The 72089-nt window shown below is 38.6% G+C and overlaps 1 pseudogene; it reads left to right on the forward strand.

Annotated features, from left to right (window-relative positions):
• The first annotated feature begins 22490 nt into the window (after positions 1 to 22490).
• On the forward strand, positions 22491 to 22590 carry LOC122127296 (annotated as a pseudogene).
• Positions 22591 to 72089: the final 49499 nt, after the last annotated feature.

A 72089-nucleotide genomic window follows, 5' to 3' on the forward strand; every position in this document is an offset into this window, starting at 1 on the left:
GGGAAGGTGTGAGCCCTGGAGAAGCAAAAGGTGAGAAAGCGACTCCCCCTGATGTGCCCATCACAGAGGATAGAGACATCCTCCAAAGTAAGAGGGATGTGTCTCTGCAAGCACTCTTTGAGGCTGACATCCACAGGGGGAAACTCCTGCCGCAGGAGCGGTGGGCCTGTTGCAGGCACTCGATCCACCCGATAGCTCAGTGCCAGATAGAGCTGGATCCACAGGTACCCGCCCCGTGAGCTGCCACCACAGCATGTGTGAGGATGGGAAGTGGGACAAGTGGGAGTCTAAAAACAAAATCTGCTTAATCCACAACCTGCCTGATGAGGTGCACTTCCATAGTCCAGCGAACAAGCTCCACCATCCATGCAGCCAGGTGTTGGCACATATCCACACCGTCCAGGAGTTGCTCCTGGTATGTAACAGACAGATGTTCATCCTGGATCAACTGTGTCTGGAGAAAGCAAAGGGCATGTGCCAGCTGTCCTAGGAGAAGATAGAGAAGAGGAAAGAGCTGCAGGAGCTGCTGGCTCTCCTCTCAAGGGGCTCCAGATGTCGGTCCAGTCTGAGCCCCCCATCTGTGTTGCTGCTTTAGAGGCCTCAGGCTCCTGGGTGGGCAAAATGAGGGAGGAGCAGAAAGGTTTTGAAGAATTGCAACTTCAAGACCATGTGGAACCTGCCAGAGGAGAGGTCGGGGCTCCTTACCCCCTAGAGGACTCTCCCACAGAGCACATCCTGCCACAGATGTCCCACATCCAGAGCCACCCACAGCTGGCGAACTCAGGCTTGCAGCACTCTGTCCCTTTTTTCTGTAGGCTGATGGGGATGATGACTCCCTATGTGACATATTGAGTCTCAAAATCCTCGGCAGCCATCAGAACTCGGTTGCCAGGTATCCTTCTCTAGGTCTCTATCTGCCTGGTAATGGGAAGCGTAAACTGTGGGCTGGGTAGAGCAGAGGCTGCTGGGAGGAGACAAAATTCAAGGGATATCTAATGGCCCATTGGTGACCAGGGAAGAGGCCCATGTGATGCTTATCACAAAGAATAAATTGTTTTCAAAGGGAAATAAAGCCTCCACAAAGATTTCTTCTTCCAGTCATAGGGCTTGAACTCAGGGCCTGGTCACTTTCACTGAGCTCTTTTTGATCAAGACCGGTGCTCTACCAGTTGAGCTCCACCTCTCCTTCCAGCTTTTTCTGTGTGGAATTGAACCCAAGGCTTCAGACATGCTAGGCAAACACTCTACCACTGAGCCACATTCTCAGCTAAGATGATCCCCTGCCCCCAAACACATGTAGTCATTACTCAGATAAATTGGAAGTAGGGGCTAGGATGAATATGAAGCACAAATCTGGTTCACACAGAAATACTCCACTGCCCCCTCTTTGACACCCTTATTTAAAGTTTCTCTTTTACCTTTGAGGGATGAGAGAGGGAGAGGGGAGTCCCGAGAGAGGAGTACCAAGAACAGTGGCCCCCTGAGCTCCACAGCCTCCCCCACAAATGTAGTCCTCCAGATTCGCATCTTACCTGAATCAATGTGGAATCTACATTGTCTCCCCACCCCTGCAAGGCTCAGGATGAAATAAATGTCAGCCCTGGACTTAGCCCACACCCAGGGTGGAAACTCCTAGTCCCAGAACGACTTCCACCCCTAACTTCCCTGAGTTTGGCTAGACCCACCACTCACCACAATGTTGGCGGCCATGATCTCATGGACGGATTCCAGGAAGTAGGTCTATTGCAGAAGCAGCAGGGTGAGTATAAAAGAAGGAGGTGGGTGATTGCTCTGGGATCTTCCTCCTCAGAGCCCTCCCATCCAACTAGGGCCATGGTGACCCGAAGCATTCCAAGGTCAGGGGGTGAGACAGATGGAGGAGCACAGGACTAAAGGAGTTAATGCTTTATCTTGGTGCACTTGAAAATTCCAATTATATTCAGCCCATGTCAATCCCAGAGCCAACATGCAATGCCTCTCGTTGTTGTTTTCCATGAGTGCTGTCCCTGAGCTCTTTTTCTCAAGGCTGGCATTCTACTACTTGAGTTACAGGGCCACTTCTTGTTTTCTGATGTTTCATCAAGGATAAAAGTCTCATACACTTTTCTGCCCAGGCTGGCTTGTCACCATGATACTCCAGATCTCAACTTCTTGAGTAGCTAGGATGACAGGTGTGAACCACCAGTGCCCAGAATGTGATGCCTTTTAAAAGAATCTTGGCGAGTGTGTAAAAGGAGCCCCAAAAGGCTGGGTTAGATCAGGACCCAATCAAGGAGCTAGGATGGGGAATGTTGACTTTCTAGTCATTCTGTTCCCCAAAATTAAAGATGCCAAGTGGTGTTGTATGCATCAAACTCCTAGGCCAACAACCACCAGGCTTAATGCGGAAAAGGTAGAGAATATCTAAAAATTGCAGTGTAGAAATCTCTCATTTTGCATGCACATAGTGTGTGTGTGTGTGTGTGTGTGTGTGTGTGTGTGTACCGGCTCTTGAACTCAGAGCCTAGGTGGTAACCTTTAGCCTGTTTGCACAAAGTTGGTGCTCTACCACTTGAACTATAGTAGCTCCACTTCCCAGCTTTTTGGTGATTCATTGGAGATAAGAGTCTTCCCAGGTTAGCTTTGAATCTTGATTCATCCTCCAGTTTCTGCCTTGAGGAGCTAGGATTATAGGCATGAGCCACTGGCATCCAGCTGCATGGATGTCTTTTCATAGTCTCTTCTGTTCTAACAGCTATCTACTTGCTCTGGCCTAGATCTCTGGCCTCTACATCAGCTCCCAGCAGCCCCTGACTGTGTGGAGAACATAAAGCTCAAACCTGTCAATGCATCCTATTTCTTTGTCCTCAGGGGAAGGAATGATTCCTCTGATACCTGGAGGGGTAGGGGTAGGGGTAGAGACAGGTGGGATAGCTGTAGATGGGTGCTCAGCTAGAAGATAGATATTCTGTTTTATCTAAGAAGGAAAGCATATCCAGATGTTAATGACTCATGCTCTTATATTCCTAGCTCCCTCAGGAGGCTGAGATCTGAGGATTGACATTCAGAGGCTACCCAGCAAAAAATATCTGTTAGACTGTCCTCTCCCAAAATACCACCTGAAAGCTGGAAGAAAAGCTCTGGCTCAAGTGGTACAGTGCTATCCTTGAATGAAAAAAACTGAAGGACAGAACCCGGGCCCTGAGTTCAAGTCCTACTATCAAAATGCACTCATGGGCATGTGCACACACACACACACACACACACACACACACACACACACACACACACACAAACACACAGAGAGGGAAGTGGTAATGATAAGCGGAGCTATAACTGTGAGCAGTCCTGAGGCATAATCATAGTAAACTCTTAAACCACATCAGTTGTTTCTCCCTAAGTCCTTCTTGGGCTGAGGGATCTGTGCCTCCATCTAAGCACTGGGGAGGAAAGCTGGGTTCTGAGCCCTGGGACTACTGGGATATAGTGTTTACTACAAACAGCAGCCAGCCGGCTCTGGATTCCTGAGTGTACAAGTCTTTCATGAGCCCAACTCAACACCGCCCAAGGTGTGCCTGACAAATGTGCATTCTTGTGATATCCATATGAGTGGGCATTTACTGTTTTATCCCTCCTGGACCAGAACTGTGGTCTGAGACATCGATTTAGTGCTCAGATCCACACTGCTCTCATGATAGATGTCATTCTGATGACCGGGTTGATGACCTCCGTGTCACAAGGGTCGATCCTTCTCTAGTACTGTGGCCCACTCGTATGCAAAGGCCTCCGAGGAGGCTGCTCTAAAGAAGTGTAGGCCACCTAGACATTGGGAGACCCTCAGGAACCCACTGGAAAATACTCTGTTAGAGCCACAGCATGAGGTCAAAGCAGGCCAGGTATTGGTCATGTAGCTCAAAAACTGGGCCTGGTTGCTATCCCCAGCTCTTCATCTTACCACTTGAGCCACAGCACCCCTTCCGGTTTTCTGGTGGTTCTTGGAGAACAGAGTCTCCCAGACTTTCCTGCCTAGGCTGGCTTTGAATGGCAATCCTCCAATCTCAGCCTCCTGAGGAGCTAGGAGGACATGCATGAGCCACCAGTGCCTAGCTGATCTGGCCTTTCACCACAGTGGAGTAGGAGCTCCTGAAAGCGGTCTAGCCTGTGGTCTCTTTAAGTTTTCCCTCAAGGCTGGCAATCTACCACTTGAGCCACAGCTCCATTTCTGGCTTTTGGTAGTTCATCGGCAAAAAAGTCTCACTAACTTTCCTCCCCTAAGCTGGCTTTGATCCACGATCTCTGATCTCAGTGTCCTGAGTAGCTAGGATTTACAGGGGTTAAGCCACAGGTGACACTGGGCTAGAAGCTTTTCTTAAGCAAGCATTCTTCCTTGCATTTGCCCTGACTCCTCCATGCAAAGGAGGCCTGAAGGTCAGGAGCTGTGGAAAATAAGCTTCTGGTCAAAGAAAATGGCTGGGGTCCTTGGTGAAAAGACATGCTAATCTTCCCCTGGACCCCATTCTGCCCTAACTGTGACTCAAGTGTAAATCTTGTCCCAGACTTGAGTGTTCTGCCAGACTTGTCTGAAGTCACAGAACCTACATTCCACCCACACTACCAGCTCTACAACACACCTCAGGACCTTTGCCCACGCTGTACTTATTGCCTGAGCCTCTCTGTTTTGTTCCACATCTTAGAGCTCCTGTGGAATTTTGGCACTGGTTATATCACCTCCTGGAGCAAGCCTTTCCTTCCCTTCTCCCCCTTTTAAAAATATATTGAGTTCCTACAGATTGAACTTGTGCAGGCTGACTGGAAATTGCTCTATTGTGGTGGTGGTGGTGGTGGTGGTATCTGTGTGGGTGTGTTTGTGTGTGTGTGCGTGTGCATGCGTGCATGTGCACCCACGCATGTGCATGCGCACAAACACGCATGCCAGTCGTGGGGTTTGAATTCATGGCCTGGACGCTATCCCTGAGCTTTTGTGCTCAAGACTAGCACTGTACTACTTGAACCTCAGCTCTACTTCTGGCTTTTGGGGTTTAATTGGAGAAAAGAACCTCATATATCCATTCCTGCACGCAATTGGCATCCTCAGATCTCAGCCTCCTGAGTAGTTAAGATTACATGGGTGAGCCCCCAGCACCTGACCTCTACCTCATACCCATAACGGCCCTCCTCTGAGTCCCAGAAGAATATGTCTCACTCTGCTGACTTTTTTTTTGGTCAATCTTGGGGCTTGAACTCAGGGTCTGGGCATGTTCCTGAGCTGCTTTTTTTCAACACTAGCTCTTTTATCACTTAAGCACAGTGTCTCTTTTGGCTTTTTCTCTTTCTGTGGTAGTGAAAAATCGAACTCAGGGTTTTGTGTGTGCTAAGTAAGCACTGTACCAGTAAGACACATTCGCAGATCAAGGCTCATTTCTAAAAGAAGCTATGACGGTGGGATTTATTGGATTACCCATTTTGGCACAGAAATCGCTGACTCTTTCCTATCTTTGTCAGGATTTGGGACCAGCCTGAGACTCTGCAATAAGGAATAATGAATGAGTGATGGCCACCAGGCCCCAGAGGTCTAGGCTAACATCCTACAGGAAGATAGAGGAAATGGAGACACAACCTTCAACAACTCCTACAGCCTAGGAACTGTGGTTTCCCTGGAGGCAGTGGCTGGCTGCTAGGTGTTCTGATGGGACATCTCAGCCAGAACATAATGCACCCATTGCACACACTGTAAAGCTGAATTCAGAAATCCTTAACCAAAAGACCACCAGAGGCCACCACCAATGTAAAAGCAAAGTAGTCTTTATTGCAAGCTCAAGCTTGGTCCCCTCAGACTTACATAGCAGCAACCGAGGTTTGCAGCACCTTTTATACACTTTTTAGGGAAGGCAGGGACTTTGCATACACCATAGCGTCTTCTAACAAATCACTACACACTGTGGGAAAATCATAAAAACAATTCTATATTATGATTGGTGAACTACAAAGTGGGAAAGGACCAGAAACAAGTTGTTGGTTAGATCAAGGGGGCTGACATACTTTAAACTGGTTGGCTTGTACCACAGGGAAGTCTCAAGAGGATATGTGCTAAACTGCAGGGTGTCTGGTTTAGATAATGGTCACCAGACCCCAGAAGGGGCTGTTCTGTAGTTTCTGATACCTTGACATCCTGCCTTAAGCAAACACCATGTGTTTCCCCAAATTGTCTGTGCAATGCTATTTCAGATATCTCCACATCCTGGCATCTAGTGTTCCCAGGACTGTCTGTGACTGGAAAAGGTCAAGGGTGGCAGAACTGAGTTGGGGTCTTCAGTAAAATAGAGTTGCATAGGTTCCTCAACACCAGTTGCACACACCAGCCCAGGCAAAGCCTTCGTGGCTTCAGTTCTTAAATGGTAGGGAAGGATGCTTTGTTCAAGCTGCAGACTTAGTACTCTCTGAGGGCTTCTTCCAGCTTGCCCAGGTTGGGGGGCTGGGCATGGGCAACCTGCTGAAAGCCCATCATCCAGGCCCTGTCGCTGAGCTCCTTTTGCTCAATGGTAGTGCTCTGCAACTTGAACCATTCAGGGGTTTTGTTTGTTTATTTCTTTTGTTTTCCTGTGATCTCTTAAGAAATACAAGGGTCGCGGAATTTCCTGCCCAGGCTGCATTCAAATTGGCATCTCAGCCTTCTGAGGAGCTAGGATCACAGGGAGGAACCACTGACAACCTGGCTTACTTTTCTTCTTGTTGTTCTTTTTTTTCGTGACAATCTAAAATCTTAACGGTGTCATTCCAATGGTTTGCATTCCAAGAAAACTTCCCAGGCCTGCAATTCGAATGCTAGGACTGGCACCCACAAATAGAGGGAGATACTGCAAGCTCATTCCTATTCATTTGAATGCTAATGGAATGTTATAAAAGTAATAAGTAAATTTGAAATTAATTCATGATTCTATTTTAGAATGCCACACAAAAATTATTGAATTTATATCTTCCATTCTAGCACCATGGTATGATTAAGGATATTGACTGATATTTTATTAATGCTTTTGTAAGTATTCAATGATGATTCTTCATTAAATTGAGGCATAGTTTAATAACTAATAATTGGTAATTATATATATAACTTAATAATATAATATTCCCTCTGTATATATACACATATATATATATATATATACATGTATATATATACATGTATATATATGTACATATATATATATTGGGCACTACTGTGGCTTGATTATAGGTCCTCAGAACTTCCTGGCAGCTCAGTTTGCTGGAGGCTGGTGTGCTAAGACTGTGACCTCATTTATGAATTGGGCATTGTAGGCTGTGAGTTGAAATCCCCGCATGGCCAAAAATTTATTCATGGAGTAAGAAGTCAATTTTGACAAAATTTTTCCTTCTCTGTGAAAGTCCTGGGTCTCAGTATATGTGATATGATGTAATAAAATAAATGTTGTATGTACAATAATACTAAATAAATAAGGATAATAAATATCATATGGAGTAAACCCATATGACATAGATCTAATATATGACTATTATATTTTATAGTGCTGGGGCTTAAATTCAGGCCCTGGGAACTTGTCTGAATTGCTTGTCTTCGAGGACGGTGATCTTCCCCTTCACCCACAGTGCCTCAGAATTCCCCAGACTCTGAGTTTAAATCCCAGGCCTGCCAGAAAAATGGGGCAAATTCCAAGCCATGATGATGATGATGATGATGATGATGTTTTGGGCCAAGCACCGGGCTTGAACTCAGTTCTTGGTATCTCTGCCACAGCCGATCCTTGCATCCTAGGTCCCGAGTTCAAATTTCGGGGCTGGCAAAAATAAAAATAAAAACGAGAAGGGTAAAACTGAGAAGTTCAAGGAGGTGGTTTTACTTTTTTTTTTCTTTGCATTGTGACCATCCTGGGACTAAATGACAATGTCCAGAAAGTGTAAATGACCTTACATTGCTGATATTTGGATGACTATTAGGGAAGCCAAGCCGAAACCGGCAACTTAAGCCTGGAAATCGAATCCTGGACTGCCGGGATGGCAGGAGATTCTAAGAAACAATTTCCAATATACATCTGTGTGAATGGAATTTTGTAAAAGTAACAATTACCTTAGTAGTTAGTGTACGATTTATATTATAAAATTATACACAATTATACAACTTTGAATAATTTTCAATTAATATTTTATTATGTATTCAATCATGATGCTTAAAAAAGGAAGGAATAATTTAATTGCCAATAATTGGTAGTAATATTGTATATGCACTTTCATAATATAGAGACATCTCACGTTATATACATCTATCCATCTATCTATCTATCTATCTATCTATCTATCTATTTATCTATCTATCTATCTATCTATCTGCAAGTCTAAACATTTATCTTTTTATACACTTGTCACTAATGGGGCTGAGTGATAGAGGGCTCGCCTAGTACGTACAAAGCCCTTGTTTCGATTCCTCACTACTGTGTGCATAGGAAAATCCAGAAGTTGTGCTGTCGCTCAAACAGTTGAGCACTAACTTTGAGCATAAAAAATTAGGGACTGTGTCTAGACCCTTCCTCAAGACCCATGACTGGCACCAAAACAAAAAATAAAAAGGAAAATATAGAATGTTCTGACTGCAACTATATAAGAATAGGGCTGCAAATACCTCATCACAGAGCAAGGAGGGAGTCTAGTGCTGACAGCTGCCGTCTAACCTGACTTAGCCAGAGGTGAACCACTGCAACCCATCTCCACAGAACCGGATGCTGCTGGCTTACTTACCCCTGTCATCCAAGATACTCAGGGACTGAGATCTGACACTGGTGGGTTTAAAACCAGGCCCTGTCAGGATGTCTGTGAAACTCTGAGCTGTGGCTCAAAGTGGTAGAGCTCTAGTCTTGAGCAAAAAATCTTAGGACAGTACCCCCAAACTGTCAGTGCAAGTCCATGGCTGATGCCCTCCCCACAAAACCCCATCCCTCTAAAATCTAAATTTGGACTGTTTGTGAGGTGTTTCTGAAAGAATGGTGATACTGATGAAAGCACCTTAATTTAATGACAGCATGTGGGATACAGCTATGTGATCAGTCCTTCATGAGATGTTGCGTGTTGAGTCATTCACGCGGTGCATTTTTTCATCTGGTTCTTGTAAGAGCTCCACAAGTAAGATGATGATTTGCCCCTGTCAGGGCCAAAATTATGTATGTACCTATCTCTAGTGAGTTGTCTCCTGCAGACAATTTTTTTGGTTTAAGTTTCTCAGTCATGAACCTTGAACTCAGGACCTAGCCACTGACACTGAAGCTGAGATCTGACGATCTGGGTTCAAAACTATCCCAGACACAAATGGTCCCATGAGACTTTTATCTCCTATTCACCATTTAGAAACTTGAAGTGGAAGCCTCGCGCCTGTCGTACAAGCTACTCAGGTGGCAGAGAGCTGAGGATCACGGGTCCAAAACCAGCCTGGGCAGAAAATTCCTTGAGACGCTTCTCTCCAGTGACCCACCAAAAACCAGAAGGGGTGCTGTAGCTCAAGCAATTGGCTTTAGCTGAAGAGCTCAAGGACAGCACCCAGGCCTAGATTTCAATTCTTCCAACTTCCAAGAAAAGAAAGAAAGAAACCTGCAGTGGCGTACTGAGAATGTGTCTTATGGGTAGAGTGTTTTGCATGTATGAATCCCTGGGTTTGATTCCTTAGTACCGCATCACTAGAAAAACGCCTGAAGTGGCTGTGTGGCTCAAGTGGTAGAATGCTATCCTTGTACAGGAGAAACTCAAGTACTGTGCTCAGGTTCTGAGTTCAAGCTCGAGGACAAGTGAATGAACACACATATATGTACATACACACACACACACACACACACACACACACACACACTGATGCCAGAAGTGAAGCTGTGACACCAAATGGTAAAGCACTGAGCTTCTGTTCTGAGCTCATGGTAAGCACCCAGGTCCTGTGTTCAACCCTGAAACACAGCCACCCAGGGCCCAACTAGGAGAGGTCAAAGGTTTCAAAATCTGATGAGCTTCACCAGCCCTAGATGACAGGAAGCATTGTGATATTACACATGTGCTTCGATTCAGCAAGCTTCCAGAAACCTAGGGAGGTACCATTGCCAATAATGAGTTATTTCATTAGGTTCAGCTACCTAGTTGTCTGCAAGAAGGACCCTTGAATTAATTGTAGCAGGTTATTTTAAAACTAGAACATAGTCTAACAAAGACAGGATAAGTGCAGGGAACTTGGCCTATCATGGGAGGTGGCACAAATAAAGACTTCCTGTCAAAACAGCACTGGAGAGAGAGATAGCTTGGGGGTACAAAGAGGCCTTTTTCTCCTGGCCTTCAGAGCCAGCCCACACTCCTCCTCACTAATTGGCCTCGATGGAGTTTTTTGTTACACAGCAGTACAGGAGTGAGGGCTTTTGTCTGCCTGTTCCAACAATGAGGCAGACTTCCTCCAGCAGTCCCTGGTGAGGAGAAAACCTCAGGATAAAATGGGAACAGCAAAGGGAGCCCCGGAACACGAACTGTCTTGAAAGCACTTTCTGTGTTATGAAATCATTCTATTCAAATCAAATTTCCTAGCTGGATGCCTTTCATCATAGGGACTCTGGACCTTCACTGATAGAAATATATGCATACATACATGGGGACACATAGAGTTACTGGCTTTTTTTTTTGGCTGTTGCGGGGGTTGTACTATGAGCCTAGGCACTGTCCCTGAGCTACTTTTGCTCAAAGATAGTGTTCTGCCCTTGAGCCATAGCCCCACTCATGGAGATTTTGTATTCCTGTGGTCCCTCAGAAATGAGAATGTGGTGGACTTTCCTGTCCTGGCTGAATTCAAACCGGTATTCCCTACCTCTCAGCCTCCTGAATTGCTAGGAATACAGGCAGGATCTGCTGACACCTGAGTTTCTTTCTTCTCATACTTTTCTTTCATCGTGACAATCTGAAATCTTCACAGTGTCATTCTAATGGTTTGCATTTCAAAGTAAACTACCCAGGTCTGTAGTTCAAATGCCAGGACTGCCACCTACAAATGGCGGGAGATCTTGTGAAAATCATTCCTATCTATAGGAATGCTTACTGTAATGTTATAAAAGTAACTATTAAATTTGCAGTTATTTCATGATTCTCTTATAGAATGCCACACAAAAACTATTGGATTATGTCTTCCATTCTAGCACAATGGTATGATTCTCCTAATTAAGGAATAGTGACTACTTTTACATTAATGCTTTAATAAGTATTCAACCATGATACTTCATTAAGTGGAAGCATAATTCAATAACTAATAATTCATAATATATATAATTTAATATCCTTACATTGTCTCTCTCTCTCATATATATAGCAAACTACACATCTGTCTGTCTGTCTATCTATCTATCTATTTATCTGTCTGTCTATCTATCTATCTATCTATCTATCTATCTATCTATCTATCTATCTATCTATCTATCTATCTATCTATCTATCTATCTATCTATCTATCTATCTATCTATCTATTTATCTATCTTTCTATCTATCTGTCTATCTATCTATGTATCCACCAATGCTATTGCTTCATTGAAGGTCCTCAGAACTGACTGGCAGCTCAGTTTGCCAAAGGCTTTTGTTTTACAACTGACCCATTCATGAATTGGGCATTGTGGGCTGTGAGTTCAAGTCCCAGCACGGCCAAAAGTTTATATGTGGAGTCAGAAGCCAATTTTGACACATTCATTTCCCTTCTTGGTGAAAGTCCTGGGTCTCAATATGATGTCTAATCCATATGCAAATAAATCCATGTGATAAGATGTAATAAATGAAATAAATGTTATATATATAATAATATTAAATAAAATAAATAAAAATAAATAAGGGTAACAAATGTCATATGGAGTAAACCCATGTACGTAAATAGATCTCATGTATGAATATTATTTTTAACAATGCTGGGGCTTGAATTCCGTCCCTGGAAACTGGTCTGAAATTCTTGTCTTCCACCACGGTGAGTTTCCCCTTCCCCACAGTGCCAGAGATTTAATCATACCCTGAATTGAAATCCCAGGCTTGCCAGAAAAATGGTGCAAATTCCATGCTTGGGTCTTAATTTTTTTTGACCAGGATCATGCACTGTCATGAAAGCACTCTCTGTTCTATGACATCATTCTATTCAAAGCAAATATCTTAGTTGTTTTCCTTTCTTCATAACGACTGTATGTTCACCGATAGAAATACATGCATACATACATAGACACATGGAGTTACTGGCTCTTTTTTATTTTTGTTGCAGGTCCTGAGACTTGAACTATGAGCCTGGACATTGTGCCTGAGATCCTTTTACACAAGGTAGCACTTTATTGTGCCTTAATCCATGATACATCATTAAATTGAGCCATAATTTAATACCTAATACCTAGTAATTTATCAATAATTTAATACCTAATAATTATTAGTAATATATTACATGTAATTTAATAATATACAGACATCTCACATTCTATCAATATATTTATATGTTTAAATATACAGTGGAATACATATATATATATATATATATATATACATATACATCTCTCTCTAAATATATACATATATATATTTATTTGCAGCAATTTACAAATCTACCTATTTGTATATTGGCCACTGCTGGGGCTAGAACTCAGGTCCTGGGAACTGCCTGTCAGTGAATTTGTTTGAGACTGCTGTGCTTACAATGACACCTTGATTAATTGGGCATTCTATGCCCTGAGTTCAAATCCCAGCAGTGCCGAAGTCAATAGGTGAGTAAGAAGCCAATATTGTCCTGTTTTCCTTTGTGTGGAAATATTGTGTTCTAGGTACAATATGTAATATCTATGCAAAAACATATATATGATACACATTATACATGTATATAAATATTATTTTTGCCTTTTCTGGGGCTGGAATTCACACCCTGGGAAATGCTCCTGAATTTTTTTCTTCCAGGAGGTTAGCTTCCACTTCACCCACAGCAAAACAGAGTTAACCATTCCCTGAGTTCAAATCCCAGGTCTGGCAGATAAAATGGCCCCAATTCCTAGCCAGGACCTTAACTTTATTGGTGGTGCAGGCATGGGGCTTGAATTCAGGTTATCACAACTCTGCCTCAGCCTTGATTACCCTAGGCTGGTGTGCAGCTTTTACACCCACAGATGATCCAGGGATCTTAGGACCAGAGTTCAACTCCCAGCTTTGGCAAAAATAACAAACCAACCAAGATGGAAGAGGAAAAACCAGGAAGTTTTACACAACAGATTTACCTTTGTTTCCTTAGCACTGTGACCATCCTGGGTCTTAATGACTCGGCTTGAAAATTGTACGAGACCTTGCATGGCCGAAGGCTGGTGGGCTGTCAGTGAAGCCTGAGCCCAACCCAGAAACCTAGGCCCTGAGTTCGATCCTGGGACTGCCATCTACAGAGCTGAAGATCCTAGAGAACTCGTTCCTATCTATAGGAACAATAATAGAATGTTTGTCATGTACTAATTAAATTACTAATTAGCTAGTCATTCTAGTATAAGATTGTATGAAATATATATAGGTCATTGATTAATTTAATTAATACTTTATTGTTTCCTACCGTGATTAATTAATGGAGGCATAATTTTAGACTAAATAATTGGTAGTAATAAAATATATAAAAATAAGATATGGACATCACTCTTTATATAGAATTATATATTAGAATCTACATAAATGTTTATGTCTCTGTATAAATTTATTTATAGATACATATACATATGTAAATACACACACTAACACACACACACACACACACACACACACACACACACACTTGAATCTACACATCTATCTGTTTATATATTGACCACTCCTAGGGCTTGAACTCAGGTCTTCAAATTTGCCCTACATCTTCATTTGAATCAGACTGGTGTGCTAACATTTACCCATTCATGAAGTGGGCCTTCTAGGCCCGAGGTTCAAATCACAGAACTGCCCAAAACTTAATCCTGGTGGAAGAAGTCAATTGTCCCACTTGTTTTCCTTATCAGTGAAAGTGCTGGGTCTAAGGAATGATGTATAATACATAAGCAAATCTGTGTCCTATGCAATAGGATGTAAAAAATGTTATACATGTAATCATACTCTCTAAAATATATAATAAATAAATAAAACACAAAATAAAATGAATAACTACATTAACTGCCATATGCAGTAAACATGTGTATGTAAATATAAATCATGTATTTAAAATGTATACGAATATTATTTTTTGGAGTGGTAGGGCTTGAATTCAGCCCCTGGGATCAGGCCTGAATTTCTTGTCTTCCAGCTCGGTGAGCTTCCCCTTCCCCCACATTGCTGCAGATTGACCAAAACCCTGAGTTCAAATCCCAGGCCTGGCAGAAAAATGGCCTGAATTCCAAGCCAAGGAGCTTCATAATTTTTAAAATATTTTTAATATATGTCTGTATCTGTCTGTCTGTATGTGTGTGTATATTTTTATTTTGTCAAGGACAGGGCTTGAACTCAGGGCATGGCAATTCTGCCTCAGCTTTGATCACTCTACACTGGGTTGCAGCCACTGGACACACAGCCGAACCTAGGTCCCCAAAGGCTGAAAAGGAAGAAAAAAAAAAACCACCCGGCAAGGTGATCATCCTGGGTCTGAATGACACAGCTGAAAAGTGTTTGTAACCTGGCATTGCTGAAGTCTGATGGTCTTCCAGGGAAGCCATAGGCCAACACGGCAAAATAGGCTCTGTGTTCGAAGCCCAGTCCTGACCCCTACCAATGGAGGGAGATCCTAAGAGTCTCGTTCCTACTCACAGGAATACCGATGGAAATTAATGTCAAGGTTGAATTTGTTGTTCCTGAATGATACTACTATAAATTTAGAGACTGATTTTAGGAGGCTGATGGATTTTAATGAATATTTTTTGACACATTAAGAGAATACTATTAATTATATGGATGCAATAGTTTAAGGACAGTGGTTAATTTAATTAATAATTCATTAAGTATGAAAACAATAATATTAATTACATGGAGGCATAATAAATACCCCAAAATTGGTAGGAATGTAGCCTATATAACTAAATAATGTATCGACATCTTTGGCACTCTATAAATATCTGTATCTATTTGTGTACTACCTTCTGCATGTCAGTCTGTTCTTATTTTGTCAACCCTTGGGGCTTAACCTCAGGCGCTGGGAACTGCTTGTCAGCTCCATATGCCACAGGCTGGTGTGCTGACACTCACCCATTCATGAATTGGGCTTTGTGGCTGTGAGTTCAGATGCCAGCACTCACAAAAATTGAATTGTTCAGTAAGAAGCCCATGGTGACACGTTTTCCTTTTCTGTAAAAGTCCTGGGTGTCAGGTATGAAGTTTCATACATAAGCATACCTATATCCTATGTAATAAATGCTGTAAATATTCCATGCATAATAGCAGTCAATAAAATAAATTGCAAATGAATAAAACAAAAAAATAAAATGAATAACTACACTAAGCACAATTTGGAGTCAACATACGGGGCAGGATGTCAGGGACTGGGGACTGCCTGGCAGCTGTTTTGGCTAGAGGCTGCTGTGCTGGCAGTAACCCATTCATGAAATGAGCCTTTTAGGCGGTGAGTTTAGATTCCAGCACTGCCAAAAATGTAATCTTGGAGTGAGAAGCCGAGTGTGACACATGATTTCCTTTTCTGTGAAAGTGCTCTGTGGTAGGTAGGATGTGTGCAAATCTATATGCTATGTAATAGGCTGTAATAAAGATAAAAATGTCATAGGTGGAAGAATTGTCACTACAATAAATGATAAACATTGCATTAGTAGTGAAATATTCTAGGATAAAATTAGACTCAATAAGTATAGGAAGTACATTAAGTTTAATTAATATTTTATTAAGCATTAACAGAATAAAAATTACATGGAGACATAATTAAATACCTAATAATTGGTAGTAACAAATGATGCATAATTCAATAATATATAGACATCTGTCTCATTCTATGAAATATTAATTATATGTATGGATATATGTACATATATGATAAACAATACTGATATTGAGTAATTATTAATTGATGCTTTATTAATTGTTAACTGGGACACATCATTAAATGGAGATATAATTTAATACCTAAGAATTGGTACTAATATTATCTATAATTTAATAATATGCAGACATCTCTCTTTTTGTGTCTACAATATTTATATACAGAAATCTCTATCTATTTATACCTTGTTCACTCCTGGGGCTTGGTGGTTCAGTGCTCACCTAGTAATCATGAAGCCCTGTGTTCAATTCCTCAGTGCCACATAAATAGAAAAACAGGAAGTTCTGCTATCTTTCAACCAATTGAGTGCTAGCCTTGAGCACAAATGCTTAGGGAGAGTTTATAAGCTCTTACTCAAGCCCCAGGACTGCCACCAAAAAAGGGTAGGATGTTCTAACTGCAATTATAGAAGGACATAACTTCAAATACCTCATTACAGAGCAAGCTAGGTGTGTGATGCTTACAGCTGCCACCTAACCTGACTTAGGCACATGTAAACCACTGCAACCCAGCTCCATGGGTTACACATGTCATCCTGGCTTATGTCTGTCATCTTAGCTGCTCGGGGTGTTTAAACCCCAGTCCTGGCAGGATGTCTATGAGACTCTTCAAAATATGATGGCTCCAAGTCATAGAGCTCTAGCCTTGAGCAAATATCATTAGAACAGTATCCCCATGCTTTCAGTTCAAGCCCCATGTCTACCTCCCCCAAGTAAAAAACCACCCCATTAAACCATTAGATATGAACTTGTATGGTTTGTGAAATTTTCCTTAAAGAACGGTGATATTGATGAAATCACCCTAATTTTAATGACAGCTTGTGGAACAGAGCTATGTGCTGAGTCTTCACAGGGTGCAGTGTGCTGAGTCCTGCATTGGGTGCTAAGTCTTTCACAAGATGCTGTGTGCTGAGTCCTGCAAAGAGTGACATGTACTGTGTCCTTCACAGGGTGCATTCTTACATCGTGCCCTTGTAAGGGATCCACAACTGAGATGATTATGCAGACAAGAATATTGAGGCTCAGATATGCTCCCATGGCAAGTACAAAATTATGTATTACTGAAGACTAGTGAGTTGTCTTCTGCGGACAAATGTTTTCTTTTTTTCTGTCATGAACCTTGAACTCGGGTTCTAGGTGCTGACCCTTACCTCTAGGGCTCATGGCTAGCACTTCACCACTTGGAACCATGGACCCCCTTGCAGCAGAAGCCAAGCCCAAGGGGTCAGTAGCTGGTCTGTCATCCCGCCTTCTCAGGAACCTGAAATCTGAAGATCTGGGTTCCAAAATATCCCAGACACAAAAGGTCCCATGAGACTATTATCTACAATTCACCACTAAGAACTTGAAGTGGAAGCAGGGTGCTTTCCTCATGCTGGTAATCCTAGCTACTCAGGCGAATGAGATCTGAGGATCAAGGTTCAAATCAAGCCTGGGCAGGAAAGTCTTTGAGACACTTAGCTCCAATGAACCACCAGAAAACCTGAAGTGGTAGAACACAAGACTTGAGCTGAAGACCTCAAGAAAAGCACCCAGGCCCAGACTTCAACTCCTACAACTGACAACAACAACAACAAAAGACAGAACACACTAACAACCTGAGGTAGAGGCCTGGGAAAGTGCATTAGGGATAGAGTGTTTTGCATCTATGAAACCATAGGCTTGGTTTCTCAGGACCATATCATTAGGAAAAACCCTGAAGAGGCTCTGTGGCTCCAGTGGGAGAAGGCTATCCTACAAGAGAAACTAGGTACAGTGCTCAGGTCCTGAGTTCAAGCTCCAGGACTCATGTATGTGTGTGCGTGCACACCCCCCCACACCCCCCACCCCCCCACACACAAACACACACACTCACAGACCAGAAGAGATGTTGTTACACAAAATGGTAAAGCACTGGGCTTCTGCACTGTGCTCCTGCTCAGCACAAAGGCCTTGTGATCAAAACCTAGCCACCCAGGGCCCAACAAGGAGAGGTCAAAGGTTTCAAAACCTGATGAGCTTCACCAGCCCTAGATGACAGGAAGCTTTGTGATATCCAACATGTATTTGGATTTCCCAAACCTAGGAGAGGCATCATAGGCCCATCATTGCTCCAATGAAACATTTCATTAGATTCAGTGCCCTAGTTGTCTGCCAGAAGTACTCCTGAATTATATTGAGCACTTTATCTGAACACAAAAACATAGTCTCACAAAAGCAGGATAAGTGCACATAACTTTATCTGCCATGGAAAGTGGCACAAATGAAAACTTGTTGTTAAAACAGAGCACTGGGGAGAGAGATAGCTTGGGGTACAAAGAGACCCTTTTCTCCTGACCTTCAGAGCACGCCCACATTCATCCTCACTAACTGGCTCAGGTGGAATTGTTTGTTACCAAGCTGTACAGGAGTGAGGTCTTTTGTCTGCCTGTCCACACAATGTGAGAAACTTCTTCCAGCAGGCCTGGGATGCAGAGAAACCCTCAGGTTACACTGGGAACAGTGATGAGTTCCCTGGAACATGCACTGTCTTGAAAGAAGTCTCTGTGTTATGAAATTATTGTATTGAATACAAATTTCCTAACTTGGTGCCATTCATCATAGCTATTCTATAGCTTCACCTATAGGAATACATCCATACATAGACAATGACATGGAAGTACAGACTCTTTTTGAGGGGGCAGGTCCTGAGGTTGAACTATGAGCCTAGGCATTGTCCCTGAGCTCCTTTTGCTCAAGGGTAGTACATGAAGCTTGAGTCATAGCCTCAATTCTAGTTTTTTTGTGATCTCTTAGAAGTAACAGTGTCATAGACTTTCCTACACTGGCTGGATTCAAGCTAAGATTCTCTCCATCTCAGCATCCTAAGGAGGTGGGATTACAATCAGCAGCTACTGACATCTTCTTTCCTTTCTTATTCATTTTTTAATCTGGACAATCTGACTTCTTAGCAGGGTCATTCCAATGGTTTGAATTTATAAGTAAACTACCAAATGTTTATTATAGTTGCTTTCTCTCCTCATCTCCTTCTCTGGTCACAGGTTTGAGGCCAAACGTGAGAAATGAGTGTCATAGTATTTTGGAGCAAATATCCACAGGATATGCCAATTCTGTCACTTAGCATTGAGCTAGAATTTACTGTCTCAGGATGAGAGGACCGAAACCTGGAGTGATCCTCATACTGTCTGCATTGCTCCTTTTGCCTATAAAATGATCTAATCATTATGAGTGTTTTGTGTCTCCAACATTAAGTATCTAGAACACACTAGAAGCATCTTCCTGTTTCTGTTTTTCTGTAGTACCTCTCGAGATTTAGACTAAGGATTTGTGTGAAGCGGCTCCTCTGCGAATCCCTGAGAAAAGCCACTTGAAGCCTCTTCAGGAGATCGCCATTCAAAGCCAGCTGAGCAGGAAACTCGGTGAGACTCTTATCTACAATAAACCACCAGTGAACCAGAAGTGGAGCAGTGGCCCAGAGGGTAGAGCTCCAGCTTTGAGAGAGAAAGCTGAGCAGGACGTACAAGCCAGACCATGCAGGAAAGCCTGGGAGTTGATTATGTCCAATTAACGACCAGATATCTCTTCAATTACATTCTGTTGGCATGTTGCATGGGCCTAGGTGAGAAGTCTTGCCCCTGTTATCTGATGATACAGGTAACTGGGACCTGAGATCCTAGGACCCATGGGTCCTACAGAAGAGATGTATTTTTTAGACATCATATCAGCAAAATTTGGGCATAATCACTGGAATGCTTCAGAAATATGGAGAAAAACAGTTTGGGACCAGCGAGTTAAAACAATATACAGAGCAGCAGAATAAAATCCCATATAGATTAGAGGAAAACAACACTCATTTTTTGCTATGTGATTTCAGAAGGCCATGTACACTTAGAAGGTATCACAAGTTTGTACCTAAAATATTGCATTGATACATTTTATATTCTGATATATATTCTAAACCTAATTATTTATATTCTAATTGTATTGATTAGAATAAATATCCATTTATTTGTCAAATTATCAATTAATTCTAGTAACTTTCATAGTGTGAAATATAAAATCATCACATATAAATGTAAAATATATAACTATATATAATATAATGAAAAGGCTCATGTTTTGCATTGTTCTGTTGTGGTTAGGGTATCAAAGGCAACTCTGTTTTAAAGTATTATTCCATTATCTCTACCTCAGTGTTTAGTAGAGTTAAACCTAAAGCTTTACCATTTGTAGATTTACAGTCTGGACGCAAGAGGAAACACTGTGGTTAAAACATTAGCAATTTAGGGAGGTTGAGCTTTTCTTCATGTGTCTATTGGCCATTCTTCTTTGTTCTTCAGAGAAGTTTCTCTTTAAGTCTTTAGCCCACTTATTTATTGGGCAGTTGTTTCTTTGAGTATTTGTTGTTGGGGATTTAATTTTTTGAGTTCCAAGTATATTTTAGATATGATACCCTTGTCCGTTGTATGGCTAGTGATGATCTTCTCACAATCCGTGGGCTTTCTATTGATCTTGCTAGCTATGTCCTTTGCCATGCGGAAGCTCTGCAACTTCATGCAATCCCATTTGTCAAACCTTTCTTTGATTTGTTGTGTTTCCGGGTCTCTATTCAGAAAATTTCGACCTGAGCGAAGGAGACCTAGGGTTTCTCCTATTCTATCCTGTAATGTTTTCAGAGTGTCTGCTTTGACTCCGAAGTCTTTGATCCATTTGGAGTTGATTCTGGTGTAGGGTGATAATGCAAATCAAGACAACATTGAGATACTACCTCACCCCAGTTAGAATGGCAAAAATGAAGAACTGTAATAACAACAGATGCTGGAGGGGATGTGGACAGAAGGGAATCTTACTGCATTGTTGGTGGGAGTGTAAACTTGTTCAACCACTTTGGAAAGCAGTACGGAGGTTCTCAAAAAACTTCACACACAGCTCCCCTATGACCCAGCAATCTCACTTTTGGGCATTTACCCAAATGTTTACAAACAAGACCACACTATAGCTATCAGCACACCTATGTTCATTGCAGAATTATTTACCATAGCTAAGATCTGGAACCAATCCAGATGCCCCTCAGTAGATGAATGGATCAAGAATATGTGGTATATATACACAATGGAATTCTATGCCTCCATCAGAAATAATGGCATTGCCCCATTTGTTAGGAAATGGAAAGACTTGGAAAAAATTATATTAAGTGAAGTAAGCCAGGCCCAAAGAAACCTAGGTCCCATGGTTTCTCTTATTTGCAATATCTAGTATATGTATGAGTCAAGCAGAAAAGGTCAGATAATGTGATGTTAGGAAAATGAATCCAAGATATGTATTTAAATGGTTTTTTTCTTTCATGCATTTGTTTCTAATGCACTTATAAGATTATCTTTTTGTTGCTTTGTATGTCCCTCCCCCACATTATAACCCCTGCTTTCACTATATTTGATGTCGGTATAATTTGTGAAGTAGAAGGGGAAAAACAAGTCATTTAAGGATACTGGTGGACCCGTGCAACAATGAGAAGTACAAGTTGTCATGTCCAAAATGAACTTTACAACTTTGGTGGGGGGGAGGATTGGTTGGGGGTTGGGGGGAGGCTGGGAAGGGATGTGAAGGGTAAACAAAGAAGGAGGTTGCAATGCTTGATAAGAAATGTACTCATTATCTTGCCCATGTAATGTAACCCCTCTGTACATTTTGTTCACAATAAAAATAATAATAATAAAAAACATTACCAATTTAAGGCCTAATAATCAAGAGAAATATATGGACTTCTCTTGCAACTATGAAAATATTTGGTGTTAAAATGGCAGTAGTGTAAGTTCCTGCCTGTTTGGAAGGTAGACAGGCCAAGACATTAGGTAATCATGAATATGAACATTTTTTCACTTTCTTGGCTTTAGCTACTTTTGAAATGGTAGGTATCATAAACAATCATATTTTGATAAAATGCCTTCTAGTATGAACAGTTCTGGTTGAACTGTTCATCTCTCTATGATCACTTGTAACTAAGATTAGTTTTGTTCCACTAATACAATCTATGCTGTCAGAGTAAGATATTCTGGTTGGTCTGTTCCTACATGGAAGAAGGGTAAAGGGTCAGGTAGACATTTGTGCCAGTAAGACCTCATTTGGGAAAATCTCAGCTGCATATGTTTAGAAGTAGCTCTTAAACAAGGCTTACTTTGAATCCATTGGCTCCACAGAGCTAATACAGTTGGATAAATAAGTACTTGAAAAAGCCGTCTCATTTGGACTTAGCTATTAATACTTGAAAGTATGATCAAATTCTAAATGAAAAGGACTTAAAATAGTCATTGACAAAAAAATTGCAAATGTGAGCAATCAACTGAACAACATTTTTTTTCAACTATTCACAGAATTTTAGGGAAATAAGATTAATAGCATTTTTAGGAACAATAAAGTTTCCTTGTTACAAATAGGCACTTAAGCATATAAGCCTTTATAAATATTTCATCATTAACTACTAAAATTTGCAGGATACTACATTCTTCAGCAGCTTGTATACCAAAATTACAACAATACAGAGATTAACATGGCACTTGTACAAGGATGATATGAAAATTTGTGAAGTATTCAAAATTTTTCATTCTTCAGATGCAAGAAATGAAAAACAGCTATTAAAAAGTTGATTACAAAATTACAAGTGAAACAATACACCTAATTCATATAATTAAAAGTAACTTTGATATCAGTGTATTAAATTTTCACCTTAGAAAGGCCTTTACATAGCATAACCTTTACACAACTTTTGAAATTAGACAACATTGTAGTTTTATCCCAAAGAAATATAATAATAAAAGGACCTAGGGAAAAAAAAAGGAATCAAACTGTTTCTGTATGGAATGCTATCTGAAAGGACACATTAATGATCCTATATGTTATAAAACAATGTAGAATTCAATGTATTATATCTAGGAGAGAATAAAAGAGATTATGGACATTATACAAACATAGAATATAGAATATTTTAAAATATACTTTTTCAGACAAACAATGGAAATATCTTTAGTTTCTATACTACTCATTTCAACAGATAAGTTAAAATTATTTCCGATCAACAAAATCACAAACTCTGCATAAATCATTATACTTGTATACAAAAACTCTTGAATACATTTTGACATCAAAAGCAGACAATTCACTTTGAAGAACTCCATAGAATCCGTGAATTGTTACTATAAGATATTGTTGTTATTTGGATTGTGAAAATATATTGTATTGACAAAAAGGAATTAATGACATTTTTGAAATTTAAGAAAATTAACCGAATCATTAGGATTTAGGAGAACAATTTGTACAGCCTTCCACAACTTCAAAGAGGTAGTGATACATACTTATCCTTTTGGTAATATCAAATGCAGTTTCTTCCAAGTGGTTCTTCAGACCTGGTTTGACATATTGGTTCAACAGTTCCAGTGTATTTTTGCTATCTCAATTACCAGCAGCAAGATGCAAGGGGGTCAAGAAGCCTTTAGTTTCGGCATTGGTATCTGCATCATGAAGAAGAAAGAAGCCACTATGGTATTATTACACGTACATGCACTGTGCAGGGGTGTCCAGCCATCTACAGTTATTGCATGTGCCCCTTGAGCCACCAACTCACGGACAATGTCTAAGTGTCCACTGTAGGCTTCCCGATGAAGAGGGGTATACTCATCGTCATCCCTAGTATTCACATGAGTAGCCTTTTTGGAAAGTATTCTCTGCAATGTAGTAAGCTGGTTATTTTCAGCAGCCCAAAGAAGAAATTTGCTTGGATCCTTCTCCATTTTTTTTCTTGCAATTTTTACCATTCCTCATATTTTCATCTTGTTCCTCATCTTCATCAGAATTGCCTAACCAGATACATTGAGTACCAGTGGAAATGAGGTGTCCATGTATTTCCCTAATAGTTAATGTTGGTTGACCTGGTCAGAAATATCTGGTGAATTCTCTGCGTATGTTTTTTCACCATGATTTATTTTCTTTTTCCATTTTTACTATTCGAAATTATTCTAACTGGAGATTAGGGAATAAATGGAGAGCAGAGGAAAGATGTTCCTCCATATTCAAAGTACAGACTGAAAATGAGGACCAGTGGTGTCTTCATGTGCAACTTATTCTAGGAATGAGAAAATGTGAAATAATGCCCCCTATATAAATGATTTGGGAAATGGCAGTGCAGAAAGTGAAATGATGCAACCCAAAATATAAAACAATATAAATTAGGATAATTATGGAGCAATCATATTATCTATGAGAGCCATGAAAGACATAGATGAGCTATCCACAAAATCCATGCCTCTGATCAATTTATAGAACAAGCAGAATTTTTTTTAAAAAAAGATGGAAATAGAATTTATGTATTTACTTGAAATTAGTAAATACCTTTTTAATAGCCTACATTAGAATCTAAATCCTTGATAGCACTAGTAACAGATCTGACTGAAATCAGTTGAATCACACTTTTCCTGTACAATGAAGGAATAGGTACAGGCTAGGAAAGCAGCTAGAAAAGGCAGGCTGATTGTATCTGTGAGAAAACTTTGTGGAAACTGGTATTGAGGATTACTTACTGGTGACCCACTTGCACTGGAAGCATGATTCTGACCTCTTGCTTGCTGATTCTGAACTATTGCTTTGATCATTATATTCTCCAAAAAGAAAAAGAATTGATAACAAAGGACTACTAATACATTTTGACTTTTCATTAAGCATATTCAATCATCAAAATCACACGAAGACAATAGACAGGCCTATTTTTTTTAGATGAAAACAAGTGTCTTTAAAAAAACAAGGAATTTAAGTAGTCTTCCAAAGGACTTCCATTTTACTTACTGCATTATACATTTTTCCTAATGTTGAGTAACAATAAATAATGGATCTACTAGAAAGCTCTTAAAGCTCATCTGTTCAATAGTGAGTTCTCTTACACTATATTATGGAATTTTTTTGTATGGTCTTAGGAAGAAATTTACATTACTAACTTGAATTTGTGACAGGACAATATCATGAATGTACATCTTTCTTCTATACTCTCAGTTTTACATAATTATCTAAATATGTGCATTAAATAAGTATAGAGGAAAAAGTAGAAGCCACACTGGTGGATCATGGCTTTAATCCTAGCTAATCAGAAAGAAGAAATCTGAGAATTGTAGTTTGCAACCAGACTAAGAAAAAAAAGTCCATTAGATTTTGATTTGAAAGTAACCAGCTAAAGCTAGAAATGGAGCTATGGTACAAGCAGTGAAATGCTAGCCTTGAGAAAACTAAAACAAAAAAATAACAAATTCTGGGACAGAGCCAGGCCCTGACTTCAAGCTCTAGTATTAGCATCAAACTAATTAATTAATTAATTAATTTAAAATAAATTAAGTGGTCACATGTGGAGAAAATGCTCAGGGATATCACCCAGGCTCTTATTTCAAAAACTACAATCTACCAAAAAAATCTATTTAAATAATACCTGTGTAAATAGAGTATTTTCATCACCCAAATGCACATCCATGCTCAGTTACTTTTGCAAGGTAACTCTGTTATGTCTGGAGTACCACATAACATTATCACTTAAGTAGAAAGCATTGCAACATGGGTTCACTCTATCTCTCTAATGGATTTTTCTCCACACAAATACTCAAATCTTACAATTATTCCAATTCTTTGAAGTCATAGCTTTTTTCTTTAACATCCATAATATTAAAGTTTGAATTTAGTGTCTTGTGTCTCCTAAATGGGTGTTCTTACCAGTTTGTCATGCCCCCAGCCCTAAATTATCCAGATTAATTTTCAGATAGAATCTGGCTTCCTACTTGTGTATGATCCAGTCCACTTGATGTTATTCTTCCTGGAATTTAGAATAACAGGTGTCTGGCATTGTGTACAGAGCTTTATGTCCAGTCTGGGCTTTAACCACTATCCTCACAACAGTAGACTCCCATATAGTCAGGTTTTTCATAAGCTTATCATAGCTAATTTTTTTAAATAAATCTTTGCATTTCCTGCAGGTTCTTGAGTACTGAATTAATTTGTGTTTTCTTTGGGTTCGTTTGTTTCATTTGAATATATGTATTCAGTGGTTCCTCATTTTTCCTTTGGTTTCTTTCACTCAAGTTCTTACCTAAAGTGCTGAGAAACCAATTCTTCTTTCTCAAGATAGTCAAGCTGAACTTTATTTATTCCAAAGCAATTTCAGTAATATTTAAACATCTTCATATCTAGGAATGGTATACAAATGCTAATCACTGAGAAGGGTCTTTTTATTTTCACAGCAGTCTTTGGCATTCACAGACTCATCATGAATTATACAAATATAATAAAACTCAGATGCTTGCCAGGAGGAGAAAAACCTATTACTAATTGTTTGACAGAGGCTTCCCTTCTCATGAATGAAATACGCTGCTTGATGCAAGATTTCACAGAATCATATTGCTAGGGAGAACCTAAAAAATCAGCTAACACTACAAAGTTGAGGGAGATTACTTGACTTCCTGAATAATTTACTTTTATGTCAAATAAAAGCAGGCTTCCAAAAAGAGAGTAGACTTTAGAGAAACATGATGAGTTGTATGTAAGTAGGTGCTTAGCTGACTTTGTTAATTGGTGGACTAATACAGGGAAATAAGGTACAGCAAAGTAAAAAAATAAAGAACTCTGCATTGAAATAATCATTTCTGTGTGTGTGTGCATGCACACATGTGCGTGTACACACACGCATGTGCATTACTCATGCATGCATTATTCATTGCTGAGGCTTGATAGTGTCTAGACACTATCCCAAAGCTTCTGTGGTCAAGGAGAGTGGTCTACCACTTAAGCCACTATTCCACTTATGGTTTTTTGGAGATAATCACATGTATTGTCATGATTAGACTGGCTTTGAACAGTGGTTTTCAGATCTCAGCCTCCCGAGTAGCTAGCTAAGCTGATTCAGTCTCTGAGTAGCTTGTTAAAATGCTGCCTGTACTCTATGCTTCACTGCTGTTTTATACTTTTCCTGAGGTAATCACAAGTCTAAGTCATGTATGTCTAATTGTTTAAAAATATTTACTGCTTGGCACCAGGGCTCCCAACTGTACTCTTAACTACTTAGGAGGCTTGAGAACAGAACCCAGGCCACATTTTAGTGGACTTCCATAATCTATAGCTGGGTGCATTGGATCATTTCCACCATCTTGCACTATCTAGAGACTAAAATTGGAAGGACTGCAGGATCAAGGCCAGCCATGGTAGATAGTGCAACTCTGATGCCTTTGATGATGGGAAGGCTAAAAGGACAGATCAGGTGCATGTTCTTGTGGAAAGGGAACCCCTACCCTAAAATTAACAACTGATATGATGCCAGCCTAGCAAGAACAATACACGAAGTTGAAATCCCCACCAAAATAAGTATATACCTTAACATGCAAAAACATAGTAGAATCTGTTCTTTGCTCTGATATAATCTTTATCTGATTATCATATGATGTGACAGAATAGTTTCTTCGTTAAACTTATGATATATTTAAAAGGACCTAGAAAATTCTTCCTCACTTCTTAAGTGCAAATGAATGGCAAATTGCCTCATTTCTTACATATTTGACTACCACTAAAAATTCGTCTAATGATTATTATAGTAATACATTCTGATTTATTACTTTACTGTGTAACAGTTTTTAAACTTTTTGCTTCTCTGTTGAAGTTTAAGTATTTAAATTGTATCATCAAAATATATTCCTTGTGTACTTGGGGCAGTTCTTTACTAAGTTTTTAACCAATGGCTTCTAAGAATTTTTTTTTATTGTTAAAATATTGTACAGAGGAGTTACAATTACATGGGCAAGACAATGAGTACATTACTTATCAAGCATTGTTGCCTCCTCCTTTGTTTCCACTTCCCATCCGTTCCCATCCCCTCCTCTTCCCCCCCACCCAATCCTCCGCCCCTCCACAGCCAAAGTTGTAAAGTTTGTTTTTCGACATAACCTCTTGTACATCTCATTGTTGCAATGGGCCCACCTGTATCCCTATTTAAATTATTTGTTTTTTCCCTTCCCCTCCAAAAATTATACCAACAGCAAATACAGTGAAAGCAGGGGTTATACCGTGGGGGAGGGACATATAAAACAACAAAGAAATAATGTTATAGATATGTTGGAAATAATCGCATGAAAGAAAAAAATTTTGAATACTTATCTTGAGGTAAATTTCACCTAACATCAACTTATCTGACCTTTTCCACTTGACTCAGACAAATACTAGTTATTGCAGATAAGGGAAACCATGGAACCTATGTTTCTTTTGGCCTGGATTACTTAACTCAATATAATTTTTTCAAGTGTTTCCATTTCCTAAAAAATGGGGCAATGTCATTTTTTCTGATGGAGGCAGAGCATTCTATCTAAGAATTCTTAATTGGTATATTCTTTGGTTTATTTTTAATTTCAATTTAATTTTATTGTCAAGGTAATTTACTTAGGGGTTACATTTTCATAAGTAAGATAATGAGTACATTCCTTATGGAAGGAACATTGTTATCCCCTCCATCGATTTTTTTGTACACTCATACAACTACTGATGCTTTTGCAATTGCTATTGATCAATGGGCACTTTTTCTTTCTTTGTTCATGCATTTTTATTATAAAATTGATATACAGAAGGTTTACATTTACTTGTCACCTAAAGAGTACACTTCATTTTATTTTCTAAATTTCAAATTTTGAACTTAATTATTTATTTTCTTTTGTTTCATTAGGGTAATTCTTTTTTCAGAGCTGTAGGATTAGTTAATTTAATTGCATGATTTTCACACATGTAAATTAATCAGACACATATATTTTGCTTTTAAAATATTTAACATGTGAATATATGAAATTATTTTCTTAATTTAATATGGTTGGTGAATTTAAATAAATTTATTTTCTTATAGTTCTAAACATATTTTTCCAGGTAACAAATACTAACTGTATTTTCAAGAAACACATACTTTATTAAAAAAGGCTTCATTACCTGGTCACTTTTTGAAAATTTACGTTCTTGTACTTGAATTTAAAAAAGTTTGAGCTGGGCATGGTGATTTGTGGCTTCATTTTCTAGCTATAGGATGAATTGCAAATAGGTTTGTAATTCAGGAGAGCCTGGGAAACTATGAGACCTTATTCTAAAAATATCCATAGTGAAATGATTAGAGATATAGCCATCAATAGCAAGATATGGAGCATGCACCTGGATATCATATTCTAAATCTTGAGTTAAAACACCAGTAACCTCAATCTTTTGTCAAAATAAAATGATACATGTTTCAAAATGTTTATTATTTAAAACATGTTTGCAAAGGTTCTCATGTGTTCTATTTCTTAATTTTCAATTTACTTAATCTATAAGAATCCAAGTGTATTGTCTTTTATTTCTCCTAAACTTTTATATAGTATGAGCAATATTATTATTTCATATATTAACTTTCTTTTACTATTTGTGATAAATTCCTCGGTTTAATATAATAATATCAATATTCTAAATGTGTGTACGTGGTGTGTGTGTGTGTGTGTGTGTGTGTGTGTGTGTGGTTGTGTGTATGTGTGTGTGTGCTTTGTGTGTACTTTGTAATGTTGGGGGGTCAGATCAATGGTTTCACAAATGCTAGGCCAAGGTTTTTGCACTGCACTATACTGTCTAGTTGTAATGTAGTGTTTTAAATTATGACTTTTAAATTTTCATTACTAGTGATTTTTCAAAATTATATATGATAAAATGTGATCCATATACTATCCACGTTAGCAAATTTTATTGTTATTTAGAATATTTCTACTGCCTTTCCACTTTCAAACCCTTGTGTTTGTTATTGATAAATGTTTTACTTTGCTTCTTTTCTCTCTTCATTTTTCCATTAGACTTTACTTATTCTTTCTCTTATTTCTTTGGAAAATAATTATCATATTCCTATTACAATTTCCTTACACTGTAAGAGGTCTATACAATGCTTTATTTTCTATTTTATTTTTCCAATCTTCTCTGACTCTCAGCTCACACTATTAGGTGGATTAAAAAGAAAAGTGTTTCAGGACAGTTGATTATTTTCCTGCTTCTCTTCTTTGTAGTCTTTCTGTCTTTTGAAACAAAATACTAATGGCATACAGCTCCTATATGGTCCATCATTCTGTCCCCTCTCACTCTCCTCTGTAGTACAGCTCTCAAGTCGTTATCATTCAGGTATATTATGCTGTAGTGTTATCTAAATTTTAACTCATTCCTAAATTAATTTTAGTGGCTTCAAGCATTCTCTAAAGACATTTTTCTATATATAATCTCTGGGGCCTTGTGTTTTCACAAGGTGCAAAATATGAGTGACTATCAAACATCTAGATAACTGTGTTATTGGATATTGGTCCACCTGCTCAATAAACTCACATGTAAGTTCAAGGAATACAGATCATTCAGAACAATCTTGTAAAATGGTGTTGCTTGAAACCTCATACTAGATTTGTATCTTATTACCATGTTTAGTAGTGAGGACAAAATAGCTCTACTATAAGAACAGACAACCAGAAGAATGTAACAGATTTATTAACAATAAATTCTTAGTTTTATGGTCAAAAGATTTTTAAAAGGATGCCATGAACTTTATCAAATAAAAATAGAATTTAAAATAGGTGTATTGGCACTATTGCTTCTCTAGATTTAAACAATGATCTTGGACTACTACTTTAAACCTTATACAAAATTTTAAAGTAAAAAATGATTATCAAACTAAATGTGAGATATAAAAACTAATAATATGTAAATGTAAAAATTCATGACATTGGATCAGTAAAGTTTTCTAAACATTTGAAATGGAAAACATTAGTGGCTAAAGAAAAGCAAGAATAAATGGGTTAATATCAACTAATGACCTTTCATAATTCTATGAAAAAAGTGAAGACATATCCAACAGATAGAGGGCACATATTTGTTAATGCTACAATGTTAATTCGACATTGATCCTGAGTCTTAACTACTTTTATATCTTCTAATTACATATAAATTTTTTCCTGAACAGGTTATTTCTTTAAAGAACATATGTAAATTAATGGTCAATAAGAAGAGCAAATGAATTAAACTCCTCTTTAGTATCTAAGAAAAAATAAAAATAAAACTCATTTCTATGACCATAATATAAAAAGATGACAGAAAATATAGTAATGCATTTGCGGAGAAATTGATATACTCTAGATAGCAGAATGATTTGTATAATACTGCAATCAATTTTGCAAGCAAGTTTTCAAGTCTTCTAAAGGTCAAAGAGAATTGTATATGATCCAGCCATTACACTTCTACGTATTAGTAAAGAAAAGTAAAAAACTTATTTGGACAGGGAATGCAGTTCATTGACAGTGCACTTGAATAGTATGTGTGAGAATCTGGAAATAATCCCAAAACAAATTTTGAAAAGACACACTATAAAGGATATATGGAGGACAAATTCCTGTAACTTAATTTTGTATCTATTTTAATGTCTATTCTAAAATTTACAGCATTTCTTTTTTTATTTTATTTTATTTTATTTTTATTATTGTGAATATACTGTACAGAGGGGTTACAATTACATGGGCAAGATAATGAGTACATTTCCTATCAAGCATTGTAGCCTCTTACTTTTTTTACCCTTCACATCCCTTCCCAGCCTCCCCCCACACCCCACCCAATCCTTCCCCCCCACCAAAGTTGTAAAGTTCGTTTTCGACTTGACAACTTGTACTTCTTATTGCTGCAACGGGTTCACCTGTATCCTTATTTAAACGACTCGTTTTTCCCCTTCCCCTCCACAAATTATACCGACATCAAATACAGTGAAAGCAGGGGTTATACTGTGGGGGAGGGACATACAAAGCAACAAAGCAACAATCCTATAAATACGTTACAAACAAATGCATGAAGAAAACATTTAATACATATCTTATGGTTCAATAAAATTTACAGTATTTCTATTTGAAGAAATGCAAGTTTGTGAAAATTAGTCTTGGAAAACCTCTGATTGTACCATTCACTTCCAAAGCACTAAAATGTATACAATAAAAGGAGATAAATATATTACATGTGAATTTCATGTCCGCAAATATATATATATATATATATATATATAGTTAAAAATAATTCACACAAATTGCAGAATACCTAAAAAGATGTTTTTGTTGTTGGCTAAAAATTCTTTGTAAACTACAGTTTTTAAAACAAAGATGTGATTCTGTTTATTTTGGTAATTTTTTGAGTTTATACAGAGATAACTCAATCAAAAAGTGGATTTGATAACTGGAATATCTAGGAATTATGCATCACTTATAAGTAATTGATAACATTTTCTGGAAGAAACTTTTAGCAAATGACAGAAGACCTAAATCTATGCATGTACATTTTACGAAAGCCATGTAACTTGCTCAATCCAATTGCTTTCCTCTTCTTTGCTAGAAAAAAAATATTCTCAAGATAAGAGCCAATAGCAGTGAAAAGAAACAAAATACACAATCATCTTGATTTATTTGTGAAAATAACAAATGAAATAAAACAATTCCACTTAAGGGACTCCAATATTAGTCTATGAAGATGTTCCTGAATGCCAAGATCCATTGAATTTTTGGAATTTTAATTTCTACTAACATATGAAAACTCGAACAAGAAAACAAATGTAGTCTTAGAGCAAAACAGCTTTGGAATAATTTTCTTAATTGTTTTGAAATTACAAAAGAATTGATACCATTAAAATGATCCTTTCTTATGGAAATATTTAAAAATGTTTATCTCTTATTATAATTCAAATAACAAACAAGAGAAATTTTTATAATATTGCAAATATCATTTTATTACTATCATAAAATAGAATAAATACAAGACCCAATCTATTATCATTATTATTAATTCCTAAAAATTACCTAAATATCTTAAGCAATCTAAATAGTCATGTCTTTAACATAGCGGTAAATATTCTATACTTTTTTTTTAATAGAAGATTTTTTTATTGTGAAAATACTGTACAGAATGGTTACAATTAAATAGGGATACAGGTGGACCCATTGCAACAACGAGATGTACAAGTCGTTATGTCGAAAATGAACTTTATTCTATAATTGTTACTTAACATTTTCCAGGGGCATATATTCATGTTTCTTTTTTTTATTGTGAAAATACCGTACAAAGGGGTTAAAATTACACGGGCAAGGTAATGAGTACATTTCTTATCAAGCACTGTTGCCTCCTCCTTTGTTTCCCCTTCCCATCCCTTTCCATACAACCCCCCGTCCCCCACCCAGTCCTCCCCCCGATGTAGGCTAAAGAAGCATTCTAAGAAATGTTCACAGGAGTTAAAAGATGTTTTTATGAAATTAATGTGATATATGTTGTTGTTCTTGTTCTTTTTGTTCTCGTTGTTGTTTGCAAGGCTTGGGCATTGTCCCTATGCCTTTTTATGCTCAAAGGCATCACTCTACAACTTGAAGCACAGAGCTAATTCCTGTTTTTAGTGGTCAATTGGAGATAAGAATCTAACAAGTACTTTTTTGACTGGGATAGTTTTGAACACAATTCTAAGATCTCATTACCCAGAATAGCTCAAATTATAGGCGTGAGTCAATGGCACTTGGTTTGATGTATTTTTTAAATTTTAATAATGTTTTTACGATTTTTGTTTCACTATAACGTACATCGTTCTACACATAAATTTAGGTATATGTATATATTTCTGGTGAAAAATAATCTCTAAAAATGTATGTCTTTCTACATACAATATATATGTATATATGTGTGTGTGTGTATATATATATATATATATATTTATTTCTGAAGACAGACTCCCTCTAAAATTTTATGCTAATATTTTTTAACTTTTTCATTCAAAGATATACACTCTATTTTTCCGAAAGTTTCCTAGAATAAAATAACTAATATTTCAATAGAATGTAGAGTTTATTACGTTCAGAGGAAGTTCAGATATGCACATGATATTATAGTAAAATTTGCAGTATATTACTTGAAATAATTCTATTCAAACTCATAAATACTTGTGTGTGGTGGTGGGGAGAGAGGAAGTTAATTCATACTGGTTAAGAATTTGAAATACTTCAAAAATCTATTCCATAATTTGTTATAAGCACATAGTCAAGCTACCTGATATGCTTTAGTTTTTTTGTTTATTTGTTCAAAATTTTAATATGGATGCATGCACAATGGTAACATTAAAATTATTAATCAAAAAACAAATAATCGCAAAATCATAGATACATATCAGACTTTCAATAGTTAGCACTTTTGATGTTAATAATAATTTTGATGGATACGATGATGACCACAGTGTAGCCTGATAATGTCATTGTTGGGATTGAAAAGGAAAAAAAACCATTACACATTTTTACAGCTAGATTTCCCACATTGAATACATAGTAATAAACAGCGTTGGATTACATACAATAAGAATAACAAGAGGAGAGTTTCAATATCAATAAATCCATTCACATAAACAGGCAGAGACCGTAAAAACCCTAATTCCTGCAGTCTCTCTAATGTATACTCACTTTTCTTGATGGTACTATTTCCTTATAAATAAAATCGTTTATTTCCACATTTTGATGGACTAAAGTGTAGTTTTCAACTTAGTGGGATTAGTTCAAATAACATTCTCATATAGATACTATTCAGTAACCAATGTTTTCAAATGATATATTGAGTATGTTCTGCAATACAGCTGTAAAGACATGACCCAATTTACATAATATCACTTTCATATCTGTAGTTACCTAGAAAGGACATAGGCCTTAGAGCCAGGAGGTAAAACTTATTTTTATTTCTACATGAAACAATTTGTGACTTTATACCAACAAACTGAATTTGACTCTTTCCTTATTTGTAAGGTAAAGTGGAAAATGTAAGGACTCTTCACTTTTCTTTATTCTTGCTCTAGAAGTCAACAAATATATTCTTCATTATTTCTGTTAGATTCCATTGATTTACACATGAGAAAGGTAAGGCCAACAATCAATGTAGTGAGTAAATAATGATACTAGAATATGTGTCTGAGCTCTTCACTCTGTGTGCTTACAAAGAGAGTAATTTGGTGATAGAGAGGACCAATAGGAAAAGACTATGAGGGAAAAGCGTACTTTCAAAATAGTTGTTTTAGGACTAGGTAACAGTGATGAGTAAATAAAACAGGCTGGTGTTAGGGGCATAAAAAGGAGTACAGAGAAATCATATTGTGTAAGTCGTTATGTCGAAAACGAACTTTACAACTTTAGTGGGGGGGGAGGTTTGGGGTTGGGGGAGGATGGGAAGGGATAGGAAGGGGAAACAAAGGAGGAGGCTAAAATGCTTCATAAGAAATGTGCTCATTATCTTGCCCATGTAATCGTAACCTCTCTGTACAGTATTTTCACAATTAAAGAAAGTCATAAAAGCTCCAAAAAAAAGAAATCAAATTAGTGATAAAAACTGAGTAAATCTTGATCATTCATCTTATCTAATAGGAGGGAGTAGAAAGGTAAGAAGAAATCTAAAAGGCTTCCACACGTTTGCCTGGTAACTGTGTTAGTGATGTTCTTAGTGATAAGAACCACAGGTGGAAATAATGGATTTAGGGGAAAAATATCTGCTAGTTCTAAAGTTTATATTAAACAGATGCAAATATAGGTCTGTTTAGACATCATCAAAATATCCACGATCATGAATAGGAAAAAAGAATAATAAAATTGGGGGCATTATTGGAGGGAAGAGGAAAAGGAAAGTTCTGACGGAAGAGGGAGCAATGTGAGTACCAGTGTGGATAAGATTGGAAGAAAGGGATACATAAGGAAACAAAAAAGTAGTAAACAGATATTGACAGAATTAAAGGAAGGAAAGAATTCGCAGGAAGATCTTGGAGGAAATATGCTATTTGGATTCGAAAAGTAAAAAGAAATAGACAAGTTCAATAAGAAAAGTGTTTTGGTGAAAGTCATCTTGATAAAATTTTGAGATATGAATGTGAATCCATAAAATTCTGGATCCATGAATTCAACAGAACCTGTTGATTTTAAATGTTGGGAACAAATGCTTTTATCCTGACCTTAGAAGAATTATACAGATATAACTGTCATGAACTTTACTTAGAGGTATTCTGTGAATATTTTTTGAAGACTTTTTTAGCCAGGAGTTTATGGATTGAACTACAGCACAAACCAGCCTAATTTGTCCTACAGTTCCAACGAGTGGCCCATGTATCCACATCATATGGAGTTTTATTGAAATATCTTTACATATGTTTGGATATCTTAGCAGCCTATTCATTATAAATGTAGGAAAAGTAAACCAAGAATTAGGTTGAACATACAGCTTTACTGATGTGACTGAAGACTCCTGGAATTGATTCTTCTTTAGAATAGAAAATGCTTCAATAGGCATTGACACATCATAACTGTCATATACTCTATTGACTCTAGTTCTTGTTAGGGATTTCTCCATGCTGAAATAACCGTGTCAATCAACCTGCCAGAAATTCTTATATGTAGGAAGTTCTCTTATAAACTTCAAACTTTATTGAATGGAAGAGTTCAGACATTACCCTCACCAGTAAGATTAAATGCATAGAAAGATATGACATTTTGCATTAATGCCTTTCTTTCATTTTCTCATACCCATTTGCAAGTAGGGAAGGATTCTGATGTAACAATAATACAAGGGTGACTAGTACTAACACAACATCTAGGATCTAGTGTTAATTCGATACTTTCTAATTAGCTCCAGATATTGTGAATATTTATATTTCTCCTGGGTAAACTAATGAGCTCCAAGAAACTGTCCCTAAGGAGCCTTTCAATTCTAATATCACTGTTTGTCTCAAAATTCTTTAAATTCTACATCCTCTAATATGGGCATAGTGTTATACTGTGGAACTTTTCTCCTGAGAGTGAGTACTACCCTATTGTTTAACATGGACAAAGTACCTTCATACATAGACTGGGCACGTGCAACAAGAAGTGGTAGTTGAGCAATGTTCTTAGCAGTTTGTACAGATGAAATGGAAATAGAGCAACTCAGAACTCAAAAGGAATGTGCAAAAAAGACAATGGCATAACGTAGAATGTGCCAAGGAAATGCTGAAGTGTAATTTCAAATTATGAGCTCAGGTGTCAGGGTGTGTTCAAAGTACAGCTTCAGACAATGTAGTTGGATATCTTGGGGGGGGGGATCTGCTTTAAACTATGCTGAGATAATTGTAAATGTACAAGCTCCTGACTCTGACTCTAATCAGCCACAACATCATCAACTTAGGGACTATTTTCCAAGTGCAAATTGAGAAAAGAGGGCAAAACACAGTTAGTGTTCAGGGTGAAGTAATGGACATCACATAACTTTTCTTATAAGTCTTCATTTATTTTGGAGCATTAAAGTAGGAAAAAGCCAAGTAAATATTTTCAAGAATCTAAATTGAATGGGAGGTATGATATTGTTCTCTTTTTAACTTGGAAGTTAATGAATATGTCTTTTTATACTCTAACTTGGCAAAATGATCTGCTCTAGGTTATTTTCTTCTCTTCCCCTTCTTTTGACCTTCCACTTACATACTTTTTATTTAAACACACATACTTGAACTTGCATTTCTTAATGCTTCAAAATTATCTGAACTACTTACTACTGCTGGCAGCCTTCTATATCTTTCTCAAGGGAATAATTTGTCACTACCATTTTTATCCTATATGATACTGGATATCATTCTGCCTAATTCAGTGCAAGATATGCATTAGATTCTTCCAGATATCTCAGCCCTTGTACCACCATGAAATCCTATCGTACATAGAAATCATGATTTTAGAATGTCTGGGGAGGTGGCATCTGTCATTTTTGAATGACCCTAAGTAATAGTTACATGCAATCATGTTTTAAACCAATATGTCACTCAGTAAATGAATAATTGACAAAATGTGGTATATATGCAGCGGAATTCTATGCTTCCAATTCCAAATGGAAAGACATGGAAAAATCCTACTAAGTAAAATAAACAAGACACAAAGGAAGAGATTCCATAGTTTCTCTCAGTTGTAATAAGTAGGAAATATCTAGGATAGTCCTAGCAAATGAGCAGAATGGCTCAATGGATATCCATAAAATTATGCTGAGCAAAATGACCTCCTAGATATGGAAACAGAGGTTTTTCTTTGTGGTTGTTGTTTTTAATGTACTATGTGATTTCTTTTATTCTTTTGCGTTTTCCCCAATGGTTTGTTCCCTGCAGTATTTGATTTCAGTATCATGTGTCATTGTATATACATTTATCTTAATTTGGCAAGGGAAGAGGAACAACAAAATTTCGAGACAAAGAACAAAGGGCAAACCAAATCAATAGCAATACTCACAAGACAACATGTTGGAAATTTACATTACAACTTGTGAGGGGTATATGGGTGAAGAAAAACTGTGAGAAAAGTGAGGGAGGGGGTAAAAAGTTCGACATGTTATGTATTCACTACCTTACAATTATTGCAACCCGTTCTATATATCACCTTGACTGTATAATTAAATTAAATATAAGCTACATAAAATATAATTTCACTGTATTTGTATAGTAAATATTATTCTGTTACCCCTTTCTCTGTCAGAGGGTCATCAACTTGAATGTTATCAAAGTATACAATATTTTCACAATATACTTGCCATTATTTTGAAAAATCATAATTTTAGTATTGTCTTATAGTAAAACAGTAAACAGTTCAATTCTATGGAAACTCCTAACTTTTAAAACTGAATAATTGTTAAGAGAACAGAATATAAGTTTTCTTCAATATGCCTATGACTATTAAATACTAATTCTAAAATTCTGAACATGCCATACCAGAGACATGTAAAACAGTATCTGTTTGCTTTTTATTTAATTCTGCAATAGATACAGTTTCCAATGGGATGTTATGTATTTAAAAGTCAACAGAAAAAAGAGCTACATTCTGTTAGAAGATAAACCTGTGACCTATGAACTATCTATAATAATTAATAACAGAAGCGTAAACATTTGTTCATCAGAGTAAGCTTTTCTTTCTTCCTTTCATTCATTCTTTCTTTCTTACTTTCTCTCTTTCTTTTTTGTCGGTCGTGGGGCTTGAACTCTGGGCTTGAGCACTATCCTTTCACTCTTCAGCTCAAGGCAAGTGCCCTACCGCTTGAGCCACAGCACCATTTCTGTTTTTCTAGTTGTTAATTGGAGATAAGAGTCTGAAAGGCTTTGAGTCGGAGGTCTTTGATCCATTTCGAGTTGATTCTGGTGCAGGATGATATATAAGGATATAGCTTTAGTTTTCTACAAGTTAACCAATTTTGCCAGCACCATTTACAGAAGAAGCTGTCTCTCTTCCATTATATTTTTTAGCTCCCATATCAAAGATTAGATGGTTATAGGTCTATAGGTTCATTTCTGGGTTTTCAATTTTATTCCATTGATCCTGAGGTCTGTTCTTATGCCAGTACCAAGCTGTTTTGATTACTATGGCTTTATAGTAGAGTTTGAAATTTGGTATTGATATTCCTCCAGCAGTGTTCTTTCCGTTGAGGAGCGTTTTTGCTATTCAGGGTCTTTTATTGTTCCATATGAATTTTTGGATTGCCTCTTCTATTTCCTTGAAGAATGAGGTTGGAATTTTGATTGGTAGCGCATTAAATTTGTAGATATCCTTGGGAAGTATTGCCATTTTCACGATGTTAATCTTTCCAATCCAGGAGCATGGGAGGTTTTGCCATTTTTTAAGTTCTGTTTTGATTTCCTTTTTCAAGTTTTTAAAGTTTTCATCATAGAGGTCCTTCACTTATTTGGTTAAGTTAATTCCTAGGTATTTTATTTTTTGTGGGGTTATTACAAATGGAGTTGCTTTCCTAATTTCATCCACACTTTTATAATTGTTGGCATACAGAAAAGCCATTGATTTTTGTGGGTTAATTTTATACCCTGCTACTTTGCCAAAGTTTTGAATCACCTTGTGTAATTTGGGAGTAGAGTTTATGGGATTCTTTAAATACAAGATCATGTCAAATGCAAAGAGGGAGAGTTTTATTTCTTCTTTCCCTATTTGGATCACATTTATGTCTCTGTCTTGTCTTATTGCTCTAGCGAGGCATTCTAATACTAGCCTGAAGAGAAGTGGAGATAGCGGACATCCTTTTCTTGTTCCTGAGTTAAGAGGAAATGGATTTAGTTTTTCACCATTAAGTATAATGCTGGCTGTAGGTTTGTCATATACAGCCTTTATTGTATTGAGGAATGTTCCATGGATTCCTAATTTTTCCAAAACCTTCATCATAAAGGGGTGTTGGATCTTGTCAAATGCTTTTTCTGCATCTATTGAGATAACCATGTGTTTCTTATTCTTGCTCCTGTTGATGTGATGAATAATATTAATTGATTTGCGTATATTGAACCAGCTTTGCATCCCTGAAATGAATCCTCTTTGATCGTGGTGTATGATTTTTTGGATGAATTGTTGAACTCGATTGGCCAAAATTTTGTTGAGAAGTTTTGCATCAATGTTCATCAAAGAAATGTGTCCGTAGTTCTCTTTCTTTGATGAGTTCCTTCTTGGTTTTGAGATGAGGCCTATGATGGCTTCATAGAATGTGTTCGGTAGTGAACTTTCTCTTTCAATTTCATTGAAGAGTTGGAGGAGTATTGGTGTGAGCTCTGCTTTGAAGGCCTTGTAGAATTCCACTGTAAAACCATCTGCTCCTGGACTTTTGTTAGCTGGGAGGTCTCTCATTGCTGTTTCTATTTCAATGCTTGATATGGGCCTGTTAAGATGGTTTAACTCTTTCGAGTAGCAGTAGTTCTAAAGCTGCCGACGGGGTTGTGTACACTGTGACATGCCCTTTAACTGCTTGTTACCTTAAACTATTTTGATTTTGGAATAATGTGAGTCTGTTCCTTCAGTTATTTTGTGTGTGTATGTATTATTTGAAAGTTATTACAGAGTATAAAAATGTAGATTTGGGTCTAACCTGGGAAGAACAGAGAATTATTCCTTCAGTTTAAAGAGATTTGACTCATCTTTTCTGGAGAAAGTATGTGTTGCTGTTACTAAACAAACATGTGCTCAATAAATGTTTAATTTTTGCAAAAAAAAAAAAAGATGGTTTAACTCATCTTGGTTTATTTTGCCATGTCAATATAGCAGGAAAAGGTCCATTTCTGCCAAGTTCTCAAACTTATTAGCATAAAGTTTTGAGAAGTATTCCCTTAAAATACTCTAAATCTTGGTTGTTTCTGTGGTGATATTTCCATTCTCATCTCTGAGTTTATTTATTTTGGTGTGTTCTCTTCCTTTTCTGATAAGATTTGTTAAGGGTCTGTCAATTTTGTTAATTTTTTCAGAGAACCAACTCTTTGTTTTGTTGATTCTTTCTGTAGTTGTTTTGGATTCTAATTCATTTAATTCTGATTTAATTTTAATTATTTCGTTCACTCTACTTCATTGGGGTTTATCTTGTTGCTCTTTTTCAAGGAGGTTCAGATGTCTCATTAAATTGTTGGTTTCACATCTCTCCAATTTGTTGATGTAGGAACTCACAGCTATAAACTTGCCTCTGAGTACTGCCTTTAATATGTCCCAGAGGAGCTGGCAATTTGTGTGCTCATTTTTTTTAATAGCATGAACATTTGAATTTCCTTTCTAATCTCTTCTATGACCCACTCGTGATTCATCAGTGTGTTGCTCAGCCTCAATGTGTTATCGGACTATCTTAGGTGGCTTTTGGTATGGGGTTCTAATTTTATTCCCTTCTGGTCTGAGAGAATGAAAGGTATACAAGGTATAACTTCAATGTTTCTGAATATGGACAAGTTTGCTTTGTGGCCGAAAATGTGGTCTATTTCAGAAAAGGTTCTATGTGCTGCTGAGAAAAATGAGTATTCTGATGCTTTTGGGGGAAATATTCGGTAGATGTCTGTTAAATCTAGTTGATCTATGCAGTTGTTTAGATATGCGGTTTCTCTGTTGAGTTTTTGCCGAGTTGATCTATCTAGTGGGGAGAGTGGTGTGTTAAAATCCCCAACAATTAATGTCTTTGGATCTGTGTGGGATTTGAGGGAAAGTAGTGTTTCTTGGATAAATTTGGGTGCTCCTTTGTTTGGCGAATAGATATTTAGATTTGTAATATCCTCCTGATGGAGAGATCCCTTAGTTTTTATGTAGCAACCTTCTTTATCTCTTCTCACGAATTTTAATTTGAAGTCTATTTTATGTGATATTAGGATTGCAACTCTGGCGTGTTTATGGTGGCTGTTTGCTTGGTAGATTTTGTTCCATTCTTTAACATTGAGAATGTGTTTGTTTTTACAGGCAAGATGTGACTCTTGAAGGCAGCAGATAGAAAGATCTTGTTTTTTAAACCAACTAGATATTCTATGTCATTAATTGGAGAGTTGAGTCTGTTAAAGCTAAGAGATAGGACTGAGAGTTATTTGGGAGTTCCTGTCATGTTATCCACCTTCTTGGGTGCTGCGAAAACTGGGTCCTTCCTATGGTTCTTGGATTCTCAGTTTGGGTGTAGTTTCTTGGCCTTTATTGTGGTCTTGCTGGTTTTCTATGTGTAGGACGTCTTTAAGAATCTTTTGTAGGGCTGGTTTGTTGGAGATGTATTGTTTCAATTTTTCTTTGCTATGGAAGGTTTTTATTTGGCTTTCAGTTATGAAGGAGAGTTTAGATGGGTACAGTATTCTTGCTTGATAGCTATTTGTTTTTAGGGCATGGCATACATCATTCCAGGCTCTTCTTGCTTTGATTGTCTCTGCTGAGAAATCTGAGGTGATTCTAATTGGTTTCCCTTTATAGGTGATTAATCTTTTCTCCTTGACAGCTTTAAGGATCTTTTCCTAGTTCTGAATTCATCCAATGTGGATTATAATGTTATGGTGGGATGTCCTATTCTGATCTGGTCTATTTGGAGTTCTAAAAGCTTCTTATATTTGAATAGGCCTATCATTTTGCAAGTTTGGGAAGTTCTCTGCTAGGATCCTGTTAAACAAATTTCCTATACCATTAACTTCTGTTTCTAGGTGCTCCTCTACACCCATTATCCTTATTTTAGGCCTTCTGATGGTGTCTTTCAAGTGTTGGATAGATCTCTCATATTTCTTGGATTTGTCTTGGATGGTTGTATGTTCTTTCTTTATAATGTCTAGGCTGTCTTCAGTCCTTGAGATTCGATCTTCTGCATGGTCTAACCTTCTGTTGAGATTTTCTACTTTCAGGATGGAATAGGAGAAACCCTAGGTCTCCTTGGAGCAGGACGAAATTTTCTTAATAGAGACCCGGAAATACAACAAATAAAAGAAAGCTTGGACAAATGGGATTGCATGGAGTTGCAGAGCTTCTGCATGGCAAAGGACATAGCTAGCAAGATCAATAGAAAGCCCAAGAATTGGGAGAAAATCTTCACTAGAAATACAACAGACAGGGGTCTCATATCTAAAATACACTTAGAACTCAAAAAATTAAATCCCCCAACAACTAATCCTCAATGAAACAACTGCCCAATAAATAAGTGGGCTAAAGACTTAAAGAGGAACTTCTCTGAAGAAGAAAGAAGGATGACCAATAGACACATGAAGAAATGCTCAACCTCCCTAGCCATAAAAGAAATGCAAATTAAAACAACATTGAGATACCACCTCACACCAGTTAGAATGGCAAAAATCAAAAACTCTAATAACAACAGATTCTGGAGGGGATGTGGACAGAAGGGAACCTTACTTCATTGTTGGTGGGAGAGTAAACTTGATCAACCACTTTGGAAAGTAGTATGGAGGTTCCTCAAAAGACTCCACATAGAGCTCCCCTATGACCCCTCAGTCCCACTTTGGGTATCTACCCAAATCTTTACAAATAAGACCACACTAAAGCTACCAGCATAATTATGTTTACTGCAGCATTATTTACCATAGCTAAGATCTGGAACCAACCCAGATGCCCCTCAGTAGATGAAAGGATCAAGAAAATTTGGTATACATAGACAATGGAATTCTATGCCTCCATCAGAAAGAATGACATTGGCCCATTTGTTAGGAAATGGAAAGACTTGGAAAAAATTATATTAAGTGAAGTAAGCCAAGCCCAAAGAAACATAGGTCCTATGATTTCCCTTATTTGCAATATCTAATATATGTATGAGTCAAGCAGAAAAGGTCAGATAAGGTGATGTTAGGAAAATGAACCCTAAGATATGTATTTTAAATGTTTTTTTTCTTTCATACATTTGTTTCTAATGCAATTATAAGATTATTTCTTTGTTGCTTTGTATGTCCCTCCCCCACAGTATAACCCCTGTTTCACTGTATTTGATGTCGGTATAATTTGTGGAGGAGAAGGGGAAAAACAAGTCGTTTACATAAGGATACAGGTGAACCTGTTGCAACAATGAGAAGTACAAGTTGTCATGTCGAAAACGAACTTTACAACTTGTGGGAGAGAGGTTTTGGTTGGGGGGGAGGATGGGAAGGGATTGGAATGGTAAACAAAGCAGGAGGCTACAATGCTTGATAAGAAATATGCTCACTATCTTGCCCATCTTATTGTGACCTCTCTGTACAGTATTTTCACAATAAAAAAATAAAAATTAGAAAAATAAAAGAGTCTCACAGGCTTTTCTCCCCGGGCTGGCTTTGAACCGTGATCCTCAGATCTCAGCATCCTCAGTAGCTAGGATTACAGGCATGAGCCACCGGCGCCTGGTTTAAGCTAATATTTCTTTGACAATCAATGCTAAGGTTTTATGCCATAAAGTCATCCTAGCCCAACAGTTTCCAACTTGTAAGGTACACCATAAATTTCCCTAAATTTACATCATGACCAGCTTATCAGTATTGTTAAAAAATTCTGCACTTCTGCTGTGATGCCCTCCCAAATTTGCAAAGAACAGTACACTAAATATTACTGCATCATCCCCCCCCCCAGTGGTATTCTTGAGATCAGAACATTTGCAAATATTATTTTTTTATTTTTATTTTAAATTTACTTTATTATATGGTATTTGTTGGGTCTTCATCCATCCCACGAAAGATGGACATGGTCCCAGGCAACATAAGTGCGCCGCTAGCCCATTCCCCAGCCTCCCTTAATCCGGGAAACAATCAGACACAGCAGGGAGTCAAGTGAAAGTAACTTGTTTATTAACACACAGCAAGCACTTTTCAAAAGCAAAAAGACCAGGTGGCCTGGGGAGGAAAAGGAACCAACCAATTACTGTAAAGGTCACACCTTATCATGCACCTAAGCTTCCATGAGCTGTTTATGCCCTAAACGTAAACAAATCGGGCTCTGCCCACTCAACTCTCAGCACAATCTTTGCTGCCCATGTGTCCCACAGATTCCCCCTTTTTTGTTTTAATGACATGCCCACCTCCCAGTTAGTTATCCTTTTCCCTCCTCTGTAAAGGTTATTTTAACAGGATTACATTGGTAAGAATAGCATTGACCGTACAGGGGGTTCCAGGCAAGTCTGGGGGGCGAGATTCGCCAGACAAGGATAGGGAGGGTCCTTGTGCAGGATTCCAGAGCCTGTCCCAGTTACCTCACAGCTCCACCTAGCACAGTAATAAACATCAGCCCCACTACAGGTAGAAATATCTGAAGCAGCTCGATTACTTCTGGGACATATATAAATGTCCTTATCTTGTAAGGTTGTACTGTTCATAACATGAGAGCATCTTGGGTATTGGGAGTTCCACACATGCTGCACAGTGAATCCTAGTGGGTCCCCACATTCAGGACGTTCTTCTATCGTCCAGAAAAACAAGGAAATTTAAAACAAACTCTGCAGATATAGCAAAGCAATCCCAGGCACCTGGTGTCTTTTAAGTAAGCCAGTTCCTTGTATGTGCCTTTAAGCGAGCACAGGGGTCAAAATGACCTTTGAGCTTTACTGTCAGCTCCCAACACCCCATCTTTGTTTAAAGAAGTGAACCAGCCTGTCTTAGGTTGGGTGGATTTGCTTGTCTGCCTTGCCTATCATTGAGAACTTCTTCAGAGAGAAGCTGAATGCTTGTCTTAGGTTGGTCAGACTGACACCCCCTCTTACCTGTCTCTTGCTGTGGTTCCTCTCGGGGGAAATTCATTCACTTGGAGCTTGATCTTATGAACTAGCTGGCTAAAGTCATAAGAGATTTGCACTGCACGGATAATGCAAAGAAGGCATAGAAAAACCATCAGCAAAATCATTACTAGGCCAAGCAATATCATTAGCAGTCCTTTAACATTAGTCAGGGATGGGATAGCAGTCTTTGCCACTTCAAAGTCCAGACGTGGGGCTTGTTCTAATCCTGCTATTTGCCTGTGGGGTTGAAAAAGTTCTAAAGAAAAAATTATTATGATTAAAATTCTGTATTAGTGCCATAGCAGCTGCTGCTGCAGAGGCAGCTAATGAAATAAAGGCCTAAATCATACCAAGTTTTAGACATGTTTACAGGAAGCATATGGATTCAAGTAATGCCACTATACAAGCAATTTAGTAAAAGAACAATGAGAGCAAGTAACATTAAAATAATTAGCTAAACACATGCTTCGGCCACCATAGCCACTTTTCTTTCCTTGTTGGTTTGTTTATCCTTGGGCATCCTGTATAGAGAAAATGGGTAAAAACTTAAGGATCCTGGCAGGGATCCAAATGGAATGTGTAGGGCTAGATCTCTGGCAGGAGGTAAGTGTGAATGATGCCTACAAGGAACAAACACTGGGAGAATAGGCTTAAGCAGGTCTCCTTTATTCTTCCTCAAGGTGGCGGCGAGGGGGGTAGGTTGGAGAAGGGGGGAAGTTTTGTAGCCCCAGCTTTCCCAACCTCCTGAGTCCTTTCCTTCCCTGCCAATCACTTCGAGGGGAGTTGATGTAAGGCAGTTGTGACAGGCACTGCTTGGTGACAGGCACTGATTGGTCCCCGGGGGCATGTAGGGAGCATGGACAGCTCATGGCTGTCAAGCTAGGCAGACGTGCCTTTGGGTCACATCTCTATTAGCAGGAAGTGCAGGAAGTGTGCTTCAACTGCTACTCTTGCTGACTCAACCAGATCTGACCGACTCTACCCACAAATGTCCCCTTTTCTTTTAAAAGGACCGTCATTATGGTGACCCGTCATTGGAGACATTTTTGCCTGGAGTGTAAGCGTTGAATAATTCCCAGGAGAATAAGCTCTAATAGTGCAAGGCCTCCCCAGGTGACCAGAGAGGATGGTGAAAACCATTGTTGTAACTTTTTAAGCACATCTTCTAAAAATGAGGCAGCGCAAATAAGCTGTATGGTGGTTTGGTTTAGGTGGGTAATATCATGCAGCAGGAGGTGGGTGAAGTTTAAGTACTTAAGGCACCAAGGGCCTTTGATGTAGTTACTAAGTTTAGTGACATTGGGTGCTGGAGTGGAAAGCTGACAAACAGAAGTAGTCATAGCATTACATAGTCCTCCTTGTAATCGAAGAAACATAATCTCTTTTTGGAGCAAGTCTATTTGTTGCTGGAGCACCAGGAGGCCTCCGTTAAGATGATTGGCAACTTGCAAATGTTGTAATTCTATGGATGACAGTTGAGGGATGAGCTGGTTTATCTCTTGCACGGTGGACACGCTTTGGGACAGTGATATAGCGGTCGTAGTAGCTTAAGCCACTGTAGTGATGATCGCCGACATGATTGTAATGATCTCTTTTAGGGCGTGGATGAACTAATTGAACCTGAGAAAACTGAGAGTCATTAGTAGCCAGAACAATAAATGCGGGAACACATACCAAACCTACAAAGTGATATGAGTCATTGGGTTGCCAGTGATTGCTGAGAGTGCAAGTAGCAGGGAAGTTGTCTCCTTGACAAAAAAAGAACAGGGCTCTAACCACTACCATTCCTGACACCTGGTTGCATGCAGAGTGGTTACAGCGACAAGTATTGGCCAATAGGAAAGGGAACAAATCCAGGCAGGAATATGATGAGCAAACGACTGGCATGGGGAGTACTAGGTCTCCCAATTGTCCCCCTGACGAGTTCTAAAACTCCTTTAGATTTTGAGGTTTGGGATTTTTTTCAGATTGGTTGTATATAGCCAGGTAGAGTTACAATGTGAGGTCCCCAAATACTCTGCCTTGCCAGGAACTGGCACAAAGGTAATCACTAATTCCTCAAGAGGAATGGGAACATTGCCAAAGCTATCAAAGTCCCTGCATGGGCATAAATGCATATGAAAAGTTATGTCAATAGCCTGAGTACAATTTTTTCCCGTGGGACAAATTGGTTAGGGTTCCGTGTAGTTCCACCATCCTGTCCCATGAGTTACTGTTGAGAGGGGGATGGTACAGCCATCAAACTGTTTTACAGTCTCGTCTGAAAAACAAAAAGAGATGGCTCCCTTCCATCCAAAAGTAAGGTTTGGTTTTTGGTGCCATAGGGCAGCTGCCGAGAAAGGAAGGCCAACCGTGCCACTGGAAGAAAGCATTTGAGGGATGATGGTGGTATCTTCCCCTACTATCATCAAGATTTGGGGGCTAGACATTAACGTTATTTTACCTGGTCCTGTAGCAGATTGAGAATTGGTTGTAATAATGACACACATTAGGAGGAATAGAGTACCATGCCCTGAGTTAGGGTCTGGGCCCATAGCCTGGGCTTGTTCTACCAATTCCTTTAGGTCTCCCCAAGTGATGGCATGGGCTCTAGCTCTAGGTTTGCATCTCCTACTCCTCAGGCTGTTCAAGCGTAGTCAACGCATCTCATTCGTAGGTGGTGACGGTTGGTGGGACAACTCCAGCTGCAGGTTTATCACCATGTCTGGAAAGATACAAGCAAATCCTCTCCCTTGAGCCATTAAGGGAGCAGGGCCCTTCCATTTTCTTGTGATGGGGTCCCTCCATCTAACCAAAGGGACTGGAGTAGGGGTTTTCATGACTCCCCAATGCAGGGCCTCGGGGGACGCACTTGTGGTGGGTGTGAATGTTAAAACGTTTTTTAGTATAAGGCAATAATTTAATTGTGTTTGGGGATCTTTATGCCCTAGCCCCTCCAGTTTCCCCTTTTCTTTTAAAAGAAGGGTCTTAATTTCTTTATGACTGCGTTCAACAATTGCTTGGCCTTGTGGGTTATATGGAATACCTGTCTGGTGTGTGATGTTCCAAAGGGTACGAAATTCATGAAAATATTTGGAGGTGTAAGCAGGGCCATTGTCTGTTTTAAAGGTCCAAGGAACGCCCATAATTGTAATGGCATGTAGAATTGACTTAATGGCGTGGCTTGTTTCACCTGTTAAGGCTAAAGCTGTTAGAAAGCTTGAGAATAAATGTATGCATACATGGACGTATTTTTGTTTGCTGAACTGGGGGATAAGGTTTATGTCCATTTGCCATGTGCCATTGGGCCTAAGGCCTCACGGATTTGTTTTCATGGGTTGAAGTGATCCTAAGGGTAAAGGAAGTGCACAAGAGGAGCAGGACCGAATCATGTGCTTGCATTGTTCGTGTGTCAAATCAGGAAATAATTGTTTGATAGTAGTAAATGAAAGCGACCATGCAACGTTCAGGCCTGGTCCATGGGCATATTGGTGAGTAATACAGTTGGTGTGATAGCACGATCAATGGCTTCATTACCAGGAGCTAGGGGTCAGGGGAGGTTAGTATGAAATCTAATGTGTTGAATGTAACAGGGTTGGGCATGGTTGTCTAGTACAGTTTGCAGTTTACACATTATTCATGTTATATCATGACCATAATCTCTTAATAAAGCTCCAGGAAGAACGACAGCAGTTTGTACAGCATATAAACTATCAGAAAATATATTAAGAGGTTCTCTGGGAAAAGATGTAAGGGCGAGTAAAATGGCCAGTACCTCAGCAGCTTGAATGGACAGGGAATGTTGTTGAATCATGTATTTTTTAGTATTAGCATTGTAAAATCCATTAACAGTTTTGCTAATATCGGTAAAAAGCACAACAGCTCGAGGGATAGGTTGCCCCTTGGGACGAGTACAGCATTTACATGAAAGTGGGAGTTCTTGTGTAACTTTAAAAAGGGGTTCTTGGGCATATGATTATCAATGTTAAACTAGTAATGGATGACTTGTAAGGCTAATTCCTCTTCTGTTGTCAGGAAATTAAAGACTGTTTTTCGAATGGGCCAGATAAGACGGTCGGAGAATCGGCCGTATGTTTGATGGCATCGTTCCACGCCTTTGATGGCTAAGTTGCATAGCATGGTAATGGGTGTGCTATTTTTTGGTAATTGGGAAGTGTCAAGGTTTGCCCATTGTAACACACCACAAGTTTGAGTCAGCGCCGCCATTAGTCAATTATGAGTTAATATAATCAGGGTGATTTCGTCGGTGGTATCTAAAAACACCAAGGGTGTTGACCATAATTGATCAGTGACTTGTTGTAAAACTTGTTGAGCATCAGGGGAAAGTATACAAAGGGAAGTTGTGTCAGAGGGTCCCTGAAGCAATTGAAATAAAGTTTGGAGCTCTTGGGTAGGGAGGCGCATATAATTGCGTACCCAATTGATATGTCCACATAATTGTTGTAATTCAGTTAAAGTATATTGGGACTTAATGACAATATTAGACCCATTTGGGGTAATTGTTTGATTTAAATAGTATCCAAGATAGGCGTAAGGGGCTTTAAGTCGAATTTTTTCGGGGGAAATATGGAGGCCTATTTTCCTTGAGTTGTGTTAAACAGGCTTGAATGGTGGTAGCCTCTTTATGTGCTATAAAATGTCATCCATGTAATGGACACAAAAGCATTTTGAAAGCAAAGGTCTAATAGCATGGGCAACATACATCTGACATAGATTAGGGCTATTTTTCATTCCTTTAGGGAGAACTTTCCATTGATATCAATGTTTGGGTAACTGACAGTGAGGTTCCCAAACTGAGAAGGCAAAATATTTTTATCTTTGTGATGTAGGTGGATGGAAAAAAGTAGTCCTTGGTGTCAATAATGGCAATGTGCCAATCATTGGGAATTGCAGAAAGATGTGGGAGTCCAGGTTGAAGCATTACTTTCTTTTTCATATGAATATTAATGGAATGTAGGTCATGAAGAAGTCTCCATTTTCCTTGAGCTCTTTTTTTGGATAATAAAAATGGAAGAATTGTGGGGACTGATGCTTTGTTCTATATGTCCCTTTTCTAGTTGCTCCTCCACTACAGTGTGAAAATGAGGGAGCTTTTCAGGGAAAATAGGCCACTGTTCTACCCAAATGGGTTTGGTGGTATCCCATTGGAGTGGAAATGGCTCTGGCCCTACAACAGTAGCCATTAGAATTGGGGGTACTGTGGGTGACTAATGGCTTGATTGGTTATGACGTCTTCATAAAAAGCCTTATCATCTGCTGTTATCACAATACCCATATTAGTGAGGACATCTCTTCCCCAAATATTGCATGGAAGGCCAGGGGCAACAAGAGGTTTAAAAGCCCCGGTGACCCCATCACAGTCTTTCCATAATACAGGCCATTGGGCATGGAGGGAATCTGTTTTTCCACCGAAACCTTGTATGCAGGGGCCAGGAATTAGGTTCCACCCCAACCCTTCGACTTCTTTTTTTCTAAGGACTGTACATTTAGCCCCCGTATCAATGATGCCCTTAAATTTTGTTCTTTAACCTTAAGTTCCATTCTAGATTTTCCATTTTGGATAGGAAAAGTCCATTTCACTTGAGGTGGTGGTTGTAGTTTTTGTGCTTTTGGGGTAGGGGCTGAGCACTACCCCATATTTAGTTTAAAACCTGAGTCTTAGAGTGGCATTCAGAGGACGCCCAAAAACCCTTTTTACATTTAGGACATAGAGAAGGAGGTTGCTTTCTTTTGGGTGAACCCCGGAGTGAAGGGAAATCCTTTTTAAAATGACCAGTTCCCAGAGGAGCTGGTAATTTGTGTGCTCATTTTTGTTGAATATCATGAACATTTGAATTTCCTTTCTAATCTCTTCCATGACCCAGTCGTGATTCACAGTGTATTGTACAGCCTCCATATGTTACCGGACTTTCTTTGGTGGCTTTTTGTGTCGAGTTCTAATTTTATTCTCTTGTGGTCAGAGAGAATGCAAGGTATAACTTCAATGTTTCGAATTTGGACAAGTTTGCTTTGTGGCCTAAAATGTGGTCTATTTTAGAAAATATTCCATGTGCTGCTGAGAAAAATGTGTATTCTGATGCTTCTGGGTGAAATATTCAGTAGATGACTGTTAAATCTAGTTGATCTGAACCTTCTTGAAAAAGAGCACCAAGATAAACTCCAATTCAGTAAACAGAAAGAAATAATTGAAATTATAACAGAATTAAATGATTTAGAATCCAAAAAAACTGTAGAAAGAATCAACAAAACAAAGAGTTGGTTCTTCGAAAAAAATAAATTTGACAGACTCTTAGAATATCTTATGAGAAAAAGAGGAGAACACACCCAAATAAATAAACTCAGAGATGAGAATGGAAACATCACCACAGAAACAACCAAGATTCAGAACATTTTAAGGGAATACTTCTCAAAACTTTATGCTAATAAGTTTGAGAACATGGCAGAAATGGACCTTTTCCTAGCAAATATTGACATGCCAAAACTAAATCAAGTTGTGTTAAACTATATTAACAGGCCCATATCAAGGATTTAAATAGAAACAGCAATAAGAGACCTCCCATCTAAAAGTCCAGGACAAGATGGTTTTACAGTGGAATTCTACAATGCCTTCAAAGCAGAGCTCACACCAATACTCATCCAAATCTTCAATGAAATTGAAAGAGACAGTTCACTACTGAACACATTCTATGAAGCCATCATAACCCTCAACCCAAAAGCACACAGGGACTCATCAAAGAAAGAGAACTATAGACCCATTTCTTTGATGAACATTGATGCAAAACTTCTCAACAAATTTTGGCCAAACAGCATCAACAATCCATCCAAAAAATCATACACCACGATCAAACAGGATTCATTTCAGGGATGCAAAGCTGGTTCAATATATGCAAATCAATTAATATTGTTCATCACATCAACAGGAGCAAGGATAAGAAACACATGGTTATCTCAATAGATGCAGAAAATGCAGTTGACAAGATCCAACACCCCTTTATGATGAAGGCCTTGGAAAAATTAGGAATCCATGGAATATTCCTCAATACAATAAAGGCTGTATCTGACAAATCTACAGCCAGCATTATACTTAATGGTGAAAAACAAAAGCCATTTCCTCTTAACTCAGGAACAAGGCAAGGATGTCCACACTCTCCACTTCTCTTCCATCTACTATTAGAATGCCTAGCTACAGCAATAAGACAAGATAAAAGCATAAAAAGGATTCAAATAGAGAAAGATGATGTAAAACTGTCCATCTTTTTAGATGACATGATCTTTTATTTAAAGAATCCCACGGACTCCTCTCCCAAATCCTTCAAGCTGATTCAAAACTTTGGCAAAGTAACAGGGTATAAACATAACCCCCCAAAATCAATTGCTTTTCTGTATGCCAACAATGAGAAACGTGTGGCTGAAATTAGGAAAGCAACTGCATTCAGAATAGCTCCACAAAAATAAAATACCTAAGAATTAACTTAACAAAAGAAGTGAAGGACGTCTATGATGAAAACTTTAAAAACTTGGAAAAGGAAATCAATACAGAACTTTGAAAATGGCAAAAACTCCTATGCTCCTGAATTGGAGCAGAAGAAAGAAGGATAGCCAATAGACACATGAAGAAATGCTCAACATCGCTAGCCATAAAAGAAATGCAAATTAAAACAACATTGAGATACCACCTCAATCCAGTTAGAATGGCAAAAATCAAGAACTCTAACAACAACAGATGCTGGAGGGGATGTGGACAGAAGGGAACTTTACTTCATTGTTGGTGGGAGTGTAAACTTGTTCAACCACTTTGGAAAGCAGTATGGAGCTCCCCTATGACCCAGCAATCCCACTTTTGGGCATTTGCCCAAATGTTTACAAACAAGACCACACTAAAGCTACCAACACGGCTATGTTTATTACAGCACTATTTACTATATCTAAGATCTGGAACCAACCCAGATTCCCCTCAGTAGATGAATGGATCAAAAAATGGTTTATATACACAATGGAATTCTATGCCTCTATCAGAAAGAATGACATTGCCCCATTTGTTAGGAAATGTAAATGCTTGGAAAAAATTATATTAAATGAAGTAAGCCAGGCCCAATGAAACATGGTTTCCCTTATTTGCAATATCTAATATATTTCTGAATCAAGCAGAAAATGTCAGATAAGGTGATGTTAATGATATGAACCCTAAGATATGTATTCAAGTGTTTTTTTTCTTTCAGGTGATTGTTTCTAACACATTTAGAAGATTATTTCTTTATTGCTTTGTATTTCCCTCCCCCACAGTATAACCCCTGCTTTCGTTGTATTTGATGTCGGTATAATTTGTTGAGGGGAAGGGGAAGTACAAATCGTTTAAATAGTGATACAGGTGGACCCATTGCAACAATGAGATGTACAAGTCGTTTTGGTGAAAAATGAACTTTACAACTTTGGTGCGGGTGTGGGGAGGTAGTGGGGAGGATTGAGTGGGAGGGGTGGGGGTAGAATATGAAGGGAAGAGATGGAGATACAAAGGAGGAGGCTACAATGCTTGATAAGAAATGTACTCATTGTCTTGCCCATGTAATTGTAACCCCTCTGTACAGTACTTTCATAATAAAAAAATTAAAATTAAAAAAATGAAAATAAAATGACCAGTTATGCCACATCCCCAACAAGGTCAATTTCCCATTGCGCCATTAGTGGGCGCACACACTTGGCGGTCATAGAGGTGAAAGCCTGTGCACGGGTAGTCCTAGCATGAGTTGATGTCCCCAAATTTTTGGTGGCTAGGATGCAATCAGTGATCTCCCCATTTCATTCAGGGACAATGGCTTTTCTGCATTCCTGTGTGGCCCCTTCCCATATTAGGGTCTTGGTTAGTGCTTCTCCGGCTCCAGCGTGGGATAACTTCTGGGCTACTGCTTCTAGAACACTGGCAACGAAGTCAGTGAAAGGCTCATTGCGATGTTGTATGAGGGTTTTTAGTTGTTTGTTCCCTTCTTTCGAAGGGACCAAGGAGTCAGCCCACAATGCACAGAGGAGTACTGGGTCAAAGTACTGCGGAGATGCCACTGCTTATGCAATGGGAGACCCATAAACTCCCTCCCCTTTTAAGCAATCATGGTCTGCCATGGTTGCATCATATCCTCCAGCAGTGACATTTCATGTGCTTTGTTGTTCACATTCAACATAAAAAGCAGCCTTCCATAAAAGGAAGTCCCCTGAAGATGATGCTGTGCACATTAAGTTCTTCCAATCAATGGGGCAACTCAGATCAATGCTAATGGTTTCAAGCATCTGTTGAGCATATGGGGAGTGCGACCCATCTTCCTTAACAGCGGTCCAATATTTGTCAAGCAATTTTGGGCTGTGGGGGTACCATTGGTTAGGTGGTGCAGTGGTTCGGTGGAAGTTTACCGGGAACACGAACTGGGGTTCATCCATAGGCTTGGCTGCCATTGCCATGGTAGTTGTGGGGCCCGCAAACAACTATTGTATTATAGGGGGAACAATGGGTTTTCTTTCTTGGGCAAACTTGGATATGAAGGCCCAAGGATACAAAGTTCCCTGAGGGGAGTTCTCAGGCTAGCCTAAATGACCAAAAGAAGTGCTTGAGCAGGTTTCCTGGGACCCAAAGTGTGGGAGAGGGGTTTTACAAGCATAGCTGGCTGGCCCTCTGGGTCACATGATGGTGGCAGTTGTTGGTCATCTGCATTCTTACTGGAATTGTTTGCTGCCTTCCCAAGAATATGGGAGTGCCTGAGCAGCTTCACCATTTTCTGTATGCTGTTTCTTTTCGCAGTGAGGCCTTAAATGCCTGCAGAGTTTCTCCTTCTTCTCTCCCCGATAGACAGGCTTGAATGGCTACTACAATGGGGTAAATTTGGGGGTAGCTCAGTGCCTTCTCAGATTTCTTTTTTATGAGCCGCCTGAAGGAGCAGGTCCAGCTGTCTGGATCCCAAATGGCCCCGGAGTCAAACCACAGACATAATTCATTTACTATTTCCCATATTAAACTAGCTTCCTTTTGTGATACTTTTAACCGGCTACCATGAAGCAGGGCAACAAACGCTCGTAATTGAGGCTCTCATGCTGCAGGGGGAAGGTTGCCCATGGAGGCACTTACCTTGCATTAGACCGTCCGTCTGCCGAAAACACCTGATCCCCACGTTGGGCGCCACTTATAGGGCTAGATGTCCTGCAGGGGCAGTGAATGAGGCCCACAAGGAACACACACTGGGAGAATAGGCTTAAGAAGGTCTCATTTACTCTTGTGCAAGTGGGGGGCATTTTACACCCCAGCTTTCCCAACCTCCTGAGTCCTTCTGGGCCAATCACATAGTGGGAATTGATGTAAGGCACTTGTGACAGGCACTGCTTGGTGACAGGCACTAAGGCATGTAGGGAGCTTGGACAGCTCATGGCTGTCAAGCTAGGCAGATGTTCCTGTGGGTCACATCTCTATGAGAAGGAAATGTGCTTCAACTGCTACTCTAGCTGACTCAACCAGATCTGACCAGCTCTACCCAAAGGGGCTGTCTCCCCTATGGAAAAAACACATCCAAATTCCCTGCCCATAGTAGCTAGGGGGTCAGGTCATCTCAATTGATTTGTCAGGGAGGTCCTTCCACCTGACTTTCACTTAGGGCTTAGGGTTTAGTTGTCCCCAGTGCTTCTGAAATCTGGATTCAGTTGCCCCTGTTGAAAAATTTAAAATGTTAATGGTAAAAAAGCTATCTGTAACTGTATATGGAGGCTAACACCTCCTTTTTGTTTTAATAATTATAATTGCTCCTTAAGTCATTGGTGATTTCTTTCTATAATTGCTTGGCCTTGGAGATTATAGGGAACTCCTGCTCCAGCATCACCAATATTCATATATATATATATATATATATATATATATATATATATATATATATATATTTATCTAGATGGTCGTGGAGCTTGAACGCTGGGGCGGGGCGATGTCCCTCAGCTCTTCATCTCAAGGTGAGCACTCTACCACTTGAGCTACAGCGCCACTTGTGGCTTTTTCTGCTTATGTGTTGCTGAGAAATTGAATCCAGGGTTTCATGCATGCAAGGCAAGCACCCTACCACTGAGCCCCTTTCCCAGCCCCTTCCTGCACCTGGGGCAGAGTGTAGGGGTCAGTTTGGGCCCCTCGGGTTGGTTGGTGGGGGACTGTTGTGAACAGTCCTTCTTAAAGTACCCCTCCTGCCCACATTTAAAACAAGTCCCTCTCCCCAATGGTCTTGGGGTTCCTTGGCCCTGGGCTGCCAGCGCCTGGGTAATAGGCTCAGTCATTGCAAATGTCTGAGCCTGTAAGGATAAAGGTAGAGATTAGGAATGATGCGGTTGTGTTCCCATATCCTGCGAGGCCACCACCCATCTGCTCAGGGAATTCTCTCTCAATCCCACATAGGCCATGATGTGGTCTGCATATATCCCTTCCCAGACCAGTAGCTTTAAAAACTGATCTCGGAGGTTCCTTGCCGGCAGCTTGCAATTAATACTCTTTTGGACTAGGGCTATAAACTCAAGTAGAGGCTCATCAGGTTTTTGTCTCACTCCTGCTATGGGGGACACAGTGGGCCCATCATCCAGTTTGTACCACACGGCAAGTCCTTCCTGCCTCACCTGGTCATAGTACGGGACAGGTATTGTGGCCTGTTGGACCCCAGTGGAGCACCCTGCCACCATCCGTGTTAAAACTGCATAAGTAATAGGTATTGCGGCTTGAACCTGCCAGTTATTCTCCGCCCACAATCTGCATGGCTCCTTAAAGAAAGCACACCATTTAATAAACTGAGAACTGGTGAAGACGGCTTTGGCCACATCCAGTCAGTCCTTAGGGACACATGGTTGATAAGCAATGTCCTGTAATTGGGTATGGGCCCAAGGAGAGTTCAGGACATTCACCGCCACCAACTTGTGGATCTCTTTAAGATCCTTAGCTTCCTATGGATACCATTCCAAGGGCCTGTTAGCTCCTGGTGAAAGATTGACTGGATATGTTGGGGAAGTGAATCCTGTGGCCCAGGTTCTGGGCTCCCAGGTGGGACTTCCTTTACAGGGCAGGCCTCCGAGTAGGTTTCTTCTACAGCCGTCAGCCCCTCAATGGAAGGTCGGTATGGATCTGCGTCTTGCAGGTCAATCTCACAGGTCTCCTAAGGCACAATCTCTGGCCCAATCGGAGGAATAGGGTGGAAGCCTAGGAAAGTCAGGGCACCCAAGTCAGAGGGGGTAACCTTCACCCTTGTTTTGACTTCCACTGTGCATGTTTCAGTGCATTCTCAGTCGAATTTGACCCATTCCTTTACCTTCTCACTTCCCAAGTCCCCCTTTACTCCCTCTAGGTTTAATGTTGCCTCCTCCTTCTTCTTCTGTGAAATAGCATTACCCATACTAAGGGTTTTACTTACCCTGAGAGACCGCTTAGCCTCAGCCCGTATATTTTTCTTTCTCGCCCAAGTTGGGCTTCTGATGTTGGGTCTTCATCCCATGAAAGATGGACGGGGTCTGAGGAAAGGTAAGTGCGCCGCTTGCCTGTTCCCAAGCTTCCCTTAACCCAGGAGACAATCAGACACAGCAGGGAGTCAAGTCAAGCAGGAACTCGTTTATTAACACACAGCAAGCACTTTTTTTTTTTAATTTTATTTTATTTTATTTGAGAACATACTGTACAGAGGGGTTACAATTACATGGGCAGGATAATGCATACATTTCTTACCAAGCATTGCAGCCTCCTCCTTTGTTTACCATTCACCTCCCTTCGCAGCCTCCCCCCTCCCTCTCACCCAATCATACCCCCCCACCCCCCCCACCGACATTGTAATGCTGGTTTTGACATGACATTTTGTACTTCTCATTGTTGCAACAGGTCCACCTGAATCCTTAAACGACTTGTTTGTCCCCGTCTCCTCCACATGTTATACTGACATCAAATATAGTGTAAGCGGGGGTTACACTGTGGGGGAGGGACATACAAAGCAACAAAGAAATAATCTTATAAATGCGTTAGAAACACATGCATGAAAGAAACAAAAACATTAAAATACATATTTGAGGTTTCATTTTCCTAACATCACATTATCTGACTTTTCCCGCTTGACTCAAACCTATACTAGATATTGCAAATAAGGGAAACCATGGGACCTATGTTTCTTTGGGCCTGGCTTACTTCACTTAATATAATTTTTTCCAAGCCTTTCCATTTCCTAACAAATGGGGAAATGTCATTCTTTCTGATGGAGGCATAGAATTCCATTGTGTATATATACCACATCTTCTTGATCCATTCATCTACTGAGGGGCATCTGGGTTGGTTCCATGTCTTAGCTATGTCACCTCACTCCAGTTAGAACAGCAAAAATCAAGAACTCTAGCAACAACAGATGCTGGAGGGGATGTGGACAGAAAGGAACCTTATTTCATTGTTGGTGGGAATGTAAACTTGTTCAACCACTTTGGAAAGCAGTATGGAGGTTCCTCAAAAGACTCCACATAGAGCTCCCCAATGACCCAGCAATCCCACTTTTGGGCATTTACCCAAATGATCACAAACAAGGCCACACTAAAGCTACCAGCACAACTATGTTTATTGCAGCATTATTTACCATAGCAAGCACTTTTTAAAAGCAAAAAAGACCGGGTGGCATGGGGAGGAAAAGGAACCAACTAATCACTGTAAAGGTCACACCCTATCATGCACCTAAGCTTCCAGGAGCTATTTACGCACTGAATATAAACAAATCGGACTCTGCCTACTCAACTCCCTCTCAGCACCATCTTTGCTGCCCACTTGCCCCACAATTATTATCATTTTATCTATCATAGATATTCGGGAGATCTGAATATCTGAATATTAAGATCTGAAGATTATGGTTCAAAGCTCACCCAGGAAAGATGTTTTCTTAGATTCTTATCTCCAGTAAATTGCTCAGGAAAAGCCAGTCAAAAGTGGCATTGAATTTCAAGTGGAAGAGGTGTAGCCTTGAGCAAAAACAGGATCAGGGACAGTGCCCAGACCCAGAGGTCAAGCCCTAAGACAAAATAAACAACAAAAACAAAATAAAAACAAACCTCAAACCTAGCATTTTTCTAATTGTATACAGAGGTCCGTAATTAAGGAAATTTCTTCCTGTGTTATGTATAGGTAGAAGAAAAAAAGATATAACACAATTACTCTCTTCACACCATGTTACACCAATGTCTCAAAAAATTGCTTTTTCTAAATTTATAAATTAATAGCATCCATTTGTTGGCAACTGTCTAGATTATTCACATTATCATGTTATACATGAACTGTTGGTATTATCTATTAAGTTCTATTTATACCTCAGTTGAAAGAATATTCCAGGCAAATAGAATGCCAGAATCATTTGTGCATTTCTAAATTAAACCTTCTACTTGAAAACCATTTTGTAGTATCCTATCAAATATGAAATTACAAACAAAAAAAATTTATTTTAAATGTAAATTCTAATTTAGCCAGGTCTACAAAGTCCTACATTAGATGAGCTTTGCCATTTCTCCAGGCTTAAGTTTTTGTAATCCTTCATCATTTCTTTGGAATCCAACAGAATGATACTTACTTTCTCAAATTTTTAGTTGGGAATCATGAGCCATTTTGCATCTAGGCATTTTCTGAAATGAAGAGAGCATTTAAAACACAACTGAGGATGATATATGAGTTGCATTTCAAAAGGAAACTTGACTTCTCAAAACATAGTGACACAATTAGCCCAAACTTCAAACTGTATATTTCTTTCTTGTTGTTAGGTTTGTTTTATTGAGAGAAAATTATACTACCTGTTCCAGGGAAGATATCGCTACATAATTTCATTCTCTAATCTCCTGTCTTAGTCTGAGTGCTAAATTTCCAGGCTTGTATCACATTGCCCTGCCATAGTGTGATGATTTATTTAATCTAGAAACAGGCTAGCAATTCTGAACTTCTCTGATAATCTTATCCACTAGACTAGGTGCTTACACTGTTTATGTACAATTTTCAAAGACGGAACATTTGACAGAGGTTATGAACATTTTCAGATGCACCTGCAGGGGTCTCTGATTCATTCCTCCATGGAACTGATCACTTTAATAATAAGTAGTTGACTATCTTATTATCTCTGGTCCCTACCTATGTAATAGTCTCAACCTTTTTGGGGAAAGTTCACTTGAGGACTTTCTAATATTAAAAATTATTACTTGTTCTAGTCTTACTCAGGATATATTTTCTGACTTTTCTACACATTCTGAAAGTTGTTTCTTATGTGTGTTTACACATATAAGTGCCTCTGTGTGTATATGCATGCTTGTATGTGTGTATGAAAAAAACTCAAGCTCTTATTCAGCAATCTTGCTCATAACTAGTATTCAATTACTTGAGCCATTCTTCCAATGCAGCTTTTGGCTGGTTAATTTTAGATAATGTCACAAAGACTGTTCTGCCTAGGCTTGATGCAACCTGAACTTCCCAGACTTCCTTATATTCTTATGTTTTATCTTTCCAGGATTATCGATTTTTAAACTTGAAACATTTTTGCGAGTGTAAAGTCATTTTGCAATTACTTTCTCTGCTTCGGAAGATTACTATTGACTTTGTTGTTCCTTTTGAGGAAACGTAAAGTCATATTTACACCTGTTCTGTTCATCGTGTGGCTTGAACTCTGATCCTGGGTGCTGTCCCTCAGCTCTTCAGCTCAAGTCCAGTGCTCTTCCACTTGAGTTACAGCACCACTTCCAGATTTCTGGTGGTTAATTGAAGATAAGGGTCTCATGGAATTTCTTGACCTGGCTGGCTTTGAACCACAATCCTCTGGTCTCAACCTCCTGAGTAGCTTGCATTACAGACATGAGCCACCAGCACCTGGCTCATATTTGCATTTATGTGCAGTTAATGACACTCTGTAGACAAAGAATGGAAATTTGAATCAAATGATGTGACATTTCAGCTTTTCAGAAAATTGAGGTAGCAATAAATATGCCCTCTTTTTCCATGTTGTTACATTAATGACTCATGAGCTATGGGACTCTTACATTAGCATCGTCTCATGTCTGCATATGTGGATTTAGTATCAGAAATTGTTCATAGAGAAATAGAGAAAGATGATATTTTTAGAAAGCAAAAGAGATCAGGTATGAAAGAGCAGCATAGAAGGATATACAACTTATCACACAGAGATTAAGAAGAGCCTAAGTGATTAGAATAATAAAAGCAATGATTAATAAACCTAGTTTATAATTAGTTCTTCAATAACCAAAAATGGTTCCCTAGAACGGTTTCTGCTATACCTTAGTTACTACAATTTATTCCTTCCATTTGGAGTTATTCCTTCTCTTCTGTCACAAATGTTAACTAGCATCTGCATTTTTGGTGCCATGACTGGCCACAAAGATCTCTAAATCTCACTTAAATTACCTTTCCCTTTCTGATTAGCACTGAGCACACAAAATCCTGGAATCTTTCAATTTCCAGAATTAAACTTCACCTGACATCCAAGCACATTCCTGGCATTAATTGCCATGACCTATTAACAAAACATTTTTTTGTTCAACACAGTATTCTAATATAAGTAAAGTACATGAATTAAGGACTATTGTTAGGTATCACTTGGAAGCAGCAATAATATATTCCAAGTATGGGTTCTTTATTTTGCATTTACTAGCTAAATGACTCTTTTGCCTGTCCTGGGGCTTGCACTCAGGGACCGTGAACTGTTCTTGAGCTAGAAGTCTACCACTTGAGGAAAAGCACCACTTCCAGTGTTTCTTTTTCTGTTTATGTGGTGCTGAGGAATTGAACCCAGGGTTTCATGCAATGAAGCCATATTTCCCGAGCCCTAAATGACTTTTCTTTTCATATTAATAGTTTTTGTGTGAAAATACAGTACAGATGGGTTACAATTACATGAGCAGGTAATGAGTACATTTCTTATCAAGTATTGTTGCCTCCTCCTTTGTTTCCCCTTACCATCCCTGCCCACCGATCCCCCCATCCCCCCACAAAGTTGTAAAGTTCCCTTTTCGACATAACGTCTTGTTCCAATGGGACTTTCTTAAGATGGCATTACTTTTTCTTTCTGTTAATATGTATTATAATTTAGGTCAGGTGGTAGGAAAGGAAGTGGAAAACAATACTATGTCCAATAAAGCTGACATCCTATTACATCACTAAGGAAGTAGTGTTAAGACCTGCAGGACTCATAGGTTGTTGCATGTGACATTACTATGTAAAACACTATTAATGATCATCTCAGACATCCATAACATTCTGCTTCCATTTCTAAGGTCAAGAGCCAAATATCTATGCCTTTTATTGATTGGGTGTGTTTCCTAGGAAGGAAGAAGGAGGATGTGTTAGGTGATGATGGAAAAATATGTATATTAGTACCCTGTCCAAATTTTTTGCAGTTTATTTCTTTTTCTTTTTTTATATTATTTTTTATTGTGAAAATACTGTACAGAGGGGTTACAATTACATGGTCAAGATAATAAGTACATTTCTTACCAATCCTAGCCTCCTCCTTTGTTTCCCCTTCCCATCCTCCCCCTGCCCCCCCCAATCCTCCCCGGTACACCCCCACACCAAAGTTGTAAAGTTCATTTTTGGACATAACGACTTGTACATCTCATTGTTGCAATGGGTCCACCTAATTTAAGTTAAATAAAACATGATTTGTAAAGTGAAAGTAATTTATGGTTTCATTGACTGTTTTAAGAAAACAATTATGCCTTTTGTTTTCAATTAAATTTCTGTGGTAATGTGTATTATTCATGATTTAACTGGTAAAATTGATAACAGTTATATTATATCAAGTTGATTCAAACTTGTATTTGAAAATTGCACACTTAACACAAATATACTTCTACTTTCCTCTACCACATAATTAAAATAATAGTAAAGCAAAGATTGGTGTTAGCCATTCATATGTACAATCCTAGAACTCAGGGGGCTGAGACCTGAATATTATAGTTCAATGTCAGTCCAAACATACAAAAATGTGAAAACTTATCTCCAATTATCCAGCAAGAAGCAGAAGGTGAGCATGTGACTCAAGGATAGAGTATCATCAGCCATGAGCAAAAAATACAAGGGAGACCATTAAACATCAAGTTCAAGCCCTAAAAATGACATATACACACAAGACAACAACAAAATGTACTATGATTATCAATAATGAAGACAAAATAGTAAAAAAGATCATGAGAAATGTGTAAACATCTGGAAGACATAAATCATTTGACAGAATTTTGATTCATAAGAGGGGAAAGTCACAGCCTCATTTGTACAGTCTCATTGTAGTCATTTGTGTTGAAAGCTGGCTACTGGGTAATATGTGAAAGAGTAGATTGAACATACCTGACATAGGAGAAATTGCCTGTGACTATATACCATCCCAGTCTGCAAAAATTTAAAATCATGCTTGTTAATTTTAAAAAAACTTATTGTTAGAGACTGTTTTGTCCACACAGACAGCAGTCCTTATTTTGAGGCTTCAGACCAGTGCTTTTGTTTATAACCACTCCTGTTTTACTCCCCTTCCCTTGTGCAGCTATACCTTACTTAGCTGGCACCAAGCCAAGTCTTTGAACTAGACACCCGTGCCTTAATCCCTCCCTTTCTCCAGCTACAACTCATTTCACATACTATCTCTGTCTTAGCATTAGTTGTTTTCTGACTAATCCCCATCAGAAAATACTTATATTCATGTAAACCCAGAATAATTAACCTAGTTAGAAAAGGGAGAAAGGGTTTACCATTGCCTGAGGCTCTCATCTGTAGGTTTGCTCCCTAATAAATCTGTGCTACACTATCTCTTTTTTTCATTGCTTTTGAGCTTGACAAATGATTGATTTGGTTTGATGTAATCCCATTTATCCAGACTTACTTTGGAAATTTTGACCTATGCCAAGGAGCCTCATGTTTCCCCTAACTCTTCCTGTAAGATTCCTAAGGCATCTGGATTTACATTGAGCTCTTCAATCAATTTGGAATTGATTCTGCTGCAGGAGGATATAATGTGATCTAATTTCAGTTTTCTGTGTACAGGGAGTTAAACCAATTTTTTGAAGAGGCTGTTTTTCTTCCATCCTGTGTTTCTGACTTCCTTATCAAAGATTATGTGCTTATAGGAGGGGATTCATTTCTGGATCTTCAATTCTGTTGTATTGTGCTTCCATGGGAAAGAATGTCATTACCCCATTCTGAAGAAATGGAAAGACTGGGGGGGAAATGGTATTAAGTGAAATAAGCCAGAACCAATTAAATATATGCTGCATGGTTTTCCTCATTTCTAATAACTAGATAAGCCCATATATCCACAAGTTTATCTAATAGATAGTAAACGACAAATAATTACACTTGGATATGATTAACAGCACTCTAAGCATTCACATGGCAAGAACAAGGGAAGCTATTCTTAGGAGAGGATCACAATGGCTCAATAGCTATGTGCACATTATCAGATAAATGTTGCTTATTGCAATGAACTATAAGAATCAATCATATATATGAAATACATATACCTGTATATAATTTTAAAAGGTGTCACAAATAACTGACTTCTCTGTAAACTCAAAAGCAAAATTCTAAATTTAGAAGATAAAATTGAGGAGTTTTCAACACATAAACTAAAATACATAGGGGAAAAGGTGGGAGAGAAAATATAAGATGAAAAGTAGAATTGTTAACTATTGAAGAATTCATAAACAATTTTCAAATCTATACAAGAGAGCTTGGGTACAGCTAAGTTGTAGAACTGGACTAATATATACAAAACCATGATTTCAATCTCCAAACCTAAATGTCTAATAATAAGTTAATAAATAGTAATAATACAATATTTACCTGAAATAAATGCTTTTATATTAGACAGGCCTGAATCCTAAAACAATTAACAAAATACTCTCAATTCTTGTATCCAATGAAATGAAACCACGAATGAATTGCAAATAGTTCCTTTTTATCCTTTCCTTTCATTTTCTGTTTTCTTCTTTTCTTTTTCCTTTGGCACTACTGGTGCTTGAAGGTGCTAAAGCTCTAACCACTTTAGATTATTTTTCAGGTCAAGCCTCCCTTGAGCAATGATCTCTTACCTATGGCTTCCACAGAGTGAGTTAACACTATATCTAACTTTCTTTGTTTTTGTAGTTTTTTTACGAATTTCTTTTTGTCAAAACTGGTCATGATATCATTCTTATAAATCTCTGCCTCCTAATTAGCAAGGTTGAGTGTCAACAGTATCAAATGACCAATTGCTCCACATGTGTAACTAATAGATGTTTTGCTAGCTGCCAGTTGCTCACACCAGCAATCCTAGCTACTCAGGAAACTGAAGTCTGAAGATTGTGGGTTAAAATGAGGCCAGGATAGAAAGTCCATGAGATTCTTACCTCCAATTAACTACCATAAAGTTGGAAGTGGTACTGTGGCTCAAGTGGTAGAGTGCTAACAGCTAGCAAAGCAGCTCAGGGACAGCACTCAGGCACTAGAACCAACACACACACACACACACACACACACACACACACACACACACACACACACACAAAGATAGATGCTTCTAGTTCCTGGCCATGTTCTTTTTAATAATGCTTCTTTTGGTGAAGATTTTGTAAGTCAAATAATCTTGATGCAAAGTAATAGCTATGCTGTCTTGGGCTTGTAGTCCTCAGGTTCATCTTCCTTGCCTGTACAAGGAAGAAATTTCTTTGCCAAACTGGTGCAGTGGGAGAATCCAGTCTTAATATTCAATGTACATGTGTGAAAATGTGACCACGTAAATGTAGGGGGTGGGGTTGGGTGAGATAGAGAAGAATGATCAAATTAATGACATCGATCAAGATGTACTCACAAACCGACATATTAAATTAAAACTCCTTTGTACACTATTTATGTATCATTTTGTAAGTAGAAAAAAAATGAAACCAGTGCTTCAGTGCAATCCACACATCTTAGATATAGATTGCTCAAAGCTGTTTCTTTTAAAGAATACAGGACAGAGAAGAGTGGAACAAATCATTTCCAGAATAAAACTGATCAACTCTACCCCAAAGTTAAGATCAATAGTGATGTGGACCATACACCTTTGATTTCATGCACTGAGAATACATTTCCACCCATCCCCCACTCCTGGGTTTAAATTCAGGGTCAAGATTCTGTCTCCCCCACCCACTCATAGCTAATGCTCTAACATTTGAGCCACAGATCCAATTCGGGCTCTTTTTGTTTAATTGGAGATGAGTCTCATGGATTTTCCTGCCCAGACTGACTTCAAATCATAATCCTCAGATCTCAGGCTCGGAATATAGGTGTCATCCATCAGTACCCAGCTTGAGAACTCACTTTTCCACTGTAATTCTCCTTCCCAAAACTTCATAGCCACAATCTTGGGAGAAAAGATTCAGAGAGCCCCCAATTGAAGAACATTCTATAGAATCTCCTGTCCCATACACCTAAAAAGGGAGAAACGCTATCTCTCTCCCTTTCATGAAACAATAGATGTTAGATTATTATATGATAATAATAGTAGATATTATTATAATGCTCTCAATATCTATTCCCATCCCCATTGATACCAGGCTTGGTTGTAGAACTTACTTTGACAAATGACATGTGAGAAGTGATGGCATGTGTCTTTTCTGAGCTTTAACCCTGTGGTTTTCACTCTTTGCATCCCCTGGGAACCTCCAGCAGTCAATCTGGATCACAGAATGGACACCATGCTGAGTGGAAGTGGATCTGGACTAGGCTTTGTAGCATGAGAGAGAGTAATCAAAATTGTAAGGTATTGCGTCCTTGGGGTTGGTTTCCCCAGTAAAATTAAGCTCACATTGAGGACCCAGCTCTAGGTAGTCTAGGTCTCTTTTTCTCTATTCCTTCCCACTTCCTTCTCATTCTTCCTGAATATTTCCGTTTTCTCCTTAGGTGACACCAATTCTTGAGTGTCCTTATCCTAGAAATTTGTTTTAGGGTTAAACATTGTGGCTTTCTGTTTTACATTTTCTCTTAAGTGTTTCTTCACTTTTGTCTTTCTGGAGTTTTCAGCCAGAAGCTCCCAAGTGTGATGGATCTTCAGATAAAAACCCTCTGCCAGGGCTGGGAAGGTGGTAGAGTGGTAGAGTGCTTGCATTGCATGCATGAGTCCCTAGGTTCGATTCCTCAGCCCCACATAAGCAGTAAACCTGCACGAGACACTGTGGCTTAAGTGGGATAGTGTTAGAGTTGTGCTGAAGAATTGAGGGACAGTGCCCAGACCCAGATTTCAAGCCCCAAAACCGACCAAAAATTTTTTTACATGAAGTAAGCCAGGCCCAAAGAAGCATAGGTCTCATGGTTTCTCTTATTTTCAATAACTAGTACATGTCTGAGACAAGCAGAAACTGTCAGATAAGTTGATGTTAGGCGAAATGAACCCCAACATAAGAATTCAATTTTTTTCTTTCTTGTGATTGTTTCTATCATATTTATAAGATGATTTCTTTGTTGCTTTTTATGTCCCTCCCCCACTGTATGCCCCCTGTATTCCCTGCACTTGATATTGGCATACTTTGTGCAGGGGAAGTGAAAAACCAAATTGTTTAAATTGTGGTACAGGTGGATCCATTGCAACAATGAGATGTGCAAGACGTTATGTTGAAAAACGAACTTTACAACTTTAGTTGGAGGGGGCGTCTGAGGAGGGACCACGGGGTGGGGGTGGTGAGTTGGGAAGAGATGGGAAGGGGAATCAAAGGAGGAGGCCACAATTCTTGATAAGATATGTACTCATTACCTTGCCCATGTAATTGTAACCCCTCTGTATGGTATTTACACAATTAAAAAAATAATTTCCTCTGCCATATCTGCCTTGCTTGCTTTCACTCCCCCTCATGTTGGCCTACTAGGAGGCCAGAATAACATGAAGCTCCAGAAACCTTTTGGATAGAAAAAGAAACCACCGTATGGGAAGTGAGGGGTGTATTACAAGAGATTGGGAACTGAACACAGGTAGAATGGATCATAGCTTCAGCCTCAGCTGTCTTCTGAATCATTGCCCAGTTACCAGCTGTAAGCCTTTGCTCCAAAATCTATGTGGCAAATTCTGCAATTCTTACTGTATCATCCAAACACAGACTTAGATAGGCATCCAGCATGACATAAAATATACATTTCTTAAATCAGAGAAATCTGTACCGGAGAAAATGTGCAGAAAGAACTTCATTTTATCAGGTTCACTTCATTTTTATAGGCTTATAATTTGAATGAGAGAACAATATCAAATTCTCTTTGCCTTCACAAAATCAATATATCCAAGCAATACACCACTGTAATGAAAAAAAATCTTTTTACTAAAGTGAGTATTTGGAATGGGAAAAAAACAAATATTATAAAACTTAAAAATTGATCAAATACCAAAAGACAAAGAAAGACACTGATCAAGAACGAAATACCAATATGTTTAGTAAATAAATGAAATCTTTGAGATTCTTATCCACATAGGAAATACATAGGAAAATAAATGGGAAATTCACTGAGATCCCATCTTACACACCAGAAGAGCTATCACCACGCAAATAAAAAAAACTGCTGGAGAGGTTGAAATAAATCAGGAACTGTGTTTGGTGGTGTGGCATTGTAAACTAGTGAAACCCATATGGGGATCATAATGGAAGTTTACACGATACAAAAAAGACATATATATTGAAGACCATTATTGCAACTTGGATACATACTGAAAGAATATAAATCAATATGAATATATATGTTCATGGCAGCAATATTCATAGCAACCAAGCTGTGTAATCAACCTGGATGTTCCATAAAGAGAGAATAAAGAAAATGCACCTTTCTTAGCTATAAACATGTTTTGGTATATAAGAAAAGTGGATGTTTCTACTATATTATTGCTACATATTTTTGGATAGATACCTAATCTTAATTTCACTGGTTTTGTGGCATTGCGTTTTGACTTCCATATTGATTTCAGAGCAGTTACAATAGGATGAAAATATCATATAAAATGTGCATATTAGATAAAAATTTAAGTATATCAGTGAACACATACAGATCATCATATAGAGTTTATAATTTGAAGCAATTTTAAGAAGGCAACAGTAGGGGGAAAAGACAATGTTAGAAGCTTAATAACAAATATACAGATATGGAAAAATACAAAAAAAAGGTGCAACTAATTAGTGCTTACAGTAACAAAACATTTTCCTCAGGTTTTAAAAATGAAACTATTAATAACATCAAATAAATATGGCATGGAAGAAAATATAGCATAGACATATTTTCCCCAATATTTGTTTTATTTTTTAACAAATGGATTAAAACAAAATGTAATTACATGTCTGAAGATGATAACACTTTCAAGTGTCATTGATTGAATCCAGCAAAGGAAAGTAACCGACAAGTACAGGGTAAGAACAACCTGGGTTATGGAAGAAGATACTTAGTAGAACTTTGTGAGGAAACAATGTGCTCCTTTTTCCTCATCAAATGAGTACAGCTAACTTTTGAGAGAACACTTGTAATGTAGTCAGACCAGAGGAGTTACTAATTTAGGTAGTAATTCATTTATTTTATTCCCGAATCCTCTGATGTGATTCCCAGATGATGTGAGTGTTCCTAGATTTTCTGAGCCCTTTTTTTCACACAGTGTTTCTAATTCCTCCCCATGCCTATGATTCTTCTGCTACTCTCAATTCTCCTTGTTTCTCAACTCAACTCCTGTGACCTTTATTTTCATGAGAAAGAGCTGAAGAATTATGAGGATGGCTTGGTGTCTGAGGTAACATCCACTCCTGTTTGGAGGATCTGGGGAAGGACCACCACGTGGGCCTCATAATCAGATATTAATTGACCTCTTTGGAAATGCAGAAACTCACTCCCTCAGGCAGAATCTGTCATTCCTTGACTTTCTCTGAAGAGATTTGGTAATAGGGAACAATTCAGAGAATGAGCTTTCCCACCACCCACCACAGCCTTGTCAGAATGAACAGGAACAAAATTAAAAGTGGCCTCAGTTCCCATAGGGCTAATCAAAAGCCAAGAGATCACACATTCCTCCTCATCAGGGACCTTCTGGTAGGAATAGAGTCTGGGCAAAGTCTAAGATGGAGATAAAATGAGACTGGGCCTAAGGAGGACACAAAAGAATGATCCTCTCTTTGACTACAAGTGAGTTGTGTAGTGAGACATGACAACTTCCTTCATATATGAAAATTCACTAGGTGAGTGATATCACTGCCACTTTGCAGGAGATCAGTGTCCCCAATGGAGAAGTTGTTAAATGTTGTGACTGCCAGTTTGCTCTCTAGGCTCTTGTCTCTCCCACCCCTTCCCATGTCAGGAATGCATTGCTTCTTTTAGGCACACAACTACTTGTCCTCACTCTTAGGCAGGAATGCTGTAGGGTATTCTTTTGCCAACCTCTTGCATTTGAGGTAGAATAGGCCCAGGCACAGCTCATGCCAAGGGGTAGATTCAAGAAGGTGAGTATAAGTTCATATTTGTATTGAAAAATAATCATATTGAAAGAATCAAATGAAATTAATAATTGAGAGATTTAGGGTTTATAGTCACTAAATTTAATTAATTATTACTAAAACATCTAGAATCATGGATTAGGAAGAGAACAGTGAAGTAATTTCAATATAATTTGTAAAAGAAACACCACAGCGAGAACAATTAAAGGAACTATTGGCATAGTTCCATTTACTATCTTAGGAGTGACCTTGCATTGGAGGCTTTTAGAATAATATCTAAAAGAGAGGGACTTGCTTGGCACTGGTGGCTCACACCTGTAATCCTAGCTACCCTGGAGGCTGAGATCTGAATATTATGATTGAAAGCATGTCCAGACAGAAAAAGCCAGAAGTGGTGCACGGCTCAAGTGGTAGAACACTAGCAATGAGCTCAGGGACACTGCCTAGGCCATGAGTTCAAGCTTCAGGATCAGCAATACAATGACAACAAAACAATAATGATAAAAAGAAATAAAAGAAGGACTTAACGATATGTGATGGAATGAGGCTGATGTGTAACTGTTTAGGGAACCTATAAGGAGACAAAATTTGGAGCCAAATAATA

Source organism: Dipodomys spectabilis, unplaced genomic scaffold, assembly GCF_019054845.1.
Source record: "Dipodomys spectabilis isolate Male_0828 unplaced genomic scaffold, ASM1905484v1 ptg000298l, whole genome shotgun sequence".
NCBI classification, from domain to species: Eukaryota; Metazoa; Chordata; class Mammalia; order Rodentia; family Heteromyidae; genus Dipodomys; species Dipodomys spectabilis.